Source organism: Peromyscus californicus, unplaced genomic scaffold (genome assembly GCF_007827085.1).
Source record: "Peromyscus californicus insignis strain IS unplaced genomic scaffold, ASM782708v3 Scaffold_9__1_contigs__length_137607984, whole genome shotgun sequence".
Lineage (NCBI taxonomy): Eukaryota > Metazoa > Chordata > Mammalia > Rodentia > Cricetidae > Peromyscus > Peromyscus californicus.
The window spans coordinates 16535960-16608048 of record NW_026294617.1 but is presented as its reverse complement, the minus strand read 5'-3'; the positions used below and the strand labels follow the sequence as shown (position 1 = coordinate 16608048).

Genomic DNA, 72089 nt, shown 5'->3' with positions numbered 1-72089 from the left:
TTTTCATCCTCAGACCCTCATAACTTCCATTTACATATCCAAACAACTTGTCCCAAAGCATTTTTCATATTTAAGCCTTTATATATCCCCATACCTTAAGTCTTTTATTTTTATCTTACATCTCAGACCCATAAATCACTTATTCAAACCTTAATGTCCTTACAAAAACTTTACATCCTAAAACATCTTCTTAACTTGCCAAAAAACATAAGTGATTGATTATTGAGGGAAGTCATTGTAAGACAATAAGTTACTTTGAAACCTGTACGGTGAGCTTATTTTTATTTGGGATCTGGTAGCAAGACAACTTGTTCTCAGAATTGGCATTAACCCAAGAAAATGAGGCCAATTACTTGATTTTTGTTCAATGAGAGAAGTTGAGAAGGCAGCTGAAGCTTTGGGAAGGATGTTTGTTATATATAACCACAGCTTTACTGGAGGCAGTGACTAGAGATTTTAGTTGTCATAAGAACAGTATAGGCCTTTGGCTGTTAAATTTAGGTCTGAAATTTTTCTGTAAAGAAGTAACTTGGTGAATAGACTGCTTTTTTTTTTTTATCAAAGCAAGGCGATTGATTCCAAAGTTTATATAATTAAAATAGAGCCCTGGTAGCAATTAAGGCATGGCATAGTTTTATCTGTAGAGAGAAGCTTAAACATTTTTAAATGCCAGGAAACTAAGAAAGGAATTGATCATATTAATATTTAGCATGTTTATAGATAAAGATTTGAATAGAGAATATGATCATTTCCAGTATGATTAAGCAACAAATTGTATCCTTTTATTTATCTTTAATTGCCTATAATTTAAGTAAAACTTATCCTTAACAGTTTATAGTTTAAGTTACTGGGTAGATGACTAGTCATTACGTTGTGTTTTTAATTATTTTTATTTTTTTAAATTATTTTTAATAGTTTATAATTTAAGTAAACTTATTCTTAACAGTTTATAAGTTTGTAGCTAGATGATTAATCATTAAGTTGTATTGTTTAGTTATCCTTAATAGTTTACAATTTTAGTGAACCTATTTTTAACAACTTATAAGTTAGTTGTCTCTATAAATTTAGAACTTTGTTTCATCCTGCTAGATTTAGCCTTAAAAATAATAAGCTTGAGTTGAAATTCTTTTAGTATGGAAACAAAGGCTCTTAATCATGAATCAGTAAAGAAACAAAAATAGCTGTTTTATGAGTGAAGAGGGGGAAAAGTTTATTTTTAAATTGTTAAGAGGAAAGATTTTTGGAGCTGATGAGACCTGGAGAGTGTAACTGAAGAGGCAGGCAGCAGCAGGGTGTCTGTTTAGGGCAGCCAGCCACCTGGGACCTGAGGGGGGCGGAGGGGAGTGTTGGAGATGCAGACAGGCAGTCAGAGTTGGAAGAAAAAGGCGGAGATGCAAAGAGAGTAAGTGTCTATGCAGCAAGGTTTTTCAGTTCTGGGACATCTCCAATCAAACCGAAAGACCTTTAGAATTTTCCAACTCATAGGGAAAGCGTCCCCTCCCCAGTGACTTGGTTTGAATGAGTTAACCGGAAGTTACTGGACAGGGCCATGATTTTTGTAAATAAACAGCTCTGTAGTAACAATTAACTCAGAAAGAGAGAGGAGAGGAGGGGAGGGGAGGGCAGGGGAGGAGAGGGGAGGAGATAGGGAGAGGGAAGGAGAGAGGGGGGGGGGGAGAGAGGGGGGGGAACAAGAGGGGGGAAGGGGGAGAGGGGAGAGGGAGGGAGAGGAGAGGGAGAGGAGAGGGAGAGGAGGGAGAGGGAGAGAAGGGAGGGGGAGAGGAGGGAGAGGAGGGAGAGGGAGAGAAGGGAGGGGGAGAGGAGGGAGAGGAGGGAGAGGGAGAGGGGGAGAAGGGGGAGGGAAGGGGAGGGAGAGGGAGAGGTGCTGGGTCTGAGAGTTAGGGAATCTTCTCTTGAGTTTTCAAACAAGCTAAGGTGTCTGGGACAGTGCAGCCAAGGCTATCTGCCCCTTAGTGAAGCTTGTTTTGTTATTTAAATGAAGAGCTGTTCCAGCTCCACAGCACAAGCAGTTTGCAAGTTAACCCTATTGTTTCCGGTGAATCATTTCACTGAAAGCTCTGATTGTAGCAAACCCCACCAGTTTTATTTAAGTTCTCAGGCAGTCACGTGGAGTGATTTATAATTAGGTAGAGCAGAGGAAGCCAAATAAGATTGTAGTACCTTGCTGCCTCTTTTTTATGTCCTAAAGGAAATAGCAGCGGGATTCTCTCATGAAGGGAGGGTATAAAATCTCTGCCTGCCATTGTGGGTCCCTGAATCTGACCTACAAAGTCAAGGAGACTCAGAGGTTCCTTTGTTTCTCTTTATGTTTCTCGGGGAGGGGGACGTTTGGGATTATGATATGTTGCTTCCTCCTCCAAGTCAGTTTTCCCTTCAGAGGTTCATTATTCTATGCCTGATTTCTTAGTACCCTCTTGAGCTGTCTTCTTTGGGATCCGTTATTACAGGGTAAGCACTAGATTCTGACTCATTCTGAGGGGAGAAACTATACAAAGAGAATGCTTAAAACAGGCTTAAGAAAACAGACTACTCACTCTTTCAAAGGCTCTGCAGCATCCAACCAGTGAACACTCCTTCTAAGGCCCCCAGTGCAGTGTCTCTCTGGAATGCTTCCAGATGGTGCTTCTTGGGGCTGACCTCCAAGGGGACCACCACCCTTCTTGCAGATAGTCTCCTTAATTGTCTCCATGCCTTTCCCTGGTTCTGGTGCCAAATAGGGGGTTTGAGAGTCCAGCTCTCAGGCTGCTCCCCAGGGTTGCTAAGAGAATGCCTTTCAGGATCAGGGCTTAGAAAAACTTCTTAAGCTATAATAAATGCACGCAAGCCAAAATAGGAGCTGCTCTCAATAAGCAACATTTTTGATATATTATCATAATTGAAATTGCTTTGAAATACTTTACTTCTGACTTTCCAGAATATTAAGAAACAAACTTTAAAACAAAATAACTATTTATAACTGATTTCCTTAATACTATTAAGAATACTAAAATTTTTACTTTTATTTATTTTATTTAGGGTAGGTTAATTTAGTGTTAGGTTTTTTTTGTTGTATTTATTTAGTGTTAGTTAATCGGCTGTGCTGTGTTCTTACCCTGCAGGGAAAGGTCACAAAACACGACAGAAACCGCTAATAAGAGTTTTATTAAAGATAAAGGGACAGAGAGTGCACAGGCCTGTAGGAAACACGTGTGTGGAGGAGGAGGAAGAACCGGGAACATGGCGCAGGATTTTAAAGGCTGGGCATGCACAGATCAATGTCACTACTCCACACAAGCTCGTAGATCACGTGGCCACGCGGCGTTCCTATGTAGCCATGGTACTGATCCTGGTCACAGGAGACACCTTGACCCGGAAATGACTATCTTGACCTGGAACTGGCTAGCTGGAAATGTCCAGGTCCACGGCATCCTGGTCATGTGAGATGCCCTGACGCGGAAATGGCTATCCTGACCTGGACCTGGATAGGTGGAAGTGTCCGCCAGGCATATGCAAACATGCCTGACCGTGGGGGCATGTTGTGAACCCTTCATCCCTGACTCTTTCCTTTTAAAAAAGAAAAAGATTGTGGTTAACTGGGTATGGGGGCGATGTTTCTCTCAAAGACTGCTTCCAGCTGAATAGTGGGCTTTGGTTGGCTCTTGGGGGGGAATGAGAGGGTATCTTGTGAAGTCCTGGGATGATGGTGGGGAGGTCCTGGAATGATGTTCTGCCGTCCCCTCATTCTGCAGCTGTCCATCTGTGCTGTGTCTGGGAACCTTTTGTGCTGTGGCTGGGAACCTTCTGTTTGACAAGATACTGTTGACATAGAAAAAGCTTAGAGAAAAAGAATCATTATTATTTTATTTTGGAGTTGGCATTTGTCTGAAGTAGATCTGGCCTGCCCAGATGGAGACATGTGATAATTACCTGAGGTAGATCTGGCCTTAGTATTCTGCTTAATTTTTATCTGAGACAAGCCTTATTAGAGGTAGTTTATTTAAGACACCTGTTTCCCTTATTAGGTTAGCATTTAGGAAATGCAGGTGATCAGTTGCTGAGTATTGAACAATGATAGATTGTTGTATTACACTTTTCCTTACCACCTGGATATTTTTGATGGTCCATTTTGCCTCCGGCTCTGTGTGGCCCTGGTTGGGAAATAAAGGGGTGATACCTTATTCCTCTGGAATTGGTGACAAGGCAGGGGATCCTGATGTCCTCTGGAGCTTGAGAGTGAGAGGCCCTGTTTGTTTTACTGTATATGAAGAGAGGTTTTTCTGGGATGGAGGTGAGATAAAAGGTTTTAGATGAGACAGATAGACCCAGTGAGGAAAGCCCTCGAGTTTAGCAGCTGTAGGAGTCACAAGAATTACCTTGAAGGGTTCCTGTCACTTAGGGGAAAGGGGTGAAGGGCACTGGCCTGGAGGGAAGAGAAGAACCTGATCCCCAATGTGTATTGGAGGTGGACAATTATTGCCACACGGCTGAGGTAATGAACAGTCTGCATAGCTCCATAGGATAGACCTTAGGTGACATAAAAGATGAGTTAACAGGCTATCTGGAACAGTTGGAGGGTTGGATTAATGAGCTGGTGTTAGAACTGGCCTTCCATATATTAGTTCAAATGGAGAGATTGAAAGAGGCTTTTTAGGAAGAGCCCTGAGCCTGAGAAGAGCTAGAGGCAATAATCTTACCCAGTCGAGATGAAGTTCTTGTGACATCTTAGTAAGAATAGTTTTCAAAGACCGGTTGGTATGCTCCACCTTTCCTGAGGATTGAGGACGGTATGGGATATGAAAATGCCAAGGAATGTTAAGAGCCTTGGCTAGCATCTGAGAAATCTGGGAGGTGAACTCTGGGCCATTGTCAGACTGAAGAGAAGCAGGAACCCCAAACCGAGGAATAATTTCTCAGAGAAGGAGGTCTGCAGCTGTCTGAGCCCGCTTATTAGAAACTGGATATGCCTCTACCCAATTTGAAAATGAGTCCACCATCACGAGGAGATACTTAACTTTCCTGACGTTGGGCATATGGGTAAAATCGAGCTGCCAGTCAGTCCCTGGAAGGGAACCTCTAGCCTGATGGGTGGGAAAAGGCTGACTCCTGTACTTGGTATTGGGATCTGTTTTTTGGCAGATCTCACAAGAGGCAGTAATAGTTCTTAAGAACTGTAAGTCCTCAGAGGTGGGCTGCAGATGGGCTTTTATGAATTGAAACAGAGCAAGATTATTAGGATGAAAGAGCTGGTGTAGACAGGAAAGAATTTGTCTAGTGTCTGGACTACCCTGTGAGGGTGTAGGCTGTACAGTATGCATTCCCTGTGGTGGGTGAGGTGAGGTGAGACTTGGCCCTGGAGGGCCGCTCTTCTGGCTGCCTGGTCAGCCCAGTTGTTTCCCCTAGAGATGATGGAGCTATCAGTCTGATGAGAAGGGCAGTGGACAATTCCTATAGCCCTGGGGAGGTGGGAAGCCTCCAGCATGGCCATTATTTGGCTTGAGTTAGATATGGATCCCCCTTTTGCTGTGAGAAGGCCACACTCTCTCCAAATAGCAGCATGGGACAGGAGGACATGAAAAGCATATTTGGAGTCTGTGTAAACATTTAGAGATTGTCCCTGTGCCAATTGGAAGGCACTGGTGAGAGCTATCAGCTCAGCCTGTTGGTTAGTGGTGTGTGTGAGTAATGCCTGTGCCTCTATTATCTCTGTATCTGACACTATGGCATAAACAGCTTTACGGGTTCCTTCATATAAGAAGGAGCTGCCATCTGTGTACCAGGTATAAGTAGCCTGAGGCAATGTGCCCTCCTGTATGTGTGAAGGGTGAGGTAACAGCTCCTCTAAGGTTTCAGTGCAGGAATGAGAAGGAGAATAGTCAGCGTTGGGTTGAGGAAGGAGGCTTGAAATATTAAGAGGTGGACAAGTCCAGAAAGTAAGTGTGGCATCCTCTAGTAATGCCACCTGGAGAGAAAGAACTCGGGAAGGAGGTAAAGTTGTAAGCCTTTATAAGTTAAAAGATGGGACAGATTATGGTGAGAGAAAACAGTAATGGATGACCCAAAGCTTAGCTTGTTTGATTCCCGAATAAGGAGCTCTGCAGCTGCTAAGGCACAGATGCAAGATGCCCAGCCCTGACTGGTAAGGTCTAGCTTCTTTGACAGATAGGCTACAGGTGCAAAGGAGGGTCCCAGCTGGTGCCCTAGAGTTCCCAGGGCAAATCCCTCCTTCTCTGCTACATAGAGGGAGAAGGGACGGGTTAAGTCTGGGAGATGGAGTGCTGGAGCCTGAAGAAGAGCCTGTTGGAGCTTTTGGAAAGGTTTAGTGACAGGATGAAGGAGGGGCTCATGTGGCCAGCCCTGAACTGCCTCATATAAGGGGCAAGCAAGGAGAGAAACAGATGGGACCCAAGACTGTAGAAAGCCAGCTATTCCTAGGAAAGACAGAATCTCCTGTTTAGTAGAAGGGACTGTGAAGGACTGGATTAGATGCTTTCTGTCTACAGTAATAGCCTTGTGAGTTGGAGTAATGGATAGACCTAAAAAGGTGACCTGGGGAGCTGACAGCTGAACTTTAGAAGGAGATACCCTGTAACCCCAGATGGATAAGAAATTTAGGAGAGCAGAGGTGTTAGTTTGGCTAACCTGTAAGGATGGGCTACAGAATAAAATATCATCTACATACTGTATTACTTTAGAGCCAGGGAGAGACAGAGAAAGCAGGTCAGAGTCCAGAGCCTGACCAAATAGGTGTGGACTGTCTCTGAATCCCTGTGGCAGAATAGTCTAGGTCAGCTGTGTGGACAGGTGAGTGTCAGGGTCAGACCAGGTGAAAGCAAAGATATTTTGAGACTGAGGACTGATAGGAATAGAAAAGAGGGCGTCTTTGAGATCTAGAACTGAGAAGTGAGAGGTTCCCAAAGGGATAGTGGACAGCAGAGTATAAGGGTTAGGCACTACAGGATGGAGAGGGACTACTAATGAGCCGGAGGTCTTGAACCAGGCAGTAGGTTCCATTAGACATTTTAACTGCAAGTATGGGGGTGTTAAAAAGTTGAAGAGGTTAGGCAGAGCAGCTTTTTCCTAAGAAGGTCAGAAATGATAGGCTTAAGTCCTCTTAGGCTCTGGAGTGAGAGAGGATACTGAGCTTGGGTGATATACCTGGCAGGATCTTGTAGCTGGATAATAACAGGCTGATGATGTCTAGCAATAAAAGGGTTTTGGGTATCCCAGACTTTTGGGTCTACCTGAGAGGCTGGCAGGGGAAAAGAATTGTTAGAGTCAAAAGAGTGAGTGGCTCGGAGGAGGAGTAGAGGAGCTGCTCGCGCGTCTGGGATGAGGCAAATGTGTGGAGCAAAAGAAATGGACGCTTCTACCTTAGCTAGAAGATCCCTCCCCATTAAAGGTACAGGGCAGCTTGGCACCACTAAGAATGTATGTGTGAGAGGGATGCCTCAGAAAATGCAATTAAGTGGTGGTGTCTGATGAGGTAGGCAATGCTGTCCCTCAACCCTGACAATAGGGAGATGAGCAGGAGAGGTGGGCCCCCTAAACTTTCTCAGGACAGAGTAGGTAGCTCCAGTGTCCAAAAGGAATGAGATAGGGTGCCCATTTACTTTTATTATTACCCTTGGTTCCCTGTGTGAGATGGGAGTGGCCGGGGCAGAAACCGGGCAGCATCAGTCCTCGCTGTAGGCCAAGCCTAGAAAGTCAGCCAGAGGGTGGTCTTCCTCTGGCATTCATATGTTGCTTGGGACATTAGGACAGTCAGCTGACCAGTGAACCTTTTGGCAACACTTTGGACAAAGCTTTGTTGGTGCTCTTTGTGGGCTGGTGGTGCAAGTCCAGGCCCAATGGCCTTCTTTCCTGCACTTGAAACAGGGACCAGACGGCTTTCGGGGAGTCGGTCGGATGGTGCTTGCCAGCATCTGGCAGTTCCTTTTCTGGGCCTTCTCATCCCTCCCATGGTACACCTTAAATGCTATCACCAGCACATCTGTCTGTGGAGTCAGAGGGCCGTTCTCCAAATGTTTAAGTTTATCCCTAATGTCAGGGAAGCTCTGTGAGACAAAGTGGGTCGTCAGCAGCTGCCTGCCCTCAGGGCTCTCTGGATCTAAGCTAGTGAACTGAAGTAGAGCTTTGGTGAGCCGCTCTAAGAAGTGAGATGGATTTTCGTCCTTATCTTGAATAACCATTTTTAGTTTTTCATAGTTTACTGGTTTTATGGCAGCCTTACGGAGACCTGTCAGGAGACAGGTAATAAACCTATCTCTGGCTAGACAACCACCCTGGGTCTTATAGTCCCGGTGTCGTTCTCGGTCAGGAATCGCCTCAGCTCCTGGAGGGTGTGAAAGGTTAGTTTGATGAATTTCGTCGGCATGGGTCCTAATCTGCTCCCATACCTGCCTGCGTTCCTCAAGAAGTAAATTATTAGAAAGTATCATGAATATATCATGAAAGGTGAGACTATAAGATTGAGTTATATATTGAAACTGTTTAATAAAGGAAGCAGAATTAGAAGTATAAGAACCCAGCTTACTTTCTATCTGAGAGAGTTCTGCTAGAGAGAATGGAGCATGAACTTTAACCAGTCCATCCACACCAGCCACCTCTCGCAAAGGGAGAACAGTAGAAGGGTTTGGATGGCTGGAATCAGGCAATTTAGCAGTCCAAGAGTGGGTGACAGGGGGAGTGAAGTTTGGAGCCAGGGCAGGGCCTTTGGAAATGGCCACTGCCGAGGAAGGAGCAGCTTTAAAAGAAGAAGAATCTGGAAGGGGAGCGGAAGGAACAGTTGTTTTAGGGGTAGGGGTAGGAGTTGGAGCTGGAGGTCGAGCAGGTCAAACAGGTGGAGGTTCGTTAGCAGGGTCTAAAGTTAGAGATTCCAGAGTCAGAGAATCCTCTGGTTTAGGCATAGCTAAGAGCATATGAGCAGGAGAGAAGGAATCCAGAAGAGACGGTCTAGCACTGAGAAAGAAAAACGCTATCACATAGGGCAACTCTTGCCATCTGCCTGAGCGCTGACAGTAATTAGATAACTCCCGTAATATATCTGGATTGAAGGAGCTGCTTGGCGGCCATTTTTTGTTGTTTTCTAAAGCATACTTTGGCCACTTCTTAGAACATAGATGAGTTAGCTTAGGAATCTTTATGTAAGGCATTAAACTGAGAGGTTTTAAAGCTTTAACAAGACAGCCTAATGGAGAGGAAGGACTAACAGGGTTGGAAGCCTTGTTTCCCATGTCTGCAGTGGAGAGGCAGAAAAAAAAAAAAAAAAAAAGAAAAAACCAAACGTGATCCGGAGCCATGGCCCCAGGTGTCCCCAAGGCCAAGGACGGATACCGGGCACAAGCCGCTCCTTGGCTCATCAGCCACAGAAGCAGGAGCCCCCCGCCACTTGAGGAAAGGATTCCCCAGGAATCCGGACAGCATCTGCCGCTTCAAGTCAGATGAACGTGTCGGCCTCACGTGGCCCCCAGGGTGCACCCAACGGTGGTGGTCCCAACGCAAGAAATATCTCAGGCTGCAGACATGGGAGATGGCTAGAAATCTTAGGCCTGCAATAGGGGCCGACCGAGCCAATGAAGACCATGGCTGGGGGTTCCCCTGGTCTCAAGAATACTTGTGAGGTGCTGGAAATCAACAGTCGTTCCTACAGATTCAGGAAACCGTTTACACTGGCCGAAAAATGGGGGAACTCACTATGAGGAGAAAGCTGTGTTGAATGGAATTTGTTTGCAGTCAGGTGAATGGAGAGCAGTCTGTCGCGTACGGAGCAGAGTTCCTCAGTCCCCAGTTTACGGGTTTCCAGGCACAGGGCACCCAGAAGCGCCCGCTCAGTTTCGGCACCAAAATGTTAGTTAATGAGCTGCGCTGTGTTCTTACCCTGCAAGGAAATGTCACGAAACACAACAGATACCGCTAATAAGATTTTTCTTAAACATAAAGTAATAGAGAGTGCACAAGCCTGTAGGAAACACATGTGTGGAGAAGGAGGAAGAACCAGGAACATGGCGCAGGATTTTAAAGGCTGGGTGTGCACAGATCAACATCACTACTCCATGCAAGTGCGTAGATCACATGGCAATGCTGTGCACCTACGTAGCCATGGAATGTCACAGATCCTGGTTACTCGAGATGCCCTGACCCGGAAATGGCTATCCTGACCTGGGCCTGGCTAGGCGGAAGTGTCCACTGGGCATATGCAAACATGCCCGACCGAGGGGGCGTGTTGTGAACCCTTCAGGTAGGAACAGCTAGAGTAATTCACTATGAAAATCTTAATCTTCTTTGAACCTGACATGCTTCCTATTTCTCTGTTCAGGCTTTTTGGAAGATGTTCCTTTACTGTGACTTATGCTTAAAAGTGATTATAGGCCAGGCGGTGGTGGCGCACGCCTTTAATCCCAGCACTTGGGAGGCAGAGCCAGGCGGATCTCTGTGAGTTCGAGGCCAGCCTGGTCTACAAAGCGAGTTCCAGGAAAGGTGCAAAGCTACACAGAGAAACCGTGTATCGAAAAAAAAAAAAAAAGTGATTATTATCTTACTATTCACATGAAAAACATTTAGCAAGTGTTCTAAATCCTTTAATTTTGAGTCCCTGTATCTTATATTAGATATTTACAAACAACAACTTTCAGATACAGGATCTCACTATGTAGCCCAACTTGAACTCACAGAGATATGCCTGCATTTTATCTCCTGAGTTCTGGGACTAAAGGCATGGGCCAAAACATGGCACAAACAACTTTGAATTCATTCTTCAACAGTTGATTATGGTTGACGACTGCTGTCCTTATCATCTTTTTTCATTTAGAAAGAGCTAATCAATCTCATACCCAAACTGCTGGCAATTAGCTACCTTATTGAAGAGTGTTTAGAGGTCATCATCCTGGACACTGATGTTGCAGTTGCTTTTATTTAACAGCAGAAACACGTCTGGATGATTATGAGCACACACATAATGCAGTGAAGTCTACAAATTGAGAGGACGTTTTAAGAAATTACAGAATACTATGTCAAAGCACATTCAAGTGTAAACACTAGATAGGATGTAAGTCATATCCCCTCAGAACAGTCCAACAGAGCCAACAGTCCTATGAGAATTTTGTTAAACTTGTTGAAGCTCTTCATTATAAGCTGGTTTGTTGTGTTTCTTAGGTAATTGATATAGGATGATAATGGTGGTTCATTTATGCTGGGGAAATGGAATTCTGTCAGATGGACTCAGTCCAGGATGATACCAGACCTTAAAAAAGAAAGCAATGCCAATGCTCCTCAAATTGGCAACTGAAGGAACATTTCATGACTCTTTTTACTAAGCCACTTTTACCCTGATACCAAAACAACACAAAGACCCAACATAAAATTATAGACTAAATCTCCTAAGAATATAAATGCAAATTTCTCAATTCAGTACATTGAAACCCAATTCAAGCACACATTAAAAAAATTATACCACAAAAACATGAAGATAACAGCCATAACATATATGCTGACTTCCTGGTGAAGTCTCATAGAGGCCCTGTGCTTGCCTTTTCAGTCAATGTGAGCCTATGTGAGTCCTGCTTAGTTGATTCAATGGGTGTGGTGGTTTGAAAGAAAATGGCCCCCAAAAGGAGTGGCACTATAAGAGATGTGGATGTTAGGCTTTATGGGAGGAAGTGTGTCACTGTGGGTGTGGGTTTTGAGGTCTTTTCCTCAAGCTTCACTCAGTGTTACAATTAGTTGACTTCCTGGTGCCTTCTGATCAAGATATAGCCAGCACCATGTCTGCCTTCATGCTCCCATGCTCCCTGTCCTAATGATAATGGATGGAACCTCAACTGTAAGCAAACAACCCCAATTAAATGTTTTCTTTTTAAGAGTTGCTGTGGTCAAGGTGTCTCTTCACAAAATTAAAAATCCCTAAGACAGAAGTTGATACCCGGACTGGGGTATTGCTGTGATAGGCCTGACCGTGTTTTGTTTGGATGAATTTGGACTTTGGTACTTTGGATTTGGAAAGAAGCAGAAGTGTTTAAGCCCTGTTTAATGGGACATACTAGTAGGAGCATGGAAGACAATAGTGCTGATAATGATTTGAAATGTCAGGAGCTGGCTCAAGAGGTTTCAGAGAAGAGTTTTAGTATGTTGTCTAGAAATGGTTCTTGTGATACTTTGGTGAAGAGAATGGCTATCTTTCCCCCTTGTCCAAAGAGTCTTCCTGAGGCTAAAGTCAAAAGTTTTGGATTAATTCCATTGGCAGAAAAATCTCAAAATGGTCTAATATAGACTCTAATCAAGATTTAAAATGAAAGGGACCAAGTTGACCAGGGTAAATTACAAAACGAAAATTTTGAGAAGGAAAAGAGCACCAGGAAGTGGAATAGAGCTAAATTCTGTGTTCAAGGAGATAGATGTATTAAGAAGGGAGGCAGAGGCTGGTGGATCTCTATGAGTTCAAGGCCAGCCTGGTCTACAGAGCGAGATCCAGGAAAGATGCAAAGCTACACAGAGAAACCCTGTCTCAAAAAACCAAAAAAAAAAAAAAAAAAAAAAAATGGAATAAAGGGAGTAGTGACCTCAGGGCAAGATCCCACTCAGCTAAGTTTCCAATTTGTACAAAGGAACTAAAGAAAAGCTTAGAGCCAGGTGTGGTGGGACACACCTTTAATCCCAGCAATGGGAAAGCAGGCTGGTGGATCTGTGAGTTTGAGGCCAGCTTGGTCTACAGAGCAAGTTTCAGGACAGCCACACTTAGGCAATGAAGGAAAAGAGAAAGCTTGTGAAGATGTAATTAAACAGGGGCTATGCACCAGCCCTAGTAAGCAACAAAACTTAGTTTCCCTTCAACTCAGATAAATTAATTTTTTCTGTGTATTTCCTCAAATCAATCAAACAAATATTATCAAGCCATGGAAAGCCACCTATGACCCCCATCTCCACACTGCACAGTGAATTACTGTGTGAACTCTGTTCCTACCCCTGAATGTGGTGTCTATTGACTTGGGGATGTGCTAGCCTATTTATCATATTACTGTGTTCACTGTAGTGGATCCTGTGTCATTTAATATTTGCACCAATGCTAAGCATTTAATAAGATTTATCTATCATAGGAGATCAAACCAACAATATTGTTTTTGGACAAACAGCACAGTTTGTAGACACTGGCCCAGGACTTTATCCTCCAGAATTTTGAATATTAAATCAAAGCATTGTTTCTAAATCATCTCTTCAAAAATTAATAATTTCAACAAACCAGATATCATGTGTGGCCTATGGACCAGAGATAGGGAAGGTAAGAAATATAACAGGTAGCCGGGCAGTGGTGGCACACGCCTTTAATCCCAGCACTCGGGAGGCAGAGCCAGGCGGATCTTTGTGAGTTCAAGGCCAGCCTGGACTACCAAGTGAGTTCCAGGAAAGGCGCAAAGCTACACAGAGAAACCCTGACTCAAAAAACAAAAAAAAAAGAAATATAACAGGTAATATTCTGGGATCAAGGGCTTCAGTAGGAGCATCTCAGTACTATATGTATGTATTTATACATGCATATGATGTATATATGAATGCATATGTATATATCTGTATGTGTACATATAATATATTTATGTATATGTATAATTAAAGAATGGTTTAAGAAACTTCTCCCATGTTGTAATAACATAATGTATCTTAGTGCTTCTGTGATGTTATTTAAAGCTGTTTTAAATCAGGGAAATGATGTCAGCTGTCATTTATGTGATGACTATTAAAAACTTCCCCTTATGGTAGGACCTTTCTCCAGACAGATCTTTTCACTCTGCCAGCCATAGTTGTCATCACTGGCAACACTCACTTTATCAGACTCTTCAACCTTATGCATGGTTGCTCATGGAACCTGATGATGCATCTTCCCCAAATACCCCCTGAAAATTCTCAATGAGAATTTGAACAATAGCAATGGGTAAGACCACAAGGCAAAAACAGAATGCTCTGTTACTTGACATAGTTTCAGTCATATTTGACATCATACACTCAATATAAAGAAAATGTGAATTACAGAATTGTGAGAAAAGAAAAGATACTATAAAAATTATATGAGACTGTGAAAGGGCTAAGAGTGTTATGAACATGTTTTTAAAATTATGGTGAATACAATATATTATAATAAAATAGGAAAAGTTTAAATGATCTCATTGCAATGAATAATGTTTTATTTTTACTTTTAATGGTGTGTGTGTGTGTGTGTGTGTGTGTGTGTGTGTGTGTGTGTGTGTGTGTGCATGTAGCCCTATGAGTATCTGTGTGCCTGTTACTGTAGTGGTAACCTCCACGCTACCACCACCCGTTCACCATGTCCGAGCATAGGGCTGTGGATCAAAAAACAGAGACAATAACAGCAGGTCATTAGTCTCAGCAGAATGCCGAATGTCGTTTATTGAAAGAGGGAGAAAACTTTAAATACAGGCTTACAGCACAATGGGAGAACCCTGGAGGGCAGAAGTTTGCTACCAATGTTCTACATTCTTACATCTAAGCTGTTTACACCAAATGCAGGATACACAAAGAACCTCCAGTGAGCATTCAGGAGGAAGGAAACTGGCAGGGAATCAGTATAGGGAAGACATCTGGTCAAGGTCAGCAAGCAAGGCAATAGCTAACCAAAAATGGGGGGCTTGGGCCCCAACATGTTACCAGTAGCACTAGAAAAGGTTATCAGATGACATGTAACATAGAATTCAGGTAGTTATGGAACATCAGACTTGGGTGATAGGGTACTCAGGTACTCTGCAAGAGTCCTCTTAAACCTAAGATATATATCAAGCCTTTGGCCAATATTTATTGTTAAACTGATTAAATTTGTGTTTTATCTTACTCTCTCTCACTCTCTCTCTGTGTCTTATATCTGTCTCTGTCTGTCTGTCTGTCTGTCTGTCTGTCTCTCTCTCTCTCTCTCTCTCTCTCTCTCTCTCTCTCTCTCTCTCTCTCTCTCTCTCTCTCACACACACACACACACACACACACACACACACTTACTCACAGAAACACTGGAATCTCCAGGTGTGTCTGTGTGAGTATTTTCACACAGGTTTAAATGATGAAAAGAGACTTCTTGAACATGTGTGCACAATCCTACTTATAAATGAGTAAATAATGCGAAACCAGCTAAGCACCAGCTTTAGTTTCTTCATGCTTAACAAATGCAAACTCAGTCCTGTTACGGGAAGTCTCTGTATAGAACGGATAATCTAGAGTCTTTGCATCTTACTTAAAGATGATTCTAACTGCATCTATATTGCAAAGTTTCAAGGACACATTAGAAAGAAAAGCAAGAGCTGAGAAGCTGTCAGAAGGAACTCTGAGTGAATAGCATTAAATTGTTGATGATTGATTGATTATTGATTATTGTTTTCATTGTCCTTTGGTGGAGATGAAAAGGAGGAAGTCTTTCATTGTGGTAGTTTGAATGGCATACCACTCATATTCCAGGCATCTCAATATTTGATACCCTGTTCTTGACACCGTTTGGGTGGTTTATGTGGTTTAACCTTTCTGGAGGAAGTATGCCTTGTGCTGGAATTTAGGGTTTCATAACCCATGAACCATTTCCAGTGCACTCTCTCTGCTTCATGTTTGCTGTCCAAGACAAGAACCTTGGTCTCAGCTTCCTGTTTTAGTTGTCCTGCCTGCTGGCAGTCCTGCTCCTCTGCTGTGATTGTGAAGGACTCTAATACTTCTGTGTCTCTACGCCCCAAAGAAACACTTCCTTCTATAAGTCTCCTTGGTTGTGGTGTTTTACTAAAGCTGTAGAAATGTAACTAAGACAAAAGACCTTAGTTCCAGGAGTAGCAAATCCATATCTAAGAAGAGGGAATCCTAACTGAGAAAATGCCTCCATAAGATTGGCCTGTAGTATAGGGAAGTCTGTGGAATATTGTCTTGATTAATGGTTTAATTTTCAGAGACCAGATCAATAGGATGGTGTCATTCCTGGGCTATTTGGTCCTGGGTTCTAGAAGAAAGCAGGCTGAAAAAGATATGAGGTGCAAGCCAGTAAGCATCATCCTTCCATGGCTTCTGCTTCAGTTCCTGCATCCAGGTTCCTGCCCTTCTTCAAATTGACCCCTGACATTTCTCAGCAACTGTTTGCTTACTGGAAGTTTAACATGATGTGAATCCTTTCTTCTATAAGCTGCTTTTCCTCCATATTTTTTCATAACAATAGTCCAAACTAAGGCACTTGCTAAGTTGAAAACAGTGCTTTTTTTTTTCCTGAGATGATTAGAGTTCTTAGAGAAACAGAACATACATAAATGAATGTCTCTCTCTCTCCATATATATGTATGTATGTATGTATGTATGTATGTATGTATGTATGTATAGATAGATAGATGATAGATAGATAGATAGATAGATAGATAGATAGATAGATAGATAGATAGGGAATTTATTACAATAGCTTTCATAGTGAGGTGGTGGTGGTTGAAACCCGTAATACCAGTATGTGGGCAGCAGAGGCACTTGGATCTCTGAGTACAAGGCCAGCCTGGTCTATAGAGTATATCCAGGTCCATCTGGCTCTCTGGACCAAGAGGGATGGATGAGCAGAAAGCTGAGTGGTCCTAGCAGCCCAGGACACAAGATCCTCACAAAGGAAAGCAGTTCCCAGCCTCTTGCCCTGAAGGAGGAGAGGAAACCATGGCATTTGTCAGGAGTCCTGGTCCAGGCTAGGCTAGCCAGGCCATACCCTGCCACTTCTTTCCATGCAGCAAGGCTTCCTTTCCAGAGCAGGAGGGTTGGGGTTAGGGTGGACCTGAGGATTAGGGAGGGACATGGAACTTTTTAAGCAAGAACTATTCATGTCCCAGCTCCTCATCTGCTGCCATCCCTCCACCAGCCCTGTCCATGCAGGGAACCTGGGTACTGCTGCTGCTAGGCCTCAGGCTACAGCTGTCCTTTGGGGCCATCCCAGGTAAGGAGGCACCCTACCTTCTTCTACCCACTCAAAAACACAGACTTCCCGCTGACACCTACCTCTTTTCTCCCCCCTGACTAGTGGAGGAGAAGAACCCAGCTTTCTGCAACCAAAAGGCAGCAGAGGCCCTGGATGTTGCCAAAAAGTGGAAGTCTGTTTAAACACCAGCCAAGAACCTCATCATCTTCTTAGGGGAAGGTGAGCATACAAAGCCTCACCACCCTGGGGCCCTTGCTCTCCAGGTACCCAAGATCACTTATAGGTCCAAGAAGGCCTGGGGTTCAAATCTGTCCAGATTCTGTTCCTTCGAGGATGGGGGTACCCACAGTGACAGCCACTAGGATCCAAAAGGGACAGCTGGAAGGCCATCTAGGACCTGAGACACTCCTAGCCATAGACCAATTCTGATACATGACTCTGTCCAAGGTGAGACTGGGACACATCTGGGATGGGGTGGGAGTGGGGGCTGGAGATGGCTGGAGGAGGAAGAACCCAGAAGAACTAGATCCCACTTTGGCAACCAGGACAGTGCAGACATGTCCCAGGAAGCAAGGACAAATGTTTACCAGTAGCACCAGCTGAGAGTGTCTGTGTTCTCAGACATACAATGAGAACAGACAGGTCTCAGAGAGTGCAGGCACAGCCACAAAATATCAAGGCCAACTACAAGACCATTGGCTTGAGTATAGCTGCACAATCCAACCAATGCAACACTGCATTTGGCACCGAAGTCATCTCAGTATCGTGCAAAGAAAACAGGTAAGCCAGGCGTGGAAGTGTGTGCCATTAATCCCAGCATTCAGAGGTCAGAGTCAGGCAGATCTGAGTTCAAGGCTGGCCTTGTCTATATAGTGATGTCCAGACCAGCCAGAACTACATAGTGAGGATTTATGCAAAACAAAGCAACAAAACCCCCAAATAAGTGTTTTAGCACCAGGCTAAGGAGCTAGAGGAGGATTGGAGCACTAGGTGGCCCACCTGATTATTGCCATTTCCAGGAAAGTCTGTGGGAGTGGTGACCACCACATCGATGCAGCATGCCTCTCCAGCTGGCACCCACACACACATAGTGAACATGATTGGTACTAGGATGCAGAAATGTCTGCCTCTGCAGTGCACTACAGTTGCAAGGACATTGCCTCACAGTTCATCTCCAACATGGACATTGATGTGAGCTCGAACAATGAGAGAGGAGGGCTAGATTGAATGTTGTTCACCACAGTACAGGCAGCCAACAGCCAGAGCTCTGAGTCTTCATAGCTGAGGAATTTGTAGGGGGAGGGTGTTGAAATGCAGCCCAGGAGAAACCCTTCCAGCAAGATGAACTCTGTCTGTCAGGAGGAGACAGAGGGACCCAATTCCTCCTGTCCTGACCTTCAGATCATAGGTGAGCCTCTGTGGGGGCCGCAAATTCATGTTTCCCAGGGGGACACCAGACCCTAAGTATCCAGACAACAGAACTCAGTCCAGAACCAGGCTGGGTTGACAGAATCTGGAACAGAAGTGGCTGGCCAAGCACCAGATGACGTGGGTACCGGGTAAGGGTTTAGCAAGCACTGGGGCAGTGCTGTGACTTTTAGCAGGCATCCCATGCCTGATGTTTCTATGTGACTCCTAGCATGCACCCCACTCCTGATGCTTTCCCCTTACTATAAAAAGGGGCCAGAACTCGCCACCATTGTCACAGCCTCAAAATCCAACTCTGGCTGTGGTCTCAGGTAGCTGATAAGTTTTTGGGCCCCGCAGTAATTTTTTTCTTCTTTCTTTTTTTTCTGGAATAAAGTTTACTTCTGTTGTTTTGTTTTGTTTTAAGGACACGGTACCTGCCTTGCAGGGGTTTGGTGAAGATGGTCTATTTGCCAGATTAAGGTGAAGATTGTGTTCTATATGGGAAGCAAGCCAGGGCAGTGGCAAAATATGTCTCTCTGTGTAGGGGTGGGACCCTCCTTCAATGGTCTGGATGGCAAATCCTTTACCTCCATCCTATATAGCAATGGTCCTGGCTATAAACTCCAGAAAAGTGTCTGGCCAGATGTTACTGACAAAGAGAGCCTTAAGTTTTGTGGGGCCACCACCCATGCAGTGGAGGGTAGAGGGGACTGGGGTCAAAGGCCTTCTGCAGTGAATACCTTGTTTCTGTAGATGATCCCAAATGCAGGCAGCAGGCTGCTTTACTCCTGTTATCAGAGAAACACGCTGGAGAGGATGTGGGAATATTTGAGAGTGGTCCGCAGGCAAACCTGGTGTTTGGAGTGCAGGAACAGAACTACAATGTGCACATCATAGCCTGTGCAAGTGCCCGGAGAGGTACAGTGACTGCTGGTCAGAGCACCTCAGCGAGCAGGGGCCAGACCTCCACACTGTTGGCAGAGACAATGTTGCTGCTGCTGGTGGTAGCTGAACCTTGACTAACTAAGCTCACTTGACTCCAGTCCAGGGTCCCACAGCTGGCTCCATCGTCCCACGCTATTGCTCTCCTCAGGCTCCTCCTGTCCCTCTGGTTCCCTGAACCCTGGCTTCAGGTTTCTAATCTCAGATCTGATTCAGGTTGCCAATGCTGCCACTCAGCCATGGGCTCCGACAACAGACCTCACTCAGAGTGTCACACCCAGCCTCAGAACCTGCAGCACTTCCCTCCCAGGCCATGGCAATCTAACAGGATGCCCTGCAGACAGAGGGGATGCCAGTCACAGCCACCCCTTGGCCAGCTCTCTCTGGTGTTTTTCACTGATCTCAGATCCCAAAACATGTGATGCCATGCACTCAGTCAGAGATCAGCCTATGACTAAGAAAGGACCATGTAGTCCCTTGATGTGCCCAGAGGGCAAGGACTGAATGTGCTGGCCTTTCTTGACTCAGTGTCTACAGCCCATCCAACATATCCTGCAAAGGCTGATGAAGCCAAGATAAGCAGTGGCTCTTGGACAGTCCTTAGCTGCCACCACTAAGCCTCAAACCAATGATATTCCTGACGACCTCCAGGGAGCGGTAATTCATAAATGTGCCTCTATGCCTGGTTTGCACAGTAATGGCCAAGCAAAGAACATTTTCTTCAATCTTCTGGGAGGTTTTGGAATAATGAAATGAACTATTATACAATCTAATGCCAGCAGTGCTTTCCTGAAAGAAAAGCTGAGTGTTCAGGTCGAGGTGGGGTGAGAAATGGAAAGCAGTGTGACGGAGAGGAGCAGACTGTTGGAGGGTCATTGACAAACTGAGACTTGAGCAGCACAAGTGGCCCTGTACAAATGAGGGAGGAGTCATGGTTTGCAGGTTCCACCTCCTGGCAGGGAGCTTCAGGTTTGCAAGGATCAAACAGCTTAGCCACACAGTGCTTAGCCACCGCCTAAGGCTCCACCCCTTAGCCAGCTTTAGATGTAGGGCAGGGGCTCTACAGAGCAGGTAGTGTATATAAGACAAAAGTATGCAAAGCTTTTCCTGAAGTGTCCAAAGCCCCAGTGACACAGAACATGGCCCTGCTTCTGACTAGGAAGGACCCTAATGGGTCATGGCAGTACAGTTTCCCGCCTCCCTGTAAGCAGGCCACTGCAGACTCACAGGGGCTGCCTTGGAGTTAGTCTTGACTGGGCTCAGATTTCAGATTGGCAGAGGCCAATATGCTCTCTCCAAGGTGTTCAGGACAGATAACTGTGGTCACACCTGCCCTGGAAAACATCCAAACTTTCCACCTCACCATCCCAGGATGCAAGAGCAGTTCAGGAGGACCCCAGACTTCCCAGGCTCCATTGAATAGCAGTGAGCACCAGCATGAGACCCAGGGATCTGGTTTTATGCTCTATTGATCCCAGCTGCCTCCAGCAGAGATGGGAGTTCAAAGGTCACCAAATGGACAGCTCTAGGATGTTCATAGAGGGGCCCTGAGGCAAGGAACCTGGAATGCATGAGTGAGGGACCTGCAGCCTTTTGGGTGAGGTGGATGAGCTGAGACATCTGCTATAGGTACCCCACAGCTAGCAACACCTCATCCTCAGAGAAGTCCTCCTGGAAGATTTGGTCCATAATCCACTGGAGCATTTTCAGAAATGTCACATAGTAAGAGGAGCAACCAGAGCAGCAAGAGTACACTAGAGTCCAGATGCACAGAGCCCTGGTCTAGCTCTGGGGAAGCCTTTTCCCATAGCCTTTACTGCCCACCATGTCGAGGTCACTCTGCAGGGTGCTAAGTGTCTACACATGCCCCAGCAACACTGTTGAACACCTTTACATAACAAGGTGATCTGGAGTGGAGAGCAGCCTGGCCCTGTCCTGCTCCAGCTCCTCCCAGCAATCCCCTAGTGCCTGCTGCTCATATAGGCCAGTGTGAAAGGGGCTCCAGCTGCAGGATCTAGCTCCTGGGTCTTCTGCTCCTTAGCATTGGTCCTCAGAAGGCTGAACAGCTGACCCAGGAACACCCTGCAGTACCTAGGAACACCCTGCAGTGCCCAGGTAATGAAAGCTTTTGGGGTCCAGCCCCAAATAACTTTCTCCCAGAGTCCTCAGAACAATCTACAACCAGCTGGGAAATCTACTTATCTATGAATAAATATACTTATCTGAGGGTATATCAATAAATCTATGCACACAATGCTCTTTTAGTCCATCACTTTATAGTTCTAAGTAAGCTTCAACTCTGCCTCTGATCTCTCTGCTGTTCTCTTTTTTCTACCTCTTCTCTAAGTCTACAGCTTCCTTTCAGCTCTCCTTATCTCCTCTCTTACCTGACTTTATACATTTCCAACAGGAGACTCCTTGCAATCCTGAGAAAAGTTCCAACACCCTCAAGGTCATAGAACACTAGCACTAGACCTGCTTAGCCATCTTGTCTTTTACGATCTGCTTGGTGTTTGCTGTGCATGTAGAGGCCCTGGATTAAGAATGAGGTCAGCATTAGACTGAGCATAGCCAGAATCCAAGAGTGTCCTTGTCTCCAGCTCTGGTGAGTAAAACTATGTAAGCAGTCCTGGTGCTTTTTTTTTTTTTTAATACTGTTGCCTCTTTATGTTTCTAGCCCGAACCATTATGTAGCCACTCCTGCCCCACTTTTTTCTTGGAAAATTTCTTACTAGAAGATAGCAGTTTTTATTTGAATTTTCCTGTTTGTCCGTGTGCCACTTGCATTTCTGGTACCTATGGTACCTATGGAGGCCAGAAGTGGATGTCAGATTCCTTGCCACTGGAATGAAAGATGACTCTGAACTGCTATGTGGGTGCTGGGAATCAAACCCAGGCCCCCTAGAAAAGTAACCAGTGCTTTTAATTGCCGAGCCTTTGCTCCAGTCCCTCAGTTTTTGCCGCCATCATAGGTAACATATTTGATCCTGTCTCTGGACATTATAGCTGTTTTTTCTTTCTGTTTGTTTGTTTAGTTTTTTGAGACAGGTTTTCAGTTAGTCCAGACTGACCTCGACCTCATTGTGAATCCTTGAACTTCTGATCATTCTTCTATGTCTCAAGAAGTGTTGGGATTACAAGCGTGAACCACTACCACAGCTATTACACATGCTGTTAGTAACATGAAGGAGGAGCAAACATGCCACCAACTAGGTGAGCTACATCCCTTGCCCCTATTATAGTGCTGTAATAGCCATTTGTGATTTACATATGTGGTTGATACACTACACTATAGGCTTCTGGTAATTGGAGATTGTTCCTGTCCATTCCCCCAAATGCTGACACATTGTGCTCTATACTTTTTATTCTTGAAAATCACTATTTGAATTTAAACCAGTGATGTTTTGATGGGATTTTATTCCTGAAGTGACTAATGTTAACTGACAGTCACGTTGAATTAGAAAAAAAATGAGAATGCTAGTACCACATGAGCAAACTTTAGCTCTGGCACATTCTTACAATAAATGGACTTTTGAAAGTAAACCCATTGAAAGCATAAGAGATCTCCTTATTCTGCAATGGCTAAGTTTTTAAAAGTCTTGGAGAATGATTTGACAGATTTGTATTGCAAAGCCTCTTGGCCTCTTCTTTAGGATAGGATGTTTTCTTCTATAATTTTGTTGAACATATTCTCTGTGTCTTTAACCCAAGTTTCTTTTTTCTCTATTCTTTATTATTCTTATATTTAGTCTTTTGTAATATCCTAGATTTCCTGGATGTTTTGTGTCAGGAATTTCCTTCAGATTTAACACTTTCTTTGCCTGATGTTTCCATTTCTTCTGTCTTATCTTCAGTGTCTGAGATTCTCATTTCCATCTTTTGTCCTCTGTTGGTGAAGTTTGCATCTGCAAAATCTGTTTGCATTCCTAAACTTTTCATTCCCAAAATTCCTTCAGTTTATATTTTCTTTGTAGTTTCTATTTCCATTTTCAGGTCTTGAACAGTTTTGTCCATTTCCTTGAACAGTTTTGTCCATTTCCTTCAACTGTTTGTTTCCATTTTCTTGGCTTTATTTAAAGGTTTTATTCAATTCCTCTTTAAGGACTTCTCTCATCTTCATATAGTTAGGGTTAAGATCTTTTTCTTGTGCCTCAGCTATGTTGGAATATTCAGGGTTTGCTCTGCTAGAATAGCTGGGTTCTGGTGGAGACATATTGCCCTGGCTGCTATTGACTATGTTCTTATGCTGGCATCTTGGCATCTGGGTCTGGGACGATTATAGGTCTAATCGTTGACCTATAGGTGTTGATTTCTGGGTTTGTCTTCGTTGGGTGGGTATTATGTCCTTTGTTTTTTTATTCTTCTGGGTTTTTCTAAAGTGTGATGGCTGTGTATTACCTGATTTAGCAGCTTGCTCTGCTGATGTATTGACAGGGAATGACTGCTGGTGTTGGTAACTGGGAAGCAGTAGAGTGTGGGGAGAGAGGTTTAGATAGGATGGTCTGTGAGATCCACAGGAGATGTGGGCAGGGGGAAGGGAGGCTTTATGTTCTTCCTGCTACATCTTCCAAAATGATCCCTGGGACTTAGGAGGGGATTGAGATATACTTGTTGTGTTAGGTTGAGCATTGCCCAATAATGCTTTATTCTCTGCACCTTGGCCAGATATGTATCACCATGTCAATCACAATCTACTTTAATTAGAAGCATTAACTTGAGGGATGAGAGGGCCATTGATCTATGGATACATGGGTAAATTATTTGAAGTCAGTTTAATTCTTTGTCCTCTTAGCAGCATACTAGCAATACATTCTTCCCTAAAGCCCTTGTCTGTCCTTAGGTTCTTAGTCTGATATAGCACCAGGTACGTGTATGTATCCTGCGGAGAAGGACTGAGATACAGCCAGGAAGAAGTTGCTTTATCCCATACTTGTGCTACTATTGCACCAGCGGGTATGTTTTGTCAGGTTGGCCATTATTGTAGCTTGAAGTGTTTGCAGTTGGGCAAGACTGATGATAACTTGTCTCCTTGCTGATGATAACATGCTTGCATAGCATGATCCAGCACTATGACAGCAAGTCAATGGATATAAAGCTTCTGTATCTTTTCCAGTTTGATTTTGCCATGCTTTATACTTCAGCATATGGTGGCTTCAGCAATAGGGTCTCACCATCATGTTCTTGAGGATAACCAAGAGCAATAACAATACAATGTAATGTTTCAGAGATGTTTGAGACCTAATTGGCAAGAACTATAGCAGAAGAAACTTATACATGGCACAGAGTTTTTATTTGTTAGCCTCTGGTGTCTTATAGTTGCATTTTTCCTCTGTTTAAGAGTAACTCCATTTTAATTGGTCTCTCTCTCTCTACTCTCTCTATTTTCCTTTCTGTGCATATGTTTTTGACTTTCTGTGTGTGAGTGTATGTTAGTAATATTAAAGTATAATCAATTTCCACGTCTTTTTCAAAAGGTCTTTGGCTTTATTTATCTCTTTCCCTTCTCCCTCCCACCTCCACTCCACATCCCATTTTAATTTCACTTGGTCCATTTTTTCTTTTTTATCTGTGCATTCTATCTCTGCTCTATTCATAGCCATTCCCACGGCACTTGATCAGTTTCATGAACATTATGAGTCTTGCAATTGAAACACATATCTGAAGATTTAACACCAAATTCCACAGGGACAGAAAACATGTGATGTTTATCTTCCTTGGTCTGGGTTACTTTTCTCAAAATAATTGTTTCCAGCTCCATCTGTTTAGTTGCAAATTCCATAGTTTCATTTTTTCCCAATGTCTGAATGACATTACCCTGTATGACTCTATCAATTTTCATTATTCATTCATCAGTTGATGCAAATCTAGGGTGCTTCCATTTCCTGGCTATTGTAAATATAATCACAATGAACATGGATGAGCAGATGTCTCTAGAAGAGGATATGGACTCCCTTTTGTATATATATGGAAGTGGTACTGCTGGGTCATATGGCATATCTAGAGTGACCTTTTTGGATAACCTCCACACTGATTTTTAAAATGGTTGCATCAGTTTGCATCCCCTCAAACTTGAAATAGAGTTTCTTTTCCTCTTATCAATGACAGCATGTGTCATATTTTTTTGTTTTTTGGGTTTTTTTTATCTTAGGCATTCTGACTGGGATAAGATGAAATTAGAGAGAAGTTGTAATTTGCCTTTCCTCAATAGCTAAGTATGTTAAACACTTTTGTTTGTCTGCAATTTGTATTTTATTTTTTGAGAATTCACTATTTAGTTCTATTTACCATGGTTAATATTTAAAATATAAACACATAACAACTCCCTTCTCCTTCCTATTTTTAATCATTTCATGTCCCCCACCTACTCCATCTCAAATTGGTTGTCTCTTATTTTCTGTTATTACTTTTACATGTCTATGCACATAAATATTTAAATATAAGCTGCTGAGTTCATTTGGTATTTCATGTATATATATGAATCAGGGCAGATCACTTTGTTTCGGGTAACCAACTGGGAGGCTCATGCCTGGGAAAGAATAATCCTCCTTCTCTCAACACTCAGTAGTTTCCTGCAGTACTTTGTTTAGGGATAGATTCTCATTAGACCCCTTTCCCTCACCTTATGTTAGCATATCTGCTGATCATGTTCTCTCCATGCCCTGTGATCTTGCAGATCTTGCAGATCTCAGGATCTGTCCACACTGCCAGCTGTGGTTTTGGGTTCCCAGCTCCTGTATGATACCTTCTCTGGAGGATCAAGTCTCCTCTTCCAGGGCCCTGTGGTTTCAGTTGATGGCTGCCCTGCTGTCTCCACTGGTCATGATCTTAGAGCAGTCCTCTAGTGTAGCAGAGAAGCAGTCCCCATTCTGCCCATTTCCTCAGGGCTGAAGTCACAATAGGATTCTCAGGTCCTCTGAGTCAGGCTAAAAGAAAGTCTGGAAAGGCATTTCCTAGGAGGAGGATGGTGTGTCTGTGAGCCTATTATTTAGATGTGTCTGTGAGAGACTTGCCTGCACCTGAAGATTGCTGTATTGAAGGGATTTTGCTGGGTTTGCCTCAAGGAGAGGGTACATTTAGTAGGTGATGGCAGGCTTGGCTCAGAAAGACAGGAATGCTGGTCTGCACAGGCCCTGTTTACCAACCCAGCATTTGTCTTGCCTATCTGTGAATATCTGTAGAGTTGAAAGAGGTCTTCCAGGAACATAACTCTGCCTAATCCCTTACATCCCTATTACTGGTCCCTGGAGATCCCCAGGACCTGAGTCTTGCTGAGCAAGGTGTCAACTAAGTCTGATGGTGAAACCCAGAGAGGTGGAGGTCATACTGATTCTGCTGTAGCTATCAGGAGTGGTGGGATGCTGGGAACAGCCCAGGAACAGCTCACCATGGCCATACAGGTGAACCTCTGATACAGGGAGAGTGAGGCATGTATCTCTATGAACTTTTTAAGGACCTTCTCACCACCAGGTTGCCTTCTGATTCCTTAGCCTGTAAGCCACTCTGTATGCCCTTCTTTGAACCCAAGTGCCTTCCAAATATTTCTTCATGCCTTGCTGCTTTACAAAGCTTTCCATGAGGCAACTACTGCCTTCTTAGTCCTTAGAAATTGCTAGTCAGGCCTGAGAGATGGTTCTACCATTAAAGGCCAGGCTGAAAACCAAAAGTATAAGAAGTTCCTAGAGTTTGAGTGTTCCTGGGCAGCCTGGCTAATCCTCATAGGTGAGCTCCTCAGTAAAATGGAAATTGTATGAGGCAGAGGAACTCATAACTGTTGTTTTGAGGCATTTGCTATTTTTTATTTTAAAAAACTAGTTATATTGGCTATTATCAGTACTAGGGAGGTTGTTGATATTATAAATTGTTCCTGTTTCTCATAGAAATAGGAACAGGTTTTGGTTTCTTTTTAAGAATTGTAATTGCAGTCAGAATGGCAAAGACCCACTAAACAACTGACAACAAATGCTGGAGAGGAAGTGGGGAAAAGAGAAACGTCATGAACAAGAAGGTGGATGTGCATATTTAGTGTAACAAATGTTATACTTTATTGTGTTGATGGCCATCACACAAGGTTCACAGTCTGAATTCCTAGCTACGGTCCTAAGCCTATTTCCCCAATGCTGCTGTGTAGTCAAAAGTTTTCTCCTGTCCCACCTAGCCCTATGGTCCTGCAACCACTTGTCGCTCAAAGGATTAATATTATTTACAAACTGTATGGCCTATGGCAGGCTTCTTGCTAGCTAGCTCTTATCATTTAACTCAACCCGTAACTATTAATCTATATATGGCCATGTCTTTCGTGGCTTTACCAGTCTGCTGGCATATTGTTCTTTAGGCAGCAGGCTGCCATCTATCTAGACTCTGCCTTTCTCTTTCTTGTCTCTCTCCTTGGATTTCCCACCTTCCCCTAAACTGCCTTACCATATGCCAAAGCAGCTTATTTATTAACCAATGGGAACAACATATATTCACAGTGTACAGAAAGACATCCTCCAGCACTGTTGACCTCTGTAGTGTATTTTAGCTGAAGGTCTGTTCCAGTCTTTAAAAGATGTCTCTAATTAGAGAGTGAGGATCCTGGGTGAGACTTTCCAGCCACAGTGAAGTTCAAGGTGGCATATCTCCAGATTTGGAGAGCAGAGCATTACTCTTGGTCTCTGCTTATAAACTGTCCAGTGGACATCATGGGGTTCTAAGACTGTTTCTGGTTATTTTGAGTGATGTCATTGAATTCTGGTTATCAGGTGCAGCCTTGGGTGTAGTGGAGTTCCTGACTGTGCTATTTTTACATGTCTAAAAGACATATATGTTTTTACTATGCTCATTATCGTAAGGCTTCTGATTCACATATGTTTGGCCATGAATAACAAATAATACATCAGGATGCCTTGGAATTAATAATGGTATGGCTTTTTCTCATGAAATGAAAAAATGGGAAAAATAACAGTTACCTGTGCAATAAAATTACCCTGTGCAAGGTATTGGAAGCAGAGTTAAAACAGGCATCTCAGAAAACATAACCAGTGTTAAGAAAGTGCCTTACTTCCTCTGTGTCCAATTGAAGGACAAGGAACAACCTTGTCATTATTCCTACATTGGGTTAAAGGTAAACTGAATACTTCATATAATCTATCATGGGGCCTTGGATGGCTCCACTGAAAATTTCATGGTCTTATGGTATGGAAACAAACATACTTTTGATCTTTCTCAATACTGTGAGTTCATTGTTTCCTCACACAGGAGAACATGTCATACTTCCTTGTGAACATTAATACTTAGTACCTGTGGTAGTCTAAATGTAATTGGCTCCCATAAGCTCAAAGGGAGTGGCACTATTAGGAGGTGCAGCTTTGTTGAAGTAGGTATGGCCTTGTTCAAGGAAGTGTGTCACTGTGGGAGTGAGCTTTGAGGTCTAATATATGCTCAAGTCACTCCCAATGTCCCAGACCATTTCCTTTACCTGTGGGTCAAGTTGTACAATACCCAGCTCCTTCTCCAGCACCATGTCTGCCTGCACACCACCATGTTGTACCATGATGATAATGGGCTAAATCTCTGAAAATGTATGTCACCTCAATTAAATGTTTTTCATTTATAAGAGTTGTCATGATCATGGTATCTCTTCACAGCAATAGAAACTCTAAGACATGATTTATTACCCATTAGAGAGAAAATATTATGAGAATGCTGCTAATTTTACTTTTGATATAATCATATCACACATAAGCTTGTGTTGTTGCTCTTCATGTGTTATTAATAGAAAACTCAGTAATCCAGTGTAGTCATTCTTTATTTCATGTAACATACAATAACAGCGATTTAACTTAATGTGTTGATAGCACAACATATTATACTATAATTTTGTATCAACAACCTCCTTTATTTTTTGATCCCAGTAAAATTTAAAAAAGAGTGGTATTACAAAAATTTCAATACAATACTTAAATTTTCTATTTTAGAAAACTCTTAAAAATTCATTGAGTTACTGGCAGCTGGATATTTATTTTAGTAGGCATTATTTCAGCCTGCACAGTTGGAATCTTAGCATAAAACAAAATGTGCAAACAACTCAATTTTCAAACAAACTAGTTAAAATATTTTTAAATTAGAAAAAGTTCAAGAAAAATTGATATTGATTTTATAGAATGATTGGATGGAGGAAAACAACCTAGGAATGTAAACTTTAAAATTTCTCCCACTTCCAGTTCTCTTGAAATATAAGTCAATATACAGGAAATTCCTTGGAAGCTCCATCTTGTGTAGAAAACTGCCAATTTTGAATAATAAGCCAATGGTATAAAAGAAAATGTTTACTGGTATTTATTTTAAAATATTCAATATATATTATTTATTAAGCTGTTTATAGATAGTGAATTTGAGGCCAGCTAGAACTTTCTAATGAGATCCTATAACAAACAAAATGCAAAATTATATTAAACTATATTTGTGATTGTGTGTGTGTGTGTATGATGTGTGTGCTATTAAGAAACGTCTTATTATCATACTCCCTATGTAGACCAAGCTGATTTGAATTCAAGGAAATCTGCCTAGCTCTGCTACGTACTGTGCTTGGCTACATTCATTTCTGGGACTAATTTGACAGGGACCAGTGGTGACACTGGAAATGACATCATCCTGAATCTCCTGTGCTCTTCCTTATTTAGTTTTGTTCTTCTTTCATTTGTGCCCGTGTGTGTGTGTGTGTGTGTGTGTGTGTGTGTGTGTGTGTGTGTGTGAAAGCATATAACACATGCTTTCCTCAAACTGTTTGAGGATTTCCTGTCTCTTCACTTCCATTTATGGCTCAGGTAGGCTCTCCTAAAATTATTTAGTGAGACTTGAGAATGGTCAGACAAAAATATCGGTTCTGTGAAAGGATGAAAGACACAGAGACACAGCCTCATGCTGTGTTGCTGCAAACTGGGTGTTCATAGGGACCTCTGCTCAGGTTAAGCTTGGACACTGTGGTGTATTTTGGAAAAGGATTTCAGGATGAGTAAATAAAAATCAGAGTTAGACAATCCTCAGGGGAGTCTTTGCCCTGGAGGAGATGGGAAGGGGGGTGGGGTGGGGAGAAGGCAAGGGGCAGCGGTAGGGAAGAGAACAAGAGAATTCGTGGCTGATATGTAAAATTAAATTATATTATAATTAAAAAAACAATAAATAATCAGAGTTAGAATTTTATTTTGAGAAAGAGTCTTTCTATGTATTTGTGGCTGTCCTTGAACTCAGAATGTAGACAAGGTTGGCCCTAAACTCCAAGAATTCTGCCTGGCTCTGCCTTCCAAATTTTGGAATAAAAGTTGTGTCCCCATCATACAACTTGTAATTTTATTATATATTTTCTTCTGACTGTTTGTTTGTGTGTGCTCATTTGTGTGTGGAAAGTTGTGCATATGTGTCATAGTATGGGTGTAAAAATTCAGAGAATAACTTTAGTTGTTGGTTCTTTCCCATCGGTACATTAGAGACACGGTCTCTAATTTGCTATCACATATTCATATTTTGCAGGATTTCTCCTCTCTGCCTTTAAAATTACCTTAAAAGCATTGGCATGTACTGTTGCAACTGGCTTTATAATGCAGAAGTAAAGGGATAGTTGCAAGGTGAGTACATTATCTGTTAACCCACTTCCTCAGCCCTAAAGTTTATTAAATAGAGATTTTTTGGAGTGAGTCTGTTTTGAGAAACAGTCTCACTTTTCAAACCCTGACCTGGAACTCACTGTATCATAGAGAGGCTAGACCTGGAACTCACAGACATCCACCTGCCTCTCCCTCATGTGACCACACTTGCCTGTAAAGAGATGTTTATCATGGATTTAGCACAGATATTAGTAGAAAGAAAGGGCTTTTGGGAAAGTGTGGTTTTGTGAGGGAGAGCCACACTTAACAATCGACACAAAGCCATGTATACAGTTGTGATGACTTTGTAAGTTTTGTTTCAATGGGTCCTTAGAGAGTCTCTCTCTCTCTCTCTCTCTCTCTCTCTCTCTCTCTCTCTCTCTCTCTCTCCTTTCTCTTTGCCTCTCTGTCTCTCTTTCTCTGATTCTGTCTCTCTCTCTTTTTCTTTGGTAAGAAGATCATAGGTCAGTTGCTGAGGTGGCTTTAGCAGGATTCTGATTTATATGGTAAAAGCATGGGTCAGAAGAGCTCTGTATGGTGCCTTACTCTACATGGGGTTCATAATTCTGTCCTGAAGATTCTCAGCAAATTGCTGCTTACATCTGGGAAAGGAGTAAGTCCATACTCAAAAGGTTTTTTATGTATTTTGCCCTCAAACATGGCCATTGGTTTTTGAGATATCACCAAAAAAAATATATTGTCCCTGTCTACACATGCAGTCTACACAGCAAATTTTATGAACTTTGTGTGATGGTTAATACTGATTTTCAATTTGATAAGATCTAGAATCAGCCAAGGGACACTCCTCCAGCCATACCTGTGAGGGCTTATCTAGAACCTGTGGTTCTCTGGTGTGTGCTTATGAGAGATTATCTTGTATATTCAGTTCATTGAGACGAGAAGACTCTTTTTCTTTCCAAAAGTGATAGCCCCATTCCATACCACAGATTTGGTACTGAATTATGTAATAATGACCAAATTCATCTCTGTCTGCTTCCTAACTATGGATACAATGTGATCAACCACCATGGTTACTTCTTATAAACCTTCTTTTTATTTACTTTAAAATCTTACATTTGAATTTCTACATGTTCATGCCATGATACTCAGTAAAGTTGACTAAGAAGTCACCAAAGCCAGATATGGTGTCCCAACCCTGTGATCACAAAATTTAGGAGGCAGACACCTTAGTTTGAGGGTTACAAAAACATCTAAGGACTGAGTGTACAATGGTGTATGGATCATACAAGTCTATGGTGGAGGAATCTGTCCCTTGTTATCTTCTACAGACCAGAACAAGCCTGCCGGCCTCTGGATAATCTCATTTCTGAGGCTCAAGGTGTCTTCTTCCATGAGGCATATGAACCCCAAGTTCTGAGTTGTGGGATATGTGAGTCCCTGTTGTCTTGAAATTCAAGTTCACAACATTTCTATAGTGGTAGCATCTCAGGATGTGTGAGGGTAGGGGATGGGGAGGAGGTTTTGCCAGGCTGCTGAATCGATGGAGCTGATATATTTCTGCACATTTCCTTCTCACATTTCAATGCCCTTGTTACTTAACTGAGGGCAAGCCAAGCAAGTTAGAGGCACAAACAGTAATTATAAGGCTGAGGATAGGAGCACTTCATCAGGCTCCACCCAGTGTCCCAGGAGGTCACAGGTCATTAGGCCTGAATCACATACAGTTGCATGGGAAAGAGGCTGTACACTCAGAAGGAGGGAATACCTTTCTGTGATGGAATATCAATAGTCAGCAAACCTGATGGTGGTCATCCCTTATAAGCAGGCACAGCTGATCATAGGATGGTGCCAATTGTTTGTCCTTAGATAGTGCTGAGGAACAAGAATCAAACAAAAGAAAGCTGAATAGAAACTGTGTATAAGGTAATGTAATAATTTAGTCCTTAGAGAAAACACAGGGCAGTCTTCATATAATACATGGCATTACTACTATAACCATGCTTTTGGTTTTTGGTTTTTAATGGGTGTATGTAGGCAATACAAAGAAACAGCAAATACATTTTTTAAAAAAATCAACGAATAGATGTGTACAGCATCCAGTACAGCAAAACTACGAAATCCCTCTTAAAACTATGATGCTCCAGCTTAGTATAGAGAGATCTTTACCCAGAGGGTTTGATCTATCCTCTCCATAGATGCACATCCCATTAGCACATGTGTAGACATGTGACCACTATACATAAAAGCTGAACAAACAATTACATCCTAGCATCTTATTCTGTAACAGGCCTGGTTTACTACTTGGCTTTGGGATTTTTTTAGAGGCAGTCCCCACCCCCCAGCTAAATTTCACTTTGTATGATTTACTATGTCCTAAGCATTGCTAAATTCTTTATATCACCAGTTCTACTCTTCTACATCACAGCTCAGTTAGAGGAGTGCTACCCAGTACATGAGATGCCATTTGTAATCTCCACAAAATTAACTCCAAATGGATCTTACACATAAATGTCAAATTCAAAGTGCAGAACTTCTAGAAGATAACTTGAGAAACTATGCCTCTCTTAGTTTTGCAACCTGTCTAAGCCTTGGGAGGTTTCTCTAAGGCCCTGATGTATAGAGAGGGGAAAAAAGAGTTCCTTCTCTAAAAGTAGGATTATGCTTGGGAGAGCTTGTAAAGGTCTGGGACCAGGGCCTTTGAAGGGTTTGCTTCAGATCCTGAGAACCATCTCTTTCCACACCTGGGGCTGTGGTAATCAGTCCCAGCCACTGTAGACTTTGTTTATAATGATGTTCTAGAGATACTCTGTGTTCCTCTTGTGCAATAGTGTCTGAGTAGCCTCCTTCTGAAAATGTATACTTTCTTTTAAAACTGAACCCATTGGTTTATATTAACTAGAGACTTGCTGTGGAATTTGGCTCAAATCTCCAGCCAATCTGGGATAGGTTTGTGTTTCAGGTGGAAGCCAGGGCTGGGAACCACTGTGCTGTTTCCCTTCAGCTTACCCGGTCCTGTCACTCAGCCTCACTAGCCAATCAGGGCCTCGAGCAGACCCGCCAGTCAGATGGGAGGGTTCTTCCTCTGGGTGCTAGGCTTCTGGCACAACTCCTCTGTGGAGGAAGTCGGAAGTTGGCCCCTGTGCTGTGCCGTGGGCACTGCTGTGGGTAGAGTGCTTGGCAGCCACGCCATGGTGAGCGAGAGGCTTCTGTTCTCAGACGGGGAGGAATGTTCAGCCACGGTGAGCGAGGGGCTGCTTTCCCCAGACTGGGAGGAGCGGCCAGCCGAGCCCTGGGAGCCGGTTGGTGGGTCCTCCTAGGGGCTGAGTGGGAAGCAGTGGCCAGATGCACAGTTCAGCGTGGTCCTGTGTGGTCCTGCGAGTCCTAAGTGTTCCTTCCTGATCCTGCGTGTCCTGCGTGGTCCTTGCAACTCCCTGGGCTGGGGCAGCAGCCTCTGAATAACTTCACTGCATGGGCTGTTTCTGCATTGGGAACAAGACTTAGAAATATCCTTGTTGTTGATGTCACTGTGAAATGCTGGCGCCTGTAGTGCTTGTATTGTCACTATGGAAGGCAGATTTGCCAAACACGGAGAGCCCCGGTCTCTCTAGTATCTTTCAGAAATTCTACACTTTTAACATTTAACATTTAGGTTTAGTATCTGTCTGCAGTTGATTTTGTGAAGCTTCTAAAGGGCATTTCCTGTGTAGAGTAGCACTCCACTGCTAAACTGTGATGTAGAAGAGTAGAACGGATGGCAATAGAATTGATGGTATAGTGATTTACCCATTTTTAGGAGACATTAAGTAACAAAGTAGAATTAAGATAAGAGAGGGCTGTCTCCCAGACATCCCTAAGATAAGTAGTATGCTAACCGTGCCTTTTAGAGATTAGTATAAGATGTAAATGCTTGTTCCCCAGGACTAACCAGCCATTAAGCAACATTCTCATAACAAAGGAGAAAACCCTGATTTACAACCAACCAAAAGGGTCCACCATTCCCTGACCCCTGTCAAAGAACAGGCTTCTAACAGTGCTATTCAAGGGGATATTACAGGGTCACAACCAACATTAAGTCCTGATGTCCAATCAAGGATATATTAAGTCTAAAACAGCTGTATCTCCAGTCTTTTTGAAAAGTTATTTTGAGTCAGGATCTCTGATGTAGATTGAGGTGGACTTGAACCCTGTCTGTATCCCCACAGGGCATTTCCCTTGCTATTGTCCCGACTAAGCACCAGGAATTCTTGGATTTCAGGTCTGTAGCACCACAGAGTTCTAAAGTAACCACTTTGAGTCACATAGTGGACTGTCCATTTCTGTAACAGGAAAGGATTTGTGTGTGGAGCATGGCATCTCCCTTTAGGCCAGAAGAGGAGGAACAGTGTCCTGTGTACACTGCACGGGGAAACAGACTAGGCAATAGCTAGGTCATGGGCTGGAGTTTAAGGCAGTGAGTTGCAGAGGTCTCCATCATAAAAAAGGACCTGTTGGGCAGGGGGAGTGACTTTCTGTGTAATTTAATTCCTGGTATTATTCCAACCATGTGAATGAAGATAGACAGAACTGGTGGATGTACAATTTAGGGAGGGTAACTTGAAGTACTGAGTCTTCAGTTTCCAGTTAGGGAACTCTCCTATGCAGATATGTACATTCCTGGTTGACACAGTTAAGTCAGCTCAGAGGTTTGAGACACAGGCCATTGGCTTTAACTCCATGTGTCAGCTTATAGCACCCAGCAGCTGACACTTTACATGGGAAAGTCATGCAGTGTCTTATGAATGGCATTCTCTCTAGCAGGGAAGTGCCTACTCTGTTGCAAAGTCAGTACTGCTAAGTGTTCTTCCAATTATTTCTTTCATTTTAAAAGGTCAATTAGTGGTATCATTTTTTAAATTTCACTTTCTTTAAATGTATTATAGCTCTAATCTCCATTGTTTCTGTTTTCCAGTGTTTCCTAGCCATTAAGGATTTTATTCAATTTTTTTCCTTGGGTGCTATTTATTTATTTATATCAGTTTATAGAGCAGTGGTTCTCAACCTGAGGGATCAAGGCTCCCCTTAACAGGAGTTGTCTAAGACCATTGGAATATGCAGATATTTTTATTACAATTCATAACAGCAGCAAAATTTTAGGTATGAAGTAGCAGTAAAAATAATTTTATAGTTGGGGGGTCACCACCTCATAAGGGACTGTTTTAAAGCATGACAGCATTAGGAAAGTTTAGAACCACTGGTTTAGACCAATGTCCCCTGTAGCTCAGGCTTGCTTCACACTATATAACTGAGAACTGATTTGAACACCAAATCCTGCCTCTGCTGCCCAGTGCTGGGAAGACAGTCCTGCAAATCCTTCCAGGCTGGGCCTTGACTGGTCCGTGAGATGGAAAAATAGACCAGTGAATGAGTGTCCTCCAACCTTGCTAGATTTCATTGTGAAATTACAGATGAAGTGGGACCTGTGTAAGAGTTGAGTTCACTGACCCACAGTAAAGCAGGTGTAGTCACAGCACAGAAAGGGTTGGCAAGAAGAGGTTGAAAGCTTTCCTGCTGTGACAGTTGACAGACAGTAGCAATGAGTAGTGAGGTCATCAATTTTAGATAGTCCATAAATGTCCTGACTGGTCATTTCTCTTTTTCACAGACCAGACAATCAAGAATCTGGATAAAGAATTTTCCTGAAACAAAATTACAGTAGTGGGCTGGAGAGATGACGTACAGGTTAAGAGCACTGTCTGGTCTTCCAGAGGTTCTGAGTTCAATTCCCAGCACCCACATGGTGGCTCACAACCATCTATAATAGGATCTGGTGCCCTCTTCTAGCCTGCAAGGATAATTGTAAACAGAACACTGTATACATAATAAATAAATAAATAAATCTTTAAAAAAAATTACAGTAGTTATACCAGTTCAACCTAAATAGAAGAACTGAGTAAAATGGTGTGGCCCTGCCTAATATTACTGCTTTCCAGGTTTAAGATGTACAGCCTGGGAGAAATGCATGAGTAGTACTTAGTGTGCTCTAGTACACATCCCTAGTCTCTGGAGCACATGGCCATAAAGCCTGTTTCAACTTTCCAACATAATTTTTTTGGATTATAATGACCTCATTTCCACTATCTCTTTCCTAGTTCCAAGCCCTCCCATAGACCCTTCATTGTGTTCTAATCCATGGCCTATTTCTGCTTTAACAACAGTTACTGTTTGAATGTGACCTGTGTTTGGCGTCAGTCCTCCCAGCTCTGAAGCAAAGGGTTGGCTTCACTGGGCATTGATGGGTAATGGAATGTGCATGCAAAGGACCCTGTACCTTGGAACAGGAAGTGCTCTGGAAAATGGAAGATACTAAACTACAAATTTCCCAGACTAGGGCCATGTCTGACCTTAGTGTGGAAGGGGAGAGCTGGGAGGGTTTGTGCAGTTTGAGTCATTTGATCTCTGCTTCCCCAGTAGAGATGAGCATTACTAATGTCCTGAGGTCCAACTGGGTGGTTCTAACTAATGAGCTTTGGGAAGGCTTAGCCATCAGGAGCACCAGTAGGAGGGAGCTTACAGGTTATTTCCAGGATTCTCCTCTGCCTCTACTGTAGGGAGCTGTAAGGAAGACCACATTCATGCCATGATGAGTGTTGGGGCCACTGTCCCCAGATCAGGAAGAGCAGGTTGGCCGAGCTGTCAAGAGTCTGAGCTGCTGGGACTGGGATAGACCATGAGACAGACTTTCTGTTGGTCCCTGTGGTGACCTGGGCAGTGTCCCTTGGCCTCTGATCCTTAGTGAGTGTGAATTCCCTGGGGATGAGAAGGCTCTGCCACCCTGGCATGGGAGGCTATGATGCTTGTAATATCACTGTCCAGTGTGCACACGCAGGCATTGCTTCTGTGACAGTGGGAATCTGGGAAGACAGATTGGAAAACTGAAGGTCTGGTTTCTGCAAGTTCTGGATGGTACATTTCCCTTTCAGGTTTGTTTTATAAATGTTACAGACAGTTTAGAAAATGGTAGAAAGGGACTGATGGGGATCATCCTTCAGCAGTGCATGATTAGAATGCTTTTAGCTTTCTGCTACTGCCAGCCACTATGGTGTGATTCAGTGAAGGTCAGTTCCAAGGGACAAAAGGGAGTTCTGAGCTGCAGAAGTATCTCAGATTTGCATGGTTTAGGGCGGGTGAATAGGGCAGATGCCACATCTTGTGGGATGGAATAATCTATGTGGGAGGAAACAGACACTGAATTACTCTTCTACGATGTTTTCTGTGTGGGCATCATTGAAGCTGGGTTTGCCTGAAAACACAAGGGACCATGAAGGCTGCATAGCCATAGCAGGATCTGCAGGAGATCACCTCCCTTTGCAGAGAGAGCTTTAGAACATAGGTCCTCTCTGGAAGAAACATCAGTACCTATCGGGTCAGAAAAATAACAGTTTAAGAGTCACTTTGAGTTAATTTTGTGAAAGTTGTGAGCTCTGTGTTTATTTAATTTCTATACACATAGAAGCATAGGTAGCTGCCTGCCTTTTATCTTGCCCTAAAAGCATTGAATTATAGGCATACACTGTTGCAACTGGCTTTATAATGCAGAATTAAAGGGGTAGTTGCAAGGTGAGTACTTTATCTGTTAGCTCACTTTCTCAGCCCTAAAGTTTATTATGTAGAGATTTTTGGATTGAGTCTGTTTTGAGACACAGTCTCACTCTCTAACCCTGTCTGACCTGGAGCTCACTATGTAGTAGATAGCTAGACCTGGAACTCACAGACATCCACCTGCCTCTCCCTCATGTGACCACACTTGTCTATAAAGAGATGTTTATCATGGATTTAGCACAGATATTAGTAGAAAGAAAGGACTTTTGGAAAAGTGTGGTCTTGTGAGGGAGAGCCACACTTAACAACTGACACAAAGCCATGTTTACAGTTCTATTGACTTTGTAAGTTTTGTTTTAATGGGTCCTTAGGAATTCTTTCTGTCTCTCTGTCTCTGTCTCTTCTTCTCTTTGGCAAAAAGATCATAGGTCAGTTGCTGAGGTGACTTGGATAGGATTCTGATTTAATAAGGTAAAAGCATGGGTCACAAGAGTTCTACATGGTGCCTTACTCTGCATAGGGTTCATAATCCTGCCCTGAAGATTCTCAGCAAATTGCTGCTTACATCTGGGAAAGGAATGAGTCCATACTCAAAGGTTTTTATATCGTTGCCCTCAAGCATGGCTCATTTGTATTTGAGATATCACCAAAAAAGGAACATTGTCCCTGTCTACACAAGCAGTATACACAGCAAATTTTATTAATTTTGTGTGATGATTAATATTGATTTTCAATTGGATAAGATCTAGAGTCAGCCAAGGAACACTCCTCCAGCCATACCTGTAAGAGCTTATCTAGATTATGATATTCTCTGGTGTGTGCTTATGAGAGATTATCTTGTATATTAAGTTCATTGAGAAGACTCTTGTCCCTTTTAGAAGTGACAACACCATTCCATTCCATGGATTTATATAATAATGACCAACATTCATCACTGTCTGCTTCTTGATTGTGGATACAGTGTGATCAACCACCATTATTTCCCACCAAGGCTACTTCTTCTTTTTTTTTTTCATTTTTGTTTATTAAGAAATTTTCTACTCACTCTACAAAATATATACCACCTACAGATCCCATTTCCTCCCTCCTCCTACCCCCAGCCCTCCCTCCCAAGCCACCCCACATCCCCGCATTCCTCAAATCAAGGTCTCCCGTGGGGAGTCAGCAGAGCCTGGCACACTGAGCCTAGGCAGGTCCAAGCTCCTCCCCACTGCACCAAGGCTGCACAAGGTGTCACACCACAAACACTGGGCTCCCAAAAGCCTGCCCATGCACGAGGGATGGATCCCAATCCCCCTACCTGGGTGCCCCCCAAACTGTTCGAGCCAATCAACTGCCTTCCATATCCAGATGGCCTAGTCCAGTCCCATGGGGGCTCCACAGCCATTAGTCTACAGTTCATGGGCTTCCACCAGTGTAGCCAGCCATCTGCACATCTTCCATCATGATCTCAATGTTCCCCGCCTGCGGAATCCCTTCTCTGTCTCATCGATTGGATTCCTGGAGCTCAGCCTGGTGCCTGGCGGTGGATCTCCGCATCTGCCTCCATCAGTCACTGGACAAATACTCTATGATGGCGGTTAGGGTATTCAGTAGACCGGTCCCCAGAGTAGACCAGTCCAGGCACCCTCTAGACCACTGCCAGCACTCCCAGGTGGGGTCATCCTTGTGGAATCCTAGGAGCCAAGGCTACTTCTTATAAACGTTCTTCTTATTCATTTTTAGAAATCTTACTTTTTGAGTGTCCACATGTTCACACCATGACACTCAGTAAAGTTGAATAAGAAGTCACCAAAGCCAGATAAGGTGTCCCAGTCTTGTGATCCCAAAATTTAGGAGGCAGAGGCTGGAGTTTGAGGGTTTTAACATCATCCAAGGACTGAGTGCACAATGGGGTATGGAGGCAGTCCCCCAGGAACAGACAAGACTGTCTTGGGCTCAGTATATTTCCCCAGACTACAATAAGCCTGCGGACCTCTGAACAATCTCACATCTGAGGATCAAGATATGTTCTATGATGAGGCATGTGAACCCCAAGGTCGCAGCTGTGAGAGATGTAAGTCCCAGTTGCCTTAAAATCCAGGCTCACAACATTTCTAGGGTGGCAGGATCTCAGGATGTGAGTGTAGAGGATGGGGAGAAGACTTTGACAGTTCACTGATTGGATGGGGTTAATATCTTTCTATCCTTCCTTGCTCACATTTCTGTGTTCTTGTCACATGACTGAGGGCAAGCCAAGCTGATTTGAGGTACAAATGGTAACTGCAAGGCTGGGAATAGGACCACTTCCCAGGCTCCATCAGTGCACCATCTCCAGGAGGTCAGGACTAGATGGACCAGACAGGAGAGACTCCAGGGAGCTGATACTGGGACTCAGAGAACTGAAGCACCTCCAGTGCCCTGGGGACACTCAGGTCCTCTCCTGTCTCCTCCTGTCCTTTCCCATCTCCTTCACGTCTCCTCCTGTCTGCTGTGTTTATTCTTTACCCCTTTAGGTCCCCTCAAATTCAGTAAGCTGTCAGGTAAAAGTAGAATCCACATACAGTAGACCGAAGGAATAGATACCACATTTGCTTTCTATCTGGGCAGAGCCCAGACAGTTTGGTAATTTGCTGGGATTCTTCTGCCTCAGTATCTTGCCTGCCAATCCAAGACTGAAGGGCTCATGAAGAGCTGATGACACTGGAACAGATTTGAAACACCTATGGAGAGGCCCTGAGAGGTCAGTGAGTCCAGTGGACACCTGAAGGGGTGGTAGGTTCCTGGACTGTAGGATGACCAAGGAGAGCTGCAGTTGCAGAGTAGAACTGGGATGGTAGGTAAGCTGTGTGTGCTAGTGATGGCAGAGCCTGAAACATGGAGCTTCCTCAGTCTCTGAGAGCCCAGAATATCATTAGAGTCTCAGAACTTGTACAGTGTGATACAGGAAGCTGCTAGGTTTTGGTTTCCTTAAATGTGATTGATTATTTGCTATTCTCCTGTTCTCCCCTTTTTGAAAACAGTGGGCTCTTACTCTTTTTTTTCACAGAATATACATTTATGTGTCTGTAGACTTAATAAATGTTGAAATTTTTCAACACTTTGGGATTTAAGAAGGTGAGAGTGTTTTACATTATTAACATCATGATACTTTGGGGACCATGGCAGGAAAGGTCCTGTTTGATAGGGATGTACCATAAAATTATGAATCAAGTGAATGTTTTCCCCCATAGTTACTTTGAGTCAGGTTATTTTATCAGTTTAATAGAAATGAGACTACTTCACCACCCTGTTTGGTGTTCAAAATGAAAAGAACGTGGATATGAATTCATGGACATCTGCAAGGCCTCTTACTGAAACACACTTTCAACATACAGGTTTGATTCCTCTTCTGTGTCACTAATGTACATTCCCTTACTGCTCTCTATTACACTGTCGTCAGCCCTGCAACCATATACAACCAACAAAAACAGACTCAGCAGGTTACCTTCATGGATTTCAGCATACTTACTCATACATACTTGACAAGGAAGAAGTTGGAAGGGAAACACTGGAAAAGGGATGGAGTGAAGAGAGAACAAGGGGAAAGTGATGCTGTATCTTTTAATTAATATGTATGGAAATAAAATTTAAATAATAAAAGGGGCTAGAGAGATTGCTCAGCAGGTAAGATCACTGGATGTTGTTACAGGGGACCCAGGTTCCATTCCCAGAACCCACATGGTAGCTAACCATTTGTCCCAGTCATATCCTGCCCTCTTCTGGTATCTGTAGGTACTGTGCAAAGACACATGCAGGCAAAATACCCATATAACTAAATTTTTTAAGTTATAAAAAGGAAAGAATGGAATTCTCTACAGTGATGTCACAGTCCTGAGACAGACAGCAGCCAGGGCTTGTTAAAATGAACTCCTAGTTAAAATGATCCTGTGTGGAAGCAGCTGTGGCCTTCTTCTGAGTCAGCCTGCTCTGAGGCAAAAGAAGCCTTATTTGCTCAGCAGAGCCATCCAACTGAGAGCAGTGACCACAGTGCTGATAAGTGACTTTTTCTTTGTGTTTTCTCTATTTATGTTCTCTCTCCTTTGTTATTGTAAGAAGAGCATAACTCTGTATGAACATGTCTAGACCCCCCAGTAAAATCCCCATGATTTTCTTGCTTAGAGAAAGCATTGCTTTGGAAATGACTCCACTGTTCTCCTTGCCTCCTACAGGTAAGAAATCTTCCTCACGTCTTCTGTCTTGGCTCTTGTGATGACTATTCTTGGTAGCCAAACTGACTACCTCTGGAATTAACCAATACACAAAAAATTGTGTAAGGGTTATGAAAGACTTTAGGGGCCTGCCTTAAAGAGTTTCAGAGTCCAAAGGAGACTCTACAACCAGTGGAAGAAAACTAGAACTGATAGTAGAGGAATGAATCTACTCACTCTGTGTTCTTTCAAGCCATGTCTCTTTATTAAAAAAGCATCGTCTCTACAGTGAATGTCCTGGCCTATATACATTTACAGATAGTAATTCTTTGGCAATGCAATGCAAGTCTTGAAATTCTCAGGGTCATAGAGGAAGTTGATAGGATTCACACACAGAGCAATAACTCTCAGGTTTCATTGATGACACAAGGTGGAAGTTTTCTGGTGAGGTCAACCAAGGATTAAATCAATAAAGACAATCTAAGTGGGGGGATTCGTGTGCTCAAACTACATTCCCAAGTGTAGCTAGGTATAAGGCTAAAAGCCTATTAATAGTGAAAATCACAGATAAGGTAAAACTGTTTTTTTCTCTCTGCTCTGCTTCCAAAGGCTGTTTTTCAAATGGGCAGGGTAAGCATCCTGGGTTACTAGGCAACCTGTGTAAGGAGTAGTGGAAGACCTGCAACTTTTGGTCTGCTGTAGTACTTTTGCTATAATAAGTTTCTTAAAAGAAACTTCTTAGATCTAAGGATTGCACCTATTGCTTAAAGGTGCAGAAAAAGATAGGATTAAGCTTAATTTACACAAGAAACAGAACCTGGCACCTTCCAGGCCCTCTGACCATGGAGGCCAGGTCCTCAGAGGGTCAGTGGGAAAGTTTATTTTTCTCTGCAAACTAGCAAATAATTGATTACCTTTCCTGCTACATCTCAGGGTAAATGCAAGCAATAAATCTCTTAAGCTAAAATCTTCTGTTGATAAACTGAGGAGAAAGGAAGTACAAGCAGTTAAGAATTTAAGGTTAGTGAGGTTACCTCAGGATAGTTTTTCTTATCTGCAGGTGAGGTAAAGCCAGGGCACATTTTTATCTATCTAAGGGTTGCAAATCAACAATGTGGTAATGCTTTGTCCTTGAATGTCTGAAAATGTCTCAAATGAAATACTTTTGCCTAGAAAGTGACAGTGGCCAATGCCTGCCAATAAAGATAATTGCAGGAAGTCAGATTCTAAGTTTATGTTGGAAAAAGGAACAAAGACCTGATCTTGGGAAAGAGGGTTTTTTTTTTTTTTCCTTTTGCCTGCTTGACTGTCTTCACACATAGCTAGTGGAAGTTATCAGTATACTTCAGATGCATAGGGGAAATTGTCCCCAATAAATGATCAATCACACTGCCAGAAGCTTTTGCAAAATGAATCCCAAGGTAGTAACAGATGGGAAAGCTAAAATTTCACACAAGAAATTCACTGCCCAAAACAGCCAATACATTCAAAAGGCAATAACTCCAAAACACCTTGCTTTTAGGCTTAACTCCTCCACCAGGGCCCCCAGTTCTAATGGGTTGACCTAGTCAATGATGGTGAATCCCTATTTCATATTTCTGTAGTTTGCAACAATTGGATATACCTGTGAGAGATTATTCTTAATGAAAGGTTTTGAAATGGGAAGACCCTTCATTAATGTGGATCTCTGAGGTAAGATGATCCACCTTTAATCTCAGCCAGACCTTCTGGTCACAGCCCATATATATATATATATATATATATATATATATTATATATATATATATATATATATATATATTATATATATATATATATATATATAAAGAATATTGAAGAAGGAAGCTCTTTCTCTGCCCGATTGTCATGGCTTTGCCTAGGAAGGTCATTCATTTACTCTCTTTAGAGCCCAGTTCTTAGGAATTCTAGTGTATACTGAAGATTATCTGAGACGTCCAGCCTCATGAATTGAGTAGAATTCTTGACCTTTCCATTGGTAGACAGCCAATGTTGGACTAGCTGGACCACAGACTGTGAGACATTTTAATAAATCCACTTTCTATCTACATATGGAGATTTATTCTATCAGTTCTGTTCAAACAGAGAACCTCACTAATACTGTTGTTGTTGTGTTTTTCCACCTGCCCAGAGGAAGATGTTGTAGCTAACAGTAGTGCTCATAAAGGCATCCTTCCTTGTTCCATTTCTCTCTAAGAATTCAACTTGTTGTGAAGACTACACTTCATATTGTTGTTAAATTATCAAGAGATTGAAATGAATTTCAGGAATAAAATTCCTAAAGCAATGGAACCACCATCCAGCATTGTGGTGGGAGAAAGATCTATCTTGTCTGTGATCTGATTCCTGGTTTTTTCTCCTGGTTGTCTAAAGTCTCTGTGACAACCAGGTAAAAAGTACCTGAGTTCATCAGACCTCAGTGGGAAGCCATAAAACAGACATTTCATTTTGTGTCCAAAAATCTCTCTTTAATTGTTAATATTCTGGGCATCCTTCAACCTGGTGGAGAGGGGAATCACTCCACTCCACATTGTGTAATGGGCTGTGCAAGCTAGCCACATGGTGTCCAGGAGGAAGAAGGGGAAGTGCCTGTGGAGTACAGGAATATAGCAAGGTCAGCTATTTGAGCCAGGGGCAAAGTGCTGTTGTAATGGAAATGTCTGCAGATCTGGAAAAGGTCTGTGTCTTGGTGGAAGGCAGGGCCAGGAACCAATCACTGTACAGAGTCTTTAAGCACACAGTTATCCTAAGGAAGGTGCTCTTGTCACTCAGACCTCACTAGCCAATCAGGCCCTCCAGGCTTACCTGCCAGTCAGAGGAGAGTGGTGGGGGTGGGCTTTCCAGAGCCAGGCTACAGGCTTGTCTTTGTAACAGAGTGTATACCAGTGGTTTTGTGTGCTGCCTGTGCTGTTGGGAGGAGCAGAGGAGAGAGCATGGGTGAGCTGGGAAGCCATGGCATGGTGAGCAAGAGGCTGCTGTCCCTAGGTCAGGAGGAGCAAATGGTGAGCCTCAGAAGCCAGTGTGGCAGTCCTCTCTGGGGTTGGGTGGGAACCTGTAGCCAGATTCCCTGTCCTTCGAGGTCCCATGAGGCCATTGCAACTCCCTGCACCCAGGTGTAGGACTCTGAGTAACATTGCTCTGTGGGCTGCCTCTGTTCAGAGCATTGGGAACAGGGAGCTAGGGGCTGAAGAGATGGCTCAGTGGTTAGGAGTACATGCTATTCTTCCAGAAGACCCTAGTTCAATTTTCAGCACCCACATAGCGGCTCACTACTGGAGTCTGTAACTCCAAGGTCTGACACCCTCACACAAACATACATGCAGGCAAAACACCAATTCACATAAAATAAAAAGTAAAAATAAAAATAAAAAACTGCTCTCAGTAAAAGTTTTTAAAAAATTTAAAAAAAGAAACATCTTTGTAGTCAAGGTCAACATGCTTTTGGTGCATCCATGGAAGGCAGGCAGCCAAATTCAGAAAGGCCTAGTTTCTCCACTATCTTCTAGAGGTTTTGTACTTTGGATTCAATATTTAAGTTAAAGATTCATTTGCAGATAATTTTGTGGAGATTATAAATGGCATCTCTTGTGTTGAGTACCACTCCACTATTAAGCTGTGATCTACAATTGTGTGATATAAAGGATTTAACAATGCTTAGGAGATAGTAAGTCATAGAAAGTAGAATTTAGTTAAGGGAGGGTTGCCTCTAAAATACCACAAAGATAAGTATATGCTAACCAGGCCTGTTAGAGATTAGGATTCTAGGATATGCATTTGTTCACCAGGATTATCCAGGCATTTGCCTCCAAACTATGACAAAGGAGACACCCCTGATTTTCAAGCAGTCACTAGGCTCATCCTTATATCAAAGAACAGGCCTCTAACAAACTGCTCTGGGGGCACTACAGGGTCTCAACCAACCTTAAGGCACGGTGTGCCAAAAAAGGTCCAGTTTTCATGTTCTGACAGATGGACAAGATGACAACTATTTGTAAAGAGAAACACTGTTGTGTTGGGGCCTGGTCTGATCAACAATACTCCCTTTAGGCCCTCACACAGGGAGAAGGAAGGTGCTTCAGAGAGCCAGGAAAGGCCTGGAGTCTAGGACTTGGGAGCTTTCTCTAAGGACCTCATATATTGAGAATAAAACAGAGCTCCTTCTTTAAAACCAGGAACATGCTAGGGAGACCTTGTAATGATCTTGGGCCAGGACCTTTGTGGAGGGGTTGCTTCAGATCCTGAGAATACAACTCTTATTACCACATGGCGCTATGGTTATCAATCCCAAGGCCACTGTGTGCTTAGCCAGTAATGTTTCTGAGATACTCTGTGTTCTCCTTATGCAGCAATGTGTGAATTGCCTCCTCCTGAGTTTGCCCCATTGTATGGTAGCTTCTGTTGACTTCATAGAAGTCTTTCATTTTCCACTGGAAGATGCTATTCTTCTTAAGAAGATTACTTGGCATGAGGCATAGCTCGTGCAAGACCTCCCCATCCCAGTCTTTACTTTTTTTCTGACTTCTACTTTTCCTACCCTTCTCATCCCCTGTCACCTCTATGTCAGGACCCTGTCACTGAAGAATGACCTGCTGTTTCAGGTTAGTGGTGTACTTAAGGAATAATACTGGGACTATCTTTGCTGTGTGAGTTTCCCATCTGCCTAAGTGGCTAGACTTGCAATCTCCTGATCCTATTTAAATGTTCAAAGTATAACTGGAGCCTGAACCTAAAAGAAAGTTAAGGATGACAGAACATGTGGAATGCAAAATCTAGGCTGGCTCCTCTTTGAGCATTAGCTAGAGATGGATGCATGCTATCATTAATGAAATTTTTCTTTATTAATCTCAAGTGTATAGAGTGATTTCTCCTTTGGAAGGCATATTAATTCTTGAACAGCTGCACCTCCAGCTATTTAGAAAAATGTTTCTGAGACAAACTCTCCTATGTAGACTCAAGTCACCTTGATTCCAGTCTGTTGATCCCCAGGGAAATGACCTTGGTGTCCATGATTAAACATAAATTCTTAAATTAAGTGACTCTACCACCTCACAGTTTTAAAATTCCCCATTTGTGTCATGTAGTTGTCTATCCATTGTCAGAGGAAAAGGATTTGCTTGTGGAGCATGGCTTCTGCCTTCAGAGGAGATAGGAGGAATAGTTTATTGTGTGCACTTCAGGGGGACACAGGGTAGGCAATCAGCTGCTAGAATCATCATTATGAAAAAGGACTTGAATGTGGCAGGGGGAGTGATTTTGTAGTTTCCCAGCATGTTTTAATTCCTGTCATGTGAATGAACACAGACCAGATTGGTGGGTGTACAATTTGAGAAAGTTAGTTAGAGCCAATGAATATTGAATTTCTAATTAGACAACTCTCCTTTGCAGATATGTTCGGTCTTGCTTGACAAAATTAAGTCAGTTCAAGACCATTGCCTGTAACTCTGTGTCAGGTTACAGATCTCAGCAGCCAACGTGAGCATGTGGGCAAGAGCAATCAGTATTTATTAATTGCATTTCCTCAACTAGGGAAGGTCCTACTCTTTTTTTTAAAGTCAATATAGCTAAGTTTTTTTAATCTTAAAAATAAATTACTTTTATCATGCTAAAAAAACAATTATTGTTATTATTTTTTACATTTCTTTTTCTTTAAGTGCATTTCTTTTTTAATCTCCATTTGTTTCTGTTTTCCAATGTTTCTTGGTCATTAATAATTTCTTTCCCTCTCTCTCAAGTGCCGTTGATTTTTTTTTATTTCTGTTTAGAGTAATGTTTCCTGTAGGCTTGCCTCATGCTATGTAATTGAGCATTGTTTTGAAAACCTAATCCTTCCTCTGATGGCCAGTGCTGGAAAGATAGTCCTTAAACTCCTTCTAGGCTGGGTCTTGACTGGTCAGTGAGAAGGAAACATAGACCAGTGAATCAGTGTCCTCCAATCTCACTGGCTTGTATTGGGGACATAGAAATAAAGAGGGACCTGGCCAAGAATCACAAGTAGCAATGGGAGATAGCTATAGAGAGCTGTGAGGGAGACCAGAAGCCATGCCATCGTGAGTGGGGGGTCACTGTCTTCACTGTCACAGAGCAGGAACAGTTCTGGTGAGCTACAGAGGTTTCTAAGTTTTGTGTGCTTTGGGGTAGGTAGATTGGACAGATTCCATATCTTGTGACATAATCCACGTGGCAGGAAATTGACATGTAATTCTTCTTCCACAGTGTTTTCTATGTGGGCATCAGTGGGGCTAGGTTTGCCTGAAACCACAAGGGGACATTACAGTTTGCAAAGCCATAGCAGGAGATCACATCCATTTGCAGAGAGAACTCTAGAGCATGGGACCTGGCGGGACTGGAAAAAACTTCTGGCTACAAATGGTGCCCAACGTGGGGCAAGAGTTTACACCTGAAATCTGTGTGAACTTAATAAGAAAATCTAAAACAGAGCCAAAAACAGCTTCCTACTTTGTGTCTCATTTGGGCCATGAGACACTGCAGGATATGGACTTGAACACAGCATGAAAAATTTCCACAATGGTACACAGAGGTGTCTCCAAGCCACGCAGTATGGTGCGTGGCAGATTTAGCTTTTACTAGTACAAAAAAAAAAAGTTTTGGGGCTACACATTGCTGGATGGAAGCATAGACCCAGAGTCAGCGGTGAGCATTGTCCCCCCCAGATTTGGCCATAAACATAGTTCTGCCATGGTGGGAAGCTGAGGTGGGTGGAGCCAGCAGCCAAATCTGCCATTTCAGTACTAGCCAAGTTGCAGTTTAAAGCAATAGATTCACAATAAGATTCAGATGGCATAAAACCTAAATGGTTTACAATGTGTGTAAAAATGTATGTAGGCTTGGAAGGGAGAGAAAAAGGAATATATGCAGTTATATAAAGAAATAATTTTAGAAAATAAAGTCTTTAAAGAGATAGTAAAAATAATATAAAAAATAAGGTAGATAAAGATGCAAATCACACAGAGAGTCTGGATTATATTGTTTTGGGGATTTTTAACTGCAGAAAGACATTTGATTGTAAAGACTGCTAAGTTAAACCAATATATATTTTAAAGGTATCTTGACTTAAAAATTTGGATCTAAGGATATGTTGCTTTGGAAAGGAGGCTCTGCTTTTGTTTCCACAGGAAGCAAGAGGCAATGGATTTGTCCCAGGTTAAGATGGATCAGATTTTATCAAGCCAGACATCCTGAACGTTAACAGATGATACCTATCAACAAAGGTTATAGCCAGTCTTCCCAGGAGTTGATCATTATCTTGAATTTTCTCAGGATCTCCATAAGACTACCAGTGCCCCCTATTGGCAGGAAGTAGCCTACAACACTATACCCACATTCCCAAAAAATGGATTATGAATGTTTATCTTTGTTTAGATTGTTGGTTGTATATTGTTATTGGTCATAGTCAATCTCTTTCTAAAAGAAGATTAGGGGATATGATATAAAATGTAGGATATAGATATGATAGGATAAAAGGGTAGATTATTGAATATACTTTTAAAGAGCAAAAACTTGTTTAAAATGTTTTACATTGCTATAGATTTTAGTTTATTGATACAAATTTAAAGTTAATTTTGTTATACTGTATGTATATTTCTTCTCTTGTTTAAGGTATTATGTTTGTGCAGCTCATTTGAAATTATAATGTATAATTAAGAAATACAGATTAATAATTAGTCATCCATGTTAACCAAACTTATAGTCATGTTAGTTAAGTTTTCTAGGTATACATAGAGATATATTTCAATTAGGTAGGTAATCTTCAGACACTTCAAAGACACACAGAATATGGCATTTAAAATGTTTTAAAAACTTAGACTTTTCTGGACAATGAGACACATCTGCTCCTGGCAGCACCAATTACTTCAAGGAGGAAGATGGGCATTGAAGAAACTCATTATGGAGTTTCCTTTTTTTTGTGGCAAAAGTTAGCTACTGGTCAAAAAAGTGCCCTTGCATTGACTGACAGTATGTTGTATAAACTGGATATGCAGGACCCATAGAAAGGTGACCACTGAACTTTGCAAGACAAGATTGTCCTTCAGGTTCCTGCTTCACAGAGGAGACTGCCAGACTTTCTACAGGACACAGGAAGAAGCAACTGAAAAATTCAAGACCTATAGGCTAAAGATGGATGCCCTAACATTGCAGAGGAACTTTGGATGACTGTCCAGGCAGCCAGCTGTCTGTGTCATTCTAGATTTTTGTAAATTGCTTACAATGTACTTCCTGTTTACTTAGGTAATATTGTATCCTTCTGGGGTCTTTGATGTAGTTGAAGACTAAATAGTTATAATTATAGTTTTTCTTAGTCATGATAAAAAACTAGATATGAAACTTTAAACTCACAAATATAGAATAAATAGAATATTTTCTTTGAATTTGCCAAATATAAATACACTAGATATTGTTAACTGTAATTCTTGCTTGATAACTGTTGCATTATATGTAATTTTACTATGTTAAAATTAAAGCCTTCCTTTTTAATTAGACAGAAAAGGGGGAATGCTGTGAGATAACGCTTTTGTACACTGGTTTAATAAAACACTGATTGGCCAGTAGCTAGGTAGGAAGTTAGGTGGGGTGAACAAATGAGGAGAATTCTGGGAACAGGAAGGGCTGAGGCAGGAGTCTCCAGCCAGACACAGAGAAAGGAAGATGACAAAGTAGAACTGAGAAAAGGTATCAAGCCATGTGGCTAACCATAGATAAGAATTATGGGTTAATTTAAGTGTAAGAGCTAGTCAGTAATAAGCCTGAGCTAATGGCCAAGCATTTATAATTAATATAAACTTCTGAGTGATTATTTTATAAGTAAGCCATGGGACTGCAGGGGCCTGGCAGAACTGGACAAAACTTCTGGCTACAGGAGGATGTTCAAGTTGGGGGCAGGGACATGGCAATAAGGTTGGTGGGTTGGTGGGGGTGTGGGAGCCCATTATCAGGTTCCTCATGGCTTTACTCAGCAGATCTGCATAGAGAGGATGATTAGGACCACAGGCCTGAGTGCAGGTGTCTGAGATGGTCTGCACTTGGCTGTGTTGGGGGCAGGTCTTTTTCTCCACCCCTTGGTGTCTCTATAAATATCCTGGGGCAGAGACAGTCAGGATATTTATATTCCTAACCATTGGAATAGGTTCCAGGCCCTCTCAAGGCTATCCTTTATTTTCTATCTGTTTATCTCCACAATCTAAATCCTTCTACCTAATATTTCCTGCTGCTTGCACTCAAGAAAACTCTGGGGAGTTGTGGAGTTGGTGGGTAAACACCCCGCATGGGGGATTGTGTTGGTGGGAACAAAAAGAATTGGGAAGTTCCATGGGCTGGTGTCCTACCTGTTCTTCTGGCTGATGTGGCCTGCACATGGGCATGGGCTGTCTTCCTGAGTTGGGTGCTAGAACCTGGCCTCATTTCTCTCTTTCTGAATGAGAATATCTCCTGTGCCATTGTATGTTGCAAAGGTTTAACTTGTTTCTTTATTTTAGAATATTTTACATTTAAGAGGTTATCTTGAGTATCAGAAGAGACTTTGGACATTTGAACAGTGTTGTGGCTGTTATAGACTATAAAGATTATTAAAGTTAGATGAAATGCATTTTCATTTTTTTTGCTGTTTTCTTTGTTCTCATTTAATTATTCTTTTCTCATATACTATATCCTGACCTCAGTCTCCCATTCCTCCATACCTTCCAGTCCTCATCTCCTTCCCACTGTTTCAGATCCACTGCTCCTGTTGGTATATCAACCAAATACTTCATTGCAAGATGCAATTAAACTAGCCACAAACCCTCATGTCAAGGCTGAATTAGGCAGCCCAAGAGGAGCAAAAGGATCCAAGAGTAGGGAGAATAGTCAGAGATACCCTTACTCCCACAAACACACCAAGGTAAATAACCAGAGCATGTACACAGAGGACCTGGCACAGACCTATGTAGGATCCATGATTGCTGCTTCAGTTTCTTTGAGCCTCTATGGTCCCTGCTTACTTGATGCTATGAGAAGTGTTCTCTGGTGTCCTTGACACCTCTGGACCCTACAGTCCCCCCTTTTGCCACAGGGTTCCCAGAGCTCCATCTAATATTTGGATGAGGATCTCTACATCTGCTACCATCTGCTACATGAGGAAGCCTCTCTGATGACAATTTGGCTAGGCACTAATCTATGATAATAGCAGAATATAGTCAGATATCAATTCATTGACTTTTTTTTTTCTTTTTGGTCAGTTGTATTTGGTTCTACTCTAGTTCTCTGAGCCATCCAACTTCTGGTTCCTGTTCATCCAAGCAGTGTTGGGCATGGACTCCCTCTTTGGTCTTGGGTCTCAAGTTAGTCCAGTAGTTGGTTGGTTACTACACAAACTCCGAGACACCATTGCCCCAGAATATCTTGCAGACAGGGTAAATGTGGGTTGAATATTTTTGTGGCTCAGTTGGTGTCCCATTCCCACCACTGGGAACCTTACACAGATATAGAAGATGGCCAGTTCAGACTCCATATTCTCAAATACTTGGAGTCCTCATTAGGATCACCCTGATAGCTTCCAGAAAGTTTCTACCATACAAGGTTTCCTAATCACCTCCAAAAGCTCCCCTATTACACTCACTTTTTCCTATATTCTGTCCCTCTGTCCCTCTCTTACTTGATATTTTCTGTTCCTGCTCCCAGTCCACCCACAAAATCTACTCTGTTTCTTCTTCCCAGGGAGATCCATGCATTCCCCTCCCTCTACAGCCATCCTTGTTACTTAGCCTCGCTGAGTATGTGGATTGTACTGTGGTTATTTTTTACTTGACAACTAATATCCACTTACAATTGAGTACATATGTTTTTCTATGTGGTTCTGGGTTGCCTCACTCAGGATAATAAACAACTCAAGAAACTAGACATCAACAAACCAAATAATCCAATTATAAATATGGTACATATCTAAACAGAATTCTCAATAGAGGAATCTAAAATGACTGAGAAACACTTAAGGAAGTGTTCAACATCCCTAGCCATCAAGGAAATGTAAATCAAAATTACTTTGGTATTTCACTTTACACCTGTTAGAATGGCTAAGATCAATAATACAAATGACAGCTCATGTTGGCCAAGATGTGGAACAAGGGGGACTCTCCTCCACTGCTGGTGGGAATGAAACTTGTACAGATACTAAGGAAATCATCATGGCAGTTCCTCAGGTAATTGGGAATCTATCTACCTCAAAACTCAGCTATAGAACTCTTGGCATATACCCCCCAAATGCTTCTCCATTCTGCCACAAAGACATGTGCTTAACTATGTTCAAAGCTGCTTTATTCATAATAGTCAGGAACTGCTGTGTCTGTAAGAGATTGTGTTGATTGATGATTGATGTGAAAAGATTCTTCCACTGAGTTGGCAATATCTAGGCAAGTTGGCCTGGGATGGATAGGAAAGCTAGCTGAGCACAGGACAGTGACAAAGCAAGTGAGAAGCCCAGGAAACAATGTTTGCCCATGGTTTTTACCTTCATGTTCTGTTCTAAGCTCCCACAATGATGGATTGTGATTTGACAAAATCAGCTAAATAAACTTACCTGAGATGATTTTTTTTCTGAGATGATTTTGGTGAGAGGGTTTAATCACAGAAACAGAAAAGCGAGTTAGAACAACAACAACAACAAAAAAAAATGGAACACCAAAAGTGATTTTGTTGCTGGGAAGGACCTGGGAATGATGTCTTTTAGAGGAATGTAGAAGATATCAGGACTTAAATAGCAGAAGTCATAGAAAGCTCACACAGAGCTCAATTGGTTGGTCTTGTAGGATGAGGAAGATGGGACTTTTGAGAGTAATGCATACAGAGGAGGTCAGTGTCATAGGATTTAAGTGAGAAATAGACTTCATGAAAGATTAAGCTAGAGGTCATTTGCATCTTATTTTGGCCTAAAATCTTTCTTATTCTGCCCTTTCCCTGAGAAATTGAGTGAGGTCAAATTAAAAAGTAATGGGGCTGATTTCTTAGATGGAATATTGAATCTGTTGAATGCTTATTACTGATGACTCATTCAGGTCTACAGTGAAAAAAAGCAACAAGTTGGGCAGAAATAAATGACAACAAAAGGTAGTTTCAGACAGCAGTCATGTGCTGAAACAGAGGCAGGAATGATCAAGGAGATCACCATTAAAGAGAAGGCCCTTTTTCTACAGTGGAAGCCTATCTAGGTACTGTAACAGCAGCAGGTTAAGCCTTCAATTAATGGAAGGATTAGGCAAAGTGATTCCTATCACCCAGAAGCAGCTTCATATAAAACCTGCTGCAACTGTAGTCCAGTCTCTGCAAGGTCCATCTCAATTAAGAAGCCAAACTTGTGCTGGCTCTGGAAACAAGAAAGAATCAAAATTTCAGGTCTTGGATTCCTGATATGTGGTTTCAGATTAGCACTCTTACAGTCATTGATGGTTGGCAGAGTCATTGGCCCAGTGTAAGGATCCTGTGAAAGTTCATTGCTTGAAGCTTTGAGCATGAAGCCTGGGTTGAATTTGAGATCACAGGATGTTGAGATACCACAGCTGTGAGACATCTGCCATGGAGAGCTGCATATAAGGAGTGGAAGTAGCCAAAGAAATATATGAGAATCTATGAGAGGAAAATATGAGAATATATGAGGGGAAACGGGACACCTAAGCCCTTTGGAAATGAAGCCCCATGTGTCTGAGACAGAACTATAGGATTAGGTGTTTGCCCTACTGATTTTCAGTCTTGCCTAGGTCCAGTCTTCCCTCACTGTGTTCCAGTTCCTCTATGGGAATGGGAATGGGTATTCTATGCCAGTGTATGTTGGAAAGATGTAACATGTTTTCTGATTTTACAAGCTGTTCTAGTCAAGTGATACCCTTGAGTGTCCAAAGAGACCTTGAACATTTGAAAGGGTAGGTTCTGTTGAAGACTATGAGGATCATTGAAGGTAGACTAAATGCATTTAGATCATGGGGTGACCATAAGCCTATAATGACTTTGGTCAGAATGTATTCATTTGAATTAAAACCCTCCCAGATAGGATGATGTATTTGAATACTTGTCTCTCTATAGTGGCTCTATTTTGGGTGTTTGTGGAATTTTTAGTAGGAGAAGTCTTTCTGAATGAAATTCCTCATTAGGGGAGGGATTTGAGTGTCTTTAGCATCAACCCATTTCCTATGCAGCTGTACCCCCAACCCAAGCAACAACCCCCACAGTGAGCAAGACATCAGACACATACCACAGAACAGCTACACAGACACCTTCCCAGTCACAGCAGACAGTTTCTGATGTTATTAGCATGCTTCTAGGTACAACTCCATCACCACCAAAGTCTACCAACACTGGAATGGGATCGTTTTACTCTCCAGGCCTCAGAGAAACAAATAGGATCATGACAATACCTTCAACACCATTAAGCACAAAAGAGGATGTCATCCCATCATCTGGAACTGGAACACCCACTCTTCCCAAGAAGTCAGCCTTAACTCCACTCTCATTAACACTAGACAAAGTCACTGACACAAACAAACCTTTACCCATGACAAGTTTGGCAGTTACAAACACCTCTTCACCAACCACAGCCACCCTGAGGAAAACTGTTCACAGCAAAGTCCTGTCTGAGACTCAGGAAAATGACACTGCAACTGTTTCCCCAACCCCAGTAACAATGTCCACAATGAGCAAGCGCCACCAGACCCACACCACAGCACAGTCGCACATACATCTTCCCAGCCAGCACAGATGGGCTCAAGCACAGGCACTGGTATAGCCCAGTCACCTGAGCATTCCACAGCCCTTGTCCTTAGCTCATGTTCTTTGTGTCTGGCTGTCATGTCTTATACCACTGCTATACATGGTATCACTAAATCCTGTAAGATATAGTTGAAGCAATTGATATTCAGTGCTAACCTGAGTTTTTGTAACCTGAGTTTTTGTCAGTTTTGTTGTTTTTATTTTTGTTTTTGAAGACAAGGTTTTTCTGTGTAGCCCTGGTTGTCCTGTAAGTAGCTGTATAAACCAGGCTAGCCTGAACTCAGAGATCCAAATTACTCTGGCTTCCATGTTCTGTGATTAAATGGGGGCCATCATCCTTGGGCTTTTTTGTTTTTATATTATTGCGTGATGGGCCACCAACACTGGAATGGGATCATTATACTCTCCAGGCCTCAGAGAAACAAATAGGATCACGACAACACCCATACATGTGTACAACAGAAAGTGTGATACTGGGAGGAGTGGACTTTGCTGGATTCTTCCCAGAAGAATCTCTACAAAGATGTGATGCAAGAGACAAGTGTAGGTTTTTGTACATGTCAAGCATATGCTGTTTTGCTGAGCTTCACCCACCTCTTGAATTTTGAAATCTGGCGGAGTGTATCATTCTTTTTCCCAGGATGGCAGTAATCATGACATTAAAACTGCCTGAGCCTTCTGAGTCATACAACTGCAGGTGTGTGACATTCTTCCTACCTATTGTATTTATTTTGAATTCTTTTGAATGAATATGCCTCTTTTGCCTATATACATGGATATTCACCACATGTGTACCTAGTTCTCACAGCAATCAGAAGATGACCTTATAATCCCTGAACTTGTAGTAATGCATAGGTGTAGGCCCCCATGTAAAACTAGCAGTTGAGCCCACCCGTCTGCAAGACCAGCAAGTGCTCTTAAATGCAGAGCCATCTCCATTGTCTATGTTGTTTATTTATGATCAACATTTACATTGCTAATGTTTCCATCTGTTCATTTATAACTTTAAAGATGCATTCCCTTTTAGTAAGATCTTATTTTTGTTATAGTTTAAACTGGTTTCTGGAAAATGAAAACAGAACTGGAATGTATGCATAATTCTTTGTAGAAACTTCCATAAAACTTGTGAGTTCTTTCTACCTTTTTTGTACAATTTATTTTTTATGGAGGAGTCAGGGTGATACTAATATGTAACTCTGGCTATCCTGAAAATCACTGCATAGGCCAGGCTGTCATGCAACTCAATTAAATTCACCTGACTTTGCCTCCTGAGTGCTAGAATTAAAGGCATGAGCCAATACACCCAGCTTGCCCATCTTTTTTGTAGTTAGTGATTGTTCATTCAATTTCTCAGATATGTACTTTTATCTGTTTGCTTGCCTCTCTCTTTATGTCTCTTTATAGTCATTTCTTCTACAAGGCTATATCCTAGACAAAATGTTTAGAAATGACAGATGTGAACCTTGTTATTCAGTTTTTGAGTTGATGATTAGAACTTCTGTGTCATGGAATAAGTGTGGGGAGCCCCAGAATTACACAAATATATTGTCAAAGAAGTATAAATCAGCATGCTGTCAGTATCACACTTTCTGTTGTACACATGTATGGGATATTTTAGACTGCAGTGACCTATGATGATGTGCATATCAACTTCACTTGGGAGGAGTGGACTTTGCTGGATTCTTCCCAGAAGAATCTCTACAAAGATGTGATGCAAGAGACCTACAGGAGCCTCACTGCTATAGGTAAGACTGAATTTTCCATCACATTTTAAAATAAGGGAAAAACTCTTCTGTAGAAGTAACCAACTGTCTTATTAAATAAGAAACACAGAACCAATGCAAAGAAGAAAGCCAAGAGGTCAGAGCTAAGAGCTAAAACCTTACCCTTCCTCCTGCGGTGGTCCTACCTCTCCGAACCAGAGCTACTTCCTGTGTTAAAGTCTTTATATAGAGTTTCTGTTCTGCCTTCTCATGGTTGTAAACCCAATCACATGACCGCCTTGTCACGGCCTGTCTGTATAGACCTCCAGGTTTTCTATGATTGGTATTGAGATTAAAGACATGTGTATCCAATACTGGCTGTATCCCTGAACACACAGAGACTTACCTAGCTCTGCCTACCAAGTGCTGGGATTACAAGCATATGCCACCACTGCCCTACTTTCCTATGGCTTGCTAATAGCTCTGACTCCCAGGCAACTTTATTTATTAACATACAAATAACATTTTAATACAAATAAAATATCACCATACTCTTCCTTGGTTATTGATACTCTTCTGTAATTTCGATTGCAAAAGAAGAAGAATGAGGGGAATAAATCTGGCATGGTTCTAAGGTTCACTGAAGATAGTAACTTAAATTTTGCACAGTTTCCCATAATATATCATTCATTTTCCGGTACTGTATTTTAGGCTACAGTTGGGAAGACCATAATATTGAAGAACATTGTCAAAGTTCTGGAAGAAATGGAAGGTACTTTTCATGTGCAAGATGATACAAATGTGCCTAAGGAGAAATTTTAAAGTGTCCTAGAAGTTTTAAACAAAAGCAAGAGTGTAAATAAGCACATTTTAAAGTGTACTAGTGATTCTTAAATTCTCACAAAACCAAATACCTCAATGTCAGGGAGCTGATATGTGTTTGCAAGACATTTCTCTAAGAAAGAACACAGGGGAACAATGCCTTGACTGATATCCCCATTTGATTACAACTCCATGATAGCTCTGCTGTAGAACAGCCAATCTGTTTAATTTCATGCCACTCAGATATTGTAAAAGGTATACAGGTTGAGTAGGTGATAAGTATATATCCATAACTTTCTAATATGCAAATAGTTCAGAGTAAACTAATGTTACTCATATACTTGTTGTGATTTTTCTAAGTTTAGTGAGAGGGAGTTTATGACAGTTAAAAAAAGTTGTTGTGGAGAAACCTTAATCCCCATTCTATGAGGAACAGAAAGTCAAGCTGTGTGAATGCAGTGTGGAAACATTTTATTTGTTAGTCTTCCTTTATCAGTATATCATATGTCACTCTGGATACAAGCCATGTGAGTACAGAGATATGGAAGGAAGCAACATAACTCTCTCTGTCACGCAGAACAATTAGAAGATTTGTAGTAGTCCCCACTTGAAGTATAATTTTTGAATGTGATACAAGTTTTAAATTAATTGGTTTTCGAACTTCATTGGGAATACAACAACAAACTCTTGCTGCAGTAAAGCCCTATGATTACTGGAATGTATAAATATGTCTGTTTATCCTAAATTTACTTCACAAATGAAATATTACTCTCACTATTGAAAATTTATGAATGCAATAAGTATGTTAAAGCTCTGAGTTCTTCTAGTTCTCTTCAAATATGTGAGGAATCTCATATAGAAATATGATGTAACAAATGTGGACCCTGTAATAAAGGCTCTTACCATTATAGATACCTTCAAACACACAAAACAACTCTACAGGAAGGGCGAGACTATGAGTGTAAACTTTAAGATCTTATTTATCTTAAATATTAGAACAAATTATAATTAGGTCATACAAATATAAATATTCATGAATGTAATGAATGTGATACAGCTTTTAAATGTGCCAATTATCTTTACAGGTACAAAAAATATCATACTGGAGAGAAAGCCTCTATATTTACTCAGTGTGCAAAAGCCTTTTCATATCACAATCATCTTCAGAAGCAAGGAAGTATTCATACTGGAGAGAAACCCTATGATTGTATTCAATATCCTGAAGCCTTTGCACACAACAGTAGTCTCCAAATACATAAAGAAACATGTACTAGAAAGAAAACCAATGAAAGTAATCAGTGTGGTAAAGCTTTTGCAAGTCATGACCATCTTCAAATACATAAAAGAACACATACTGGAGAGAAACCCTATGAATGTACTGAATCTGGTAAAGCCTTTTTATGTGCCAGTAGTCTCCAAAGATACAAAGGAACACATACAAGAGAGAAACCCTATGAATGTAGTCAATGTGGTAAAGTAATTGCATATGTCAGTAATCTCCAAATACATGAAAGAACACATGCTGGAGAGAAACCCTACAAATGTAATCAATGTGATAAAGCCTTTTCGCAACATAGTCATCTTCAAATTCATGAAAGAACACATTCTGGAGAGAAACCCTACAAATGTAATCAATGTGGTAAAGCCTTTGCACAACACAATGCTCTCCTTATACATAGAAGAACACATTCCGGAGAAAAACCTTACATATGTAATCAATGTGATAAAGCCTTTTCACAGCACAGTCATCTTCAAATGCATGAACGAACACATTCTGGAGAGAAACCCTATGAATGTAATCAATGTGATAAAGCCTTTGCACAACACAATGCTCTCCTAATACATAAAAGAACACATTCTGGAGAGAAACCCTACATATGTTATCAATGTGGTAAAGCCTTTGCATGTGCCAGTAGTCTCCGAATACATGAAAGAACACATTCTGGAGAAAAACCTTACAAATGTAATCAGTGTGATAAAGCCTTTTCACAACACAATGCCCTCCAAATACATAAAAGAATACATTCTGGAGAGAAACCCTACAAATGTAATCAATGTGATAAAGCCTTTGCATGTGCCAGTAGTCTCCAAATACATGAAAGAACACATACTGGAGAGAAACCCTACAAATGTAATCAATGTGATAAAGCCTTTTCACAACACAGTCATCTTCATATACATGAAAGAACACATTCTGGAGAGAAACCCTATAAATGTACCCAATGTGGTAAAGCCTTCTCACAACACAATGCTCTCCTAATACATGAAAGAACACATTCTGGAGAGAAACCCTACAAATGTAATCAATGTCATAAAGACTTTTCACAACATAGTCATCTTCAAATACATGAAAGAACACATTCTGGAGAAAAACCCTATAAATGTAATCAATGTGGTAAAGCCTTTACATGTGCCAATAGTCTCCGAAGACATGAAAGAACACATTCTGGAGAGAAACCCTACAAATGTAATCATTGTGATAAAGCCTTTTCACAACACGGTCATCTTCACATGCATGAAAGAACACATTCTGGAGAAAAACCTTACAAATGTAATCAGTGTGATAAAGACTTTTCATGTGTCAATCATCTCCAAATACATGAAAGAACACATACTGGAGAGAAACCCTATGAATGTAATCAGTGTGGTAAATCCTTTATATGTGTCAATAGTCTCCGAAGACATGAAAGAACACATTCTGGAGAGAAACCTTACAAATGTAATCAATGTGATAAAGCCTTTTCACAATACAGTCATCTTCAGATGCATGAAAGAACACACTCTGGAGAGAAACCCTACAAATGTAATCAATGTGATAGAGCCTTTTCACAACACAGTCATCTTCAGATGCATGAAAAAACACACTCTGGAGAGAAATACTACAAATGTAATAAATGTGGTAAAGACTTTTTATGTGTCAGTCATCTCCAAATACATGAAAGAACACATACTGGAGAGAAACCCTACAAATGTAATCATTGTGATAAATCCTTTACACGACACAGTAATCTTCAGATGCATGAAAGAACACATTCTGGAGAGAAACCCTACAAATGTAATCAATGTGGTAAAGCCTTTGTATGTGCCAATAGTCTCCGAAGACATGAAAGAACACATACTGGAGAGAAACCTTACAAATGTAATCAATGTGAGAAAGGCTTTTCACAACACAGTGCTCTCCAAATACATAGAAGAACACATACTGGAGAGAAACCCTACAAATGTAATCAATGTGATAAAGACTTCTCAAGACACAGTCATCTCCAAATACATGAAAGAACACATACTGGAGAGAAACCCTACAAATGTAATCAATGTGGTAAAGCCTTTTCACAACACAGTAATCTTCAAATGCATGAAAGAACACATTGCTGGAGAGAAACCCTACAAATGTAATCAGTGTGGTAAGGACTTTTCACTACACAATCATCTCTGAAGACATAAAAGAACACATTACTGGTGAGAAACTTTATAAATGTAATCAGTGTGATAAAGGCTTTGTTGTGCCCATGTTGCAAGACTCCCAAGCAAGACCACCAGAGAGCCAATATCTGATGCAAGTACAAAGGGGTTTATTGACAGTAAGCAAGCACAGGCTTGCTCCTCGTCCAATACCCTGCCTATGCAGGTGAAGGAGTAAGGCCCTGAGCTCTCAGAGTGAGGGGTTTTTAAAGGGAAAAAACCACAAGCTTGGGGGTACAAGCCTTTGCATTTCAGAGTCATACTTCAGTTAACAGGAACATTTAGCCAAGAGAAGAACTACAGAAGACAAAATATCTTTGGAGCCTTTCCCAGTACTATTGGAGACTTTGATGAATTAAGCCTTTGTTTTAGCTATTTCTTGACCAGCAGCCTACCCACATTGGGGGGTTGGGATTCACCTTGACTGGAGTCTTAGCTTGGTATTTATGTCTCTGGAACTTGGTTCAGCTTTTGTTTTAGTATTGCTAGAAATGAAGTTTTCTTTAAAATGGAATTTGACTTGCTATCTCAGCTTTTCACAACACGGTAATCTTCAAATGCATGAAAAACAAATTCTGGAGAAAAACCCTATGTATTGTAATCAATGTGGTAAAGCCTTTGCATGAATCAGCAGTCTTTGAAATCATGAGAAATCATACTACAGGGAAAGCCTATAAATGTAGTGAGTGTACACTTTATGTTAATGTTTATACAAGAGTAAAACTTTTAGTGTGTAATTGGTTTGTTAAAGCCTTTTCATTTTACAGTAGTCTTTAAGGGCCTGAAAAACTAATACTGAAGGAAATCTTGTCATAAAGGATTTGATAAGTTCTTTCCCAGTCTTAATTGAGTTACACAAGATTATGCTGGAGAAAAAAAACTGACAAGTTTTACCAATCTCTTCAAGCATTATGATGTCCCTCTTTGTTTTGTTTGCACCTGCAAGCTCATATGGACAAAAGACATGAATTTAAATAATGAGGTAATCCCTTTATATTCCACAGTTCTCTTCTATTACATGAAATACATATCCAGTTGTAAAACTTAATGTATGTGTATTAGTGCCTTTTCTGTTGCTATGATAGAGCATTATGTCTAAGTCAACTCATGAGTGAGCCCTTGGTTGCAGAGGGATACAGGATCAACATGAAAGTGGCATGGCAACAAGTGTCAAACATGGCAGCTAAAGCAGAAAACTAAAAACTCACATCTTTCACCTGCAGCATGAATGTGAAAGTGGGAACTGGAAATAGTGTGTGAATGTGAACTCACATGCTCACTCCCAGCAGGACACGCATTACCTAAATCTTCTCAAATGATACTACCAACTGAGAAAGAATGATTTCTCTGACAGCAAGCCTACATGCTTGCTCTGCTTGCTTTCTGTTACATAAATCAGTTCATGATGAAGAAAAACTCTGTAAATAAGCCTTTTGATGCTTCAGGACCTGGGTTACAGGAATAAATGCTTACAAGGGAAAAACATTCTTGAGTGAAAAATCTGATTATTAAAATACTTTTTTTTAATTTTAATTATGTGATGTCAGTGTGTCTTTGTGTGGGTTTATGCTTTCTGGTTCCTAAGAAATTTAGACCCTTGGATCTTCTTTTAGCAGGAATTACAGGAAGTTGTCAAAAACCTGACCTTCATCTTGGGAATCAACTTCTCTTAACTGCTTGGCTGTGTCTCTCACCCTGTAAGTATTTTAAAGCCTTCATATATCACCTTGATGTCAGAAAATAGGAAATAATTCATACAAGAGAAAAATCCATTCAGGTAAAAGAATTGGTAAAGACTTTAGGCATCATAGTTGTCTTCAGTTTCAAGAAAAAAATCTTGCTTCATTTCTTTTTCATCATAGCCTAGAAGGAAGTAAATAACATTTGCCATGTTCACTCAAGATAGATAGTGGAGATCACTGCATTGTGGTTTGTATTTTGCACCATTTGAGGTAGACACTAAAGTGTGCTGTATGTGTTTCAAATCCATTTAGTGAAGTTTATATTTTTGTCCTTATATTCTTTCTTTGACTTCTGTTCATTGTCTGTTGTGTTTTCACTTAGTAATAGGTATTTTTCTGCTATAATGTATAAAATGGGATGCCCATCATCTAAGTGGTCCATTGTTTATTTAAATATCAGGCAGTGTGTGATCATACTTTTCAAGTAAGGTTATCTGTGAAAGGGTGGTGAGTTGTTTTTTCCTGGTTTTGTTTTTCATATTTGCACAAATTTCATTGAAATGGTGTTTATTATCCAGCTTGGCTTCAATTTCAGGGATATTAGTCAGGGATACATTTGAACTCATGATCCTTATGTGTTACCCTCCTGAGTAAAAGTCCAAGTATAGATAATGTACCCCCTGATGTATGCTGTTTTATTAGCATGTTTAAACACATGTTAATGTTAAAATGCTTAATAGAAGAAAACATAAGAAACATTAAATACCTCATATGTGTCCAAAGCTTCATTTTCATATATCTGGTAGAGATGTAATAATGTAGGATAACCAGCAATCAACTGTATATTTCACAACATAGCTTGATGTGCTAGGGATATGTGTATATTATTTGAAGTTCCATGTGTCTTCATGTCCCCATTAGTCATCCTTTTGACACTTCACCTTGAAGTACTGCATTCTAAGGGTATTATACAGAGATGCCAGATAATGTAATGACAATAAGATTTATTTAAAATAAAATTTGGTTTTTTTTATTTGTGTGTGTGTGTGTGTGTGTGTGTGTGTGTGTGTGTGTGTGTGTGTGTGTGTATGTAATAGGATTTATGGTTTTGGGGCCATGACACATATGTGGAGACTAGGAGACAACTGTGTGGGGTGTCTTTTTTTTTCTTATACATATGGTGATCAAGGTGAATTTGCCAGTCTCACACACCACAGACATTCCCCACTGAGATGTATTACTGATTCTCAAATAAGATTATTTGAAACATTATATCATTAAAAAATTGTCTTCTTTTCAGATTGTAAACATACTTTCATCCAAGGATAGTGGAAAACAGGACAATTTGAATAATCCTATTTGCAAATGAAAATGATATACTGCTATCACTTTCTTTTGGAATGTGTTAGTTTATTCTGAAGTCTAAACACTTTTTCATAACACTTTCTCAGAACCAAACATGAAAGCCAGAGAATTGTTTCAGTTGGTAAATTGAGTTACTCCTTAGCCTGATGACCAGAATTCAATCTCTAAGAAACCTATAATACTCCTAGAAATTTTTCTTTTATATCTAAACTTGGGCTGTGGCATATTCACACTCCCACAACAACTCATACATGAGGTGACTTGCAGCCAAACAACACTATGGGTTTCATCTCTGAAACTCATAAAAGAGAAGTAGATAATAGACACATTTAAATAGAATGTCCTCTCATTGCCACATATACAACAAGCACAGGTAAAAACACACAAGTTAAGTGTGGGGCGTTTACCCAACCACCCCCCCAGTTCCCCAGAGTTTTCTTGAGTGTGAGCAGCAGGAAATATTAGATAGAAGGATTTATTGTGGAGAATATCGCCGAGATAAACAGATAGAAAATAAAGGATAGCCTCGAGAGGGCCTGGAACCTATTCCAATGGGCCCTGACTGTCTCTGCTCCAGGGTTTTTATAGAGACGCCAAGGGGTGGAGCAAAAGACCTCCTCCCCCAGCACAGCCAAGTGCAGACCATCCCAGACACCTGCACTTAGGCCTGTGGTCTAATCATCCTCTATGCGGACCTGCTGGGTAAAGCCATGAGGAACCCGAGAACGGGCTCCCACAGGTCCCCCTTTCTTAATATATAAAAAAATAAATATTAATGGCTTACAGCAATCTCCATAGCTGTTACACCTCCCAGTATGGGAGTAGAGGATGATAAAGATGGCATTTCTCTTTTGAATTAGGTCCAAGGTGACTACAGCAGTCTTAGCTGCCTCAAGCCCTTTCTAAACCAAAAACTCTTAAGGCGACTACAAACTTAAAGAATCTTTTAGCTTCATCATTACCATTAACAGGTTAACATAAATATTGCTATACATAGTCACAATTCTCTCAATCTTGCAACTCAAAGCAAACTCTTAACAGAACCATTTGAATTAGCATATATGGTGCTAAATATAGTTAACAATTTTCTCCGTCTTACAACTTTAACTCTTAATCATTTGAATTTTCTTGCTAACAGAAATCTACACAAAATGCAGGAAGAGTACAACAATTATTAGGAGAGAAACTGACAAGTTATTAAAAAGTAACTGACTGCTTGACCAAAGCAACAAGACTGAGTTCATCTCAAATGTGGTAAATAGGCAGCCATGAGATACCACAAGGACACAGGTCAGGTGTACCATGCTGGAGTTTATGCCTCCTATAAGGAGAGAAGGAACTTGGAGGCATGAAGATCAACTTGTCTGAATGGCATCATATTCTGCTTCCTTAATGCCTTCAAAAGCTTCAGTTAGTGTCCCTGGGTGATAGTGACTCCAGATGAAATGCAGATTATCAGGAGATCCTGATAGCTTCCAGAAAGTTTCTACCATATTAGGTTTCCAAATCACCCCCTAAGAGCTCCCCTATTACACTCACCTTTTCCTATATTCTGTCCCTCTATCCCTCTCTTACTTGATATTTTCTGTTCCTGCTCCCAGTCCACCCACAAAATCTACTCTGTTTCTTCTTCCCAGGGAGATCCATGCATTCCCCTGCCTCTACAGCCATCCTTGTTACTTAGCCTCTCTGAGTATGTGGATTGTACTGTGGTTATTTTTTACTTGACAACTAATATCCACTTACAATTGAGTACATATGTTTTTCTATGTGGTTCTGGGTTGCCTCACTCAGGATAATAAACAACTCAAGAAACTAGACATCAACAAACCAAATAATCCAATTATAAATATGGTACATATCTAAACAGAATTCTCAATAGAGGAATCTAAAAATGACTGAGAAACACTTAAGGAAGTGTTCAACATCCCTAGCCATCAAGGAAATGTAAATCAAAATTACTTTGGTATTTCACTTTACACCTGTTAGAATGGCTAAGATCAATAATACAAGTGACAGCTCATGTTGGCCAAGATGTGGAACAAGGGGGACTCTCCTCCACTGCTGGTGGGAATGAAACTTGTACAGATACTAAGGAAATCATCATGGCAGTTCCTCAGGTAATTGGGAATCTATCTACCTCAAAACCCAGCTGTAGCACTCTTGGCATATACCCCCCAAATGCTTCTCCATTCTGCCACAAAGACATGTGCTTAACTATGTTCAAAGCTGCTTTATTCATAATAGTCAGGAACTGCTGTGTCTGTAAGAGATTGTGTTGATTGATGATTGATGTGAAAAGATTCTTCCACTGAGTTGGCAATATCTAGGCAAGTTGGCCTGGGATGGATAGGAAAGCTAGCTGAGCACAGGACAGTGACAAAGCAAGTGAGAAGCCCAGGAAACAATGTTTGCCCATGGCTTTTACCTTCATGTTCTGTTCTAAGCTCCCACAATGATGGATTGTGATTTGACAAAATCAGCTAAATAAACTTACCTGAGATGATTTTTTTTCTGAGATGATTTTGGTGAGAGGATTTAATCACAGAAACAGAAAAGCAAGTTAGAACAACAACAACAACAACAAAATGGAACACCAAAAGTGATTTTGTTGCTGGGAAGGACCTGGGAATGATGTCTTTTAGAGGAATATAGAAGATATCAGGACTTAAATAGCAGAAGTCATAGAAAGCTCACACAGAGCTCAGTTTATTGCTGAAGAGAACAAAAAGGTAACTGAAAATATGCAAACCTTAGAAAACCTACTATTCAAAAGTTACAAGCCTTAGAAAAATTTATTAAAACAAATAATAGATATACTCAGAGGAATTTAAAGGTGAACCAACCTCACCATCACATAAAATTAGAGAGGAACAGCCAAAGTTTATCCAACAAGAAATCTTAATTTACCCAGTCACCATATTGAACAACCACTAAATGACAGGCATACCCAAAGCTATGGAAGTGCTCCCAGGAATCTTGTGGAAATGTTAGATTTGAGGAGATTTAAGGAAGTGGTAGTATCATATGGTATGCACTCATCTTTTGTGAAGCAGATGTTCATTGTCAACTAGTAACAGAATTGTCCTGGAAGACTAGAAAGATTTGATTACAGCAGTATTGGAACCTGGTCCTCAATTACAGTGGAGGACCTGATGGAAAGATAAGGCTTGGACCACTGAACAATAAAGTAGGGCTAGAGGTATTGAAATAATATCAAGACCAATTTCTTGGAGAGGGTGATTATACAAACATAGAAAGAGACAATCTATATATGATGAAGACATCCTGGCTATATGTCATGCAACCGCTTTGAATGCCTGGAAGCGAATTGAAGAAGTCAGAAAGGGAACTGAGTCATTTACTAAAATTACACAGGACCCCAAATAAAATCACTGATTTTTTATAAAGATTGACTTCAGCTGTAAATAGAGTGATACCAAATTCAGAAGCTAGACAAATACTAATTGAATCTTTGGCCTTTGAAACTGCTAATTCACAACATAAAAGGGTAATTAGGCTGTTATATGCAAAATCAGCACCCTTAGAGGAATGGATCTGAGATATAGTCAATATTGAATCTCATAACTATGTTGAGATTTGTATATGACAGGTAATTTCCAGAGGTTTGAAGAAAAATGAAAATGTCAGTTGTTTAAATTGTGGCAAACAAGTCACCTAAAAAGGGATTATAGACAGGTGTTCCTAGAAACAATGTTTTTTCTAGGAATAATCCAAATAGAAGGCCCCTGACTTCTGGAGTATACAGAAGGTGCAGCAAAGGCTGACAATGGACCAATAAAGGCAGATCAACAAGGGACAGACAGGATAACCGTTTGCCATTAGGAAACACCTTGAATGGCCTCTCATGGTCCCCCATGTATAATTTGGTTCAGTTATTCCCTTTCACAATGGGGGAACTCCTCCCCAAAGCAATTAAAGAACCTAATGCCTATTGTAAAACAACAATACTGCTCTAGATGATAGCAGAGCTTTAGAAGATAAAACAAAAAATTCAGGAGAAACCATAAAGTGAGAATTTTGGCACACTTGTATAAATGATCAAAAAGAAAAGCTAAAGGTATGAATAAATGACATTGTAATTAGAGGTCTTGTAGACACAGGAGCAGATGTAACAATAAATTCAACCTAAATCTTGCCATCCAAATTGGCCTTTGCAGGGGGTAAATGTTCAGCTTTTAGGGATTGGAACATTATCTCAGGTAAAATAAAGCATGAGATGTGTTGAATGTAAAGGGACAGAAGAACAGAGAGGAAAATTAAAGCTATATGTGGCTAATATAGCAATGAATTTATGGAGACATGATTTGTTACAGCAGTGGAATACCCAGATTAACTTTCCTCCAATCTCAGAAACAAACCATAAACTAACATATGTTTCTGGAGAAAATATTGAAAGATATTTTAAAGAGCAGTCACTGACCTTTTAGGTTGTACAAAAACAAGGCATGGCAGTCCTACCTTTAAAATGGTTGACTGACAAACCTGTCTAGGAGGAACAATAGCCTTTTGACAGCAGAAAAAAATATAGGCTATAAAACAGCTGGTACATGAGCAGTTAAATGGTCAACATATTGAGGGATTGAACAATCCTTAGAATTCTCCTGTATTTGCTATTAAAAAGAAGTCTGGAAAATAGAGAATGGTAAGAGATCTAAGACCTATTAATAAGGTGACTCAGTCAGTGGGCTCTTTATAGCATGGAATTCCCTTACCTTTTCTATTACTGAAAAGATGGTCTATTATACTTATTGATTGAAAAGCCTATTTCTTCACTGTACTTTTACAAGAGAAGGATAAAGAAAAATTTGACTTCATAGTGCCTAATTATAATAATTCTCTGCCTGTTAAGAGATATCAAGGGAAAGGTTTTCCCACAAAGGATGTTTAACAGCCTCACCCTATGCAAATATTTTGTAAAACATCCATTGGAAAAGCTTTGTGTACAGTTTCTTCAATCAATAATTTAGCATTATATGGATGATATTTTACTAGCTGATTCAAATGTAGATACTTTAGAGAAAATGTTTGAGGAAATTTTGTCTTGTTGGGGATTACAAATTGATCCTGAAAAAATACAAAGAGATTTCATTAATTACCTAGAATACAAAATGACAAGGACTTCAATAGTTTAAAAAAAATTATCAGCTGAAGCTGAGAGAGAATTTACTCCGGTAGAAAAGAAATTATAGGATGCACATGTGGATCATGTGGATCTTGAAATTGATTGCATTCGGTTATTTTGCCTTCTACATTCCCGTAGAGGAATATTAATGCAGAAAAAAGACAATATCTTAGAATGGATATTTTGCACACAAACAGAGTAAGAAATTAAAGACCTATGTAGAAAAGGTTTCTGAACTTATTCTAAAAGGAAAACTGAGACTTCATCAGTTAGCAGGAATCAACCCAGCAGAAATTGTGTACCTTTTACTAATGCTGAAATTTCCTCTTTATGGACAGAAAGTAAATATTGGCAGAGATTGCATGATTTTTTTTTGTTGGTTTGGTTTTTTTTTCTTTGCTCTTTTTCAGAGAGAGGTTAACAACAAATATCCCAAAAGCAAGAGAATTCAACTTATGAAGAGAACTAACTAAATCCTTCCTCACATTGTATGGGGAACACCAATTTCTAGATCCACCTCCCTACTTACCATACTGATACAAACAAATCAGGAAATTTGAAAAAAGTGGCTCAAAGTCCTTATAATTCTGTTCAAAAGTCAGAATTATATGCTATTCTGGTGGTATTATGAGATTTTTCCAGAACCCCTTAATATAGTTGCTAACTCTCAATATGCAGAAAGTGTTGTTTTATATATTGAAACTGATGAACTTACTCCAGATAATACACAATTGACTTCATTATTTATTTAGTTACAAGAAATAATCATGAGTAGAAATCATCCCTTACATGTTATGTAACACATTTTAGATCCCATATGGGTCTACTAGGCCCTCTAGCACAAGATAATGATGAAATTGATTAGTTCTTGGTAGGAAGTGTACTAGAAGCCTCAGAATTTCATAAAAAAAATACAATGTCAATAGCAAAGTTTTGAAAAGGGATTTTTCCTTCATTTGGCAACAAGTCACAGAAATTATAAGAAAATGTCCGATTTGTTCCTTGTGTAACCAAACTCCCAAATGGTACTCAAATAAATGAAATTTGGCAAATGGATATGTTTCCTTTTTCAAATTTTGGAAAATTAAAATATTGCACCACACTATAGATACATATTCAGGATTTCAATTGGCAATGGCTTTGAGTTCTGAAAGGCTGATTGTAGCTAGAGTTTTCCTGCCTTTCCCACAGTCAGGACAAATCTTTGTCACCCACCAGTCCCACAGCCGCTCAGACCTGACCAAGTAAACACAGAGACTTATATTGCTTACAAACTGTATGGCCATGGCACGCTTCTTGCTAACTGTTCTTATAGCTTAAATTAATCCATTTCCATAAATCTATACCTTGCCACATGGCTCGTGGCTTTCCGGCATCCTCACATGCTTCTTGTCATGGTGGTGGCGGCTTGCAGTGTCTCCCTCTGTCTTCCTGTTCTTTCTTTTCTCCTCTCCGTTAGTCCTGCCTATACTTCCTGCCTAGCCAATGGCTAATCAGTGTTTTATTTATTAACCAATCAGAGTAATTTGACATACAGACCACCCCACAGCAGCTG

The 72089-nt window shown here is 41.3% G+C and overlaps 2 pseudogenes; both read left to right on the top strand.

Annotated features, from left to right (window-relative positions):
• The first annotated feature begins 16860 nt into the window (after positions 1–16860).
• On the top strand, positions 16861–19338 carry LOC128105921 (intestinal-type alkaline phosphatase-like; annotated as a pseudogene).
• Positions 19339–33931: 14593 nt separating this feature from the next.
• LOC128105583 (zinc finger protein 431-like) lies at positions 33932–62429 on the top strand (annotated as a pseudogene).
• The last annotated feature ends 9660 nt before the right edge of the window (positions 62430–72089 follow it).